The sequence below is a fragment of the Oreochromis niloticus genome, linkage group LG20 (genome assembly GCF_001858045.2).
Source record: "Oreochromis niloticus isolate F11D_XX linkage group LG20, O_niloticus_UMD_NMBU, whole genome shotgun sequence".
In the NCBI taxonomy this organism is placed as follows: Eukaryota; Metazoa; Chordata; class Actinopteri; order Cichliformes; family Cichlidae; genus Oreochromis; species Oreochromis niloticus.
In genome coordinates this window covers 16,010,318-16,061,727 of record NC_031984.2, presented here as the reverse complement: position 1 = coordinate 16,061,727, position 51,410 = coordinate 16,010,318, and the positions used below count along the sequence as shown (strand labels likewise).

At 42.0% G+C, this 51,410-nt stretch overlaps 5 protein-coding genes and 1 long non-coding RNA gene across 7 annotated transcripts; 3 read left to right on the top strand and 3 right to left on the bottom strand.

The window, feature by feature from the left end:
- Nucleotides 1-201: 201 nt before the first annotated feature.
- Nucleotides 202-3,494, top strand: LOC112843259 (vegetative cell wall protein gp1-like; the record flags this gene model as incomplete). The annotated part of the gene is made up of 2 exons (XM_025901518.1): nucleotides 202-594; nucleotides 3,009-3,494. Coding segments are annotated over exons 1-2 (879 nt in total), but the record flags the coding sequence as incomplete, so codon positions are not given.
- A 104-nt stretch (nucleotides 3,495-3,598) lies between these two features.
- On the bottom strand, nucleotides 3,599-4,924 carry LOC112843239 (translation initiation factor IF-2-like). Of its 2 annotated transcripts, none has more exons than XM_025901430.1 (2): nucleotides 3,809-4,924; nucleotides 3,599-3,670 (listed from the first exon to the last, which is right to left on the bottom strand). In XM_025901430.1, the coding sequence occupies exon 1, from the start codon at nucleotides 4,423-4,425 to the stop codon at nucleotides 3,868-3,870; it is 558 nt and encodes a 185-aa protein (XP_025757215.1). In that variant the 5' UTR covers nucleotides 4,426-4,924; the 3' UTR covers nucleotides 3,599-3,670; nucleotides 3,809-3,867. The 2 variants fall into 2 exon arrangements, with proteins under 2 accessions (XP_025757215.1, XP_025757214.1); XM_025901429.1 differs by lacking the exon at nucleotides 3,599-3,670 and adding an exon at nucleotides 3,739-3,778.
- Nucleotides 4,925-15,641: 10,717 nt separating this feature from the next.
- Nucleotides 15,642-17,112, top strand: LOC109196168 (trichohyalin-like). Its single transcript, XM_019349505.2, has one exon. The coding sequence runs from the start codon at nucleotides 15,719-15,721 to the stop codon at nucleotides 17,030-17,032; it is 1,314 nt and encodes a 437-aa protein (XP_019205050.1). The 5' UTR covers nucleotides 15,642-15,718; the 3' UTR covers nucleotides 17,033-17,112.
- A 12,598-nt stretch (nucleotides 17,113-29,710) lies between these two features.
- aar2 (AAR2 splicing factor) lies at nucleotides 29,711-33,112 on the bottom strand. Its single transcript, XM_003438879.5, has 3 exons — nucleotides 32,029-33,112; nucleotides 31,717-31,946; nucleotides 29,711-30,782 (listed from the first exon to the last, which is right to left on the bottom strand). The coding sequence occupies exons 1-3, from the start codon at nucleotides 32,789-32,791 to the stop codon at nucleotides 30,615-30,617; spliced, it is 1,161 nt and encodes a 386-aa protein (XP_003438927.1). The 5' UTR covers nucleotides 32,792-33,112; the 3' UTR covers nucleotides 29,711-30,614.
- A 6,169-nt stretch (nucleotides 33,113-39,281) lies between these two features.
- prpf6 (PRP6 pre-mRNA processing factor 6 homolog (S. cerevisiae)) lies at nucleotides 39,282-50,556 on the bottom strand. The gene is made up of 21 exons (XM_003439025.4): nucleotides 50,321-50,556; nucleotides 49,649-49,811; nucleotides 49,393-49,511; nucleotides 49,194-49,272; nucleotides 48,163-48,339; nucleotides 47,489-47,617; nucleotides 47,267-47,361; nucleotides 47,011-47,167; nucleotides 46,589-46,751; nucleotides 45,729-45,847; nucleotides 45,402-45,620; nucleotides 43,814-43,936; nucleotides 43,589-43,710; nucleotides 43,286-43,424; nucleotides 43,032-43,151; nucleotides 42,020-42,196; nucleotides 41,736-41,869; nucleotides 41,334-41,425; nucleotides 40,849-40,963; nucleotides 40,571-40,697; nucleotides 39,282-40,129 (listed from the first exon to the last, which is right to left on the bottom strand). The coding sequence occupies exons 1-21, from the start codon at nucleotides 50,506-50,508 to the stop codon at nucleotides 39,977-39,979; spliced, it is 2,910 nt and encodes a 969-aa protein (XP_003439073.2). The 5' UTR covers nucleotides 50,509-50,556; the 3' UTR covers nucleotides 39,282-39,976.
- On the top strand, nucleotides 43,946-45,599 carry LOC112843295 (uncharacterized). The gene is made up of 2 exons (XR_003215544.1): nucleotides 43,946-44,034; nucleotides 45,375-45,599. It is a non-coding gene; the product is annotated as an uncharacterized LOC112843295 (long non-coding RNA).
- Nucleotides 50,557-51,410: the final 854 nt, after the last annotated feature.

Below are 51,410 nucleotides of genomic sequence, written 5' to 3'. Positions count from 1 at the left end.
TCAAGGTTTTAGGTTAGTTTTTGTGTAGCTTTTCCCAGTTTAGTTTATTCTTAGGGTTTGGTTTTCCTCCTCCTCGTTCTCGTTGGTTTTCCCTTTTGTTAATAAAGCTCGCTCACAACTGAAGCAGTCTGCATTTTGGGTCCATTAATATTCACACACGGCCTGCCTCGGCACCCCGTGACAGTACGAACCAGCCACGACATGGATCCAGCGGACTTACCCGGGGAGAGCGATCTGATGCGAGTCCAACGCCTGGTCGAGTGGATAACCCACACCTCGAACATGAGAGCTAGGATCGTGGGGATAAATGGCATTGAGGAAATCCTCAGAGGAAATCCCTATCTCCGCCAGGTCAGAGGATGTTTGGACTTATTGGCCAACTTGTATGAAGCCCGGGAGGCGGCGCGAGCTCGGGAAATATCGGACTTTGTCCAGCAGCAACAGCCAGCCACCCCGGAGCAGCCGCGTCAGCCTCACCTGCAGGATGCGAGTTTACCCGGCCTGTCGGAGCCGGCTGCGGGGAAGAAATGTCGATCGCGCCGCCGGCGCGCCACCCCACAGCCGGACGTTCGGACTTCTAAATCGCCGGCTGTGGTGAGTGAGGACTCTTTTTCCATTGTGGATTGTGGAACTGTTTGTTCCGGGGCAGTGTGTTGTGCGACGGATAACAATGTAAACAGCTTATCGCCTGCTCAGCCATTCTTAGCTCAGTTAGCTGCTACGCAGCCACTCTCCACTCAGTCTCCAGTGTCAGTCGCTCACTCACCGTCAGCTCAGTCTCCGGTGCCACACTCTGCTCAGTCTCCAGTGCCCCCAGCGTCACCTGTAGTTCAGTCTCCAGTGCCCCCAGCGTCACCTGTAGTTCAGCCTCCAGTGCTCCCAGTGTCACCCTCAGTGCAGCCTCCAGTGCTCCCAGCGTCACCCTCAGTGCAGCCTCCAGTGCTCCCAGCTTCACCCTCAGTGCAGCCTCCAGTGCTCCCAGCTTCACCCTCAGTGCAGCCTCCAGTGCTCCCAGCTTCACCCTCAGTGCAGCCTCCAGTGCTCCCAGCTTCACCCTCAGTGCAGCCTCCAGTGCTCCCAGCTTCACCCTCAGTGCAGCCTCCAGTGCTCCCAGCTTCACCCTCAGTGCAGCCTCCAGTGCTCCCAGCTTCACCCTCAGTGCAGCCTCCAGTGCCGCCTGTTGTCCAGGCCCCAGTGCCCCCAGCTTCACCCTCAGTGCAGCCTCCAGTGCCGCCTGTAGTCCAGGCCCCAGTGCCCCCAGCTTCACCCTCAGTGCAGCCTCCAGTGCCGCCTGTAGTCCAGGCCCCAGTGCCCCCAGCTTCACCCTCAGTGCAGCCTCCAGTGCCGCCTGTAGTCCAGGCCCCAGTGCCCCCAGCTTCACCCTCAGTGCAGCCTCCAGTGCCGCCTGTAGTCCAGGCCCCAGTGCCCCAGCTTCACCCTCAGTGCAGCCTCCAGTGCCGCCTGTAGTCCAGGCCCCAGTGCCCCCAGCTTCACCCTCAGTGCAGCCTCCAGTGCCGCCTGTAGTCCAGGCCCCAGTGCCCCCAGCTTCACCCTCAGTGCAGCCTCCAGTGCCGCCTGTAGTCCAGGCCCCTGTGCCGCCTGTAGTCCAGGCCCCTGTGCCGCCTGTAGTCCAGGCCCCTGTGCCGCCTGTAGTCCAGGCCCCTGTGCCGCCTGTAGTCCAGGCCCCTGTGCCGCCTGTAGTCCAGGCCCCAGTGCCGCCTGTAGTCCAGGCCCCAGTGCCGCCTGTAGTCCAGGCCCCAGTGCCGCCTGTAGTCCAGGCCCCAGTGCCGCCTGTAGTCCAGGCCCCAGTGCCTCCAGTGTCTCCAGTGTCACTTTCGGTTCGGTCTCCAGTGCCCCCTGTAGGTCAGGCTCCTGTAGTTCAGGCCCCTGTGCTTCCAGTGTCACCGTTACTTGCAGTACAGGTTCCAGTATTACCAGTTTCACTCATTCACTCCATGCAGGGAGAAAGTCTAAGTTCCAGCCAGGGAGTTTCTCGCACTTTAGCTGCTTCAGGCACCGTTATGCACTCCAGGGCCTCCCCAGAAGCTAGGTTTCAGTCCCCAGCTGGTTCTGGACCCCTGAAGATTAAGCAGCCCTCAGAGAATAACTCCGTGTCAGCGCTGTCTGAGCAGAGCCAGTGCTCAGCACAGCACCCTCTACTTTCGTGTTTGCTAGTGGCCTCCATGACCGCTGGCTTGCTGATGGCTTCCGCTGGAGGGTCCGAGGGACCGCTCCGGCCTTCGTCTCAAGTCTCCGCTGGAGGGTCCGAGGGACCGCTCCGGCCTTCGTCTCAAGTCTCCGCTGGAGGGTCCGAGGGACCGCTCCGGCCTTCGTCTCAAGTTTCCGCTGGAGGGTCCGTGGGACCGCTCCGGCCTTCGTCTCTAGTCTCCGCTGGAGGGTCCGTGGGACCGCTCCGGCCTTCGTCTCTAGTCTCCGCTGGAGGGTCCGAGGGACCGCTCCGGCCTTCGTCTCTAGTCTCCGCTGGAGGGTCCGAGGGACCGCTCCGGCCTTCGTCTCTGGTCTCCGCTGGAGGATCCAAGGGACCCGTCCAGCCTGCAGCGCCTCCGGCTTCCACGCCGCCAGCTGCAGCGCCTCCGTCTCAGTCTTCCACGCCGCCAGCTGCAGCGCCTCCGTCTTCCACGCCGCCAGCTGCAGCGCCTCTGTCTCCGGCTTCCACGCCGCCAGCTGCAGCCTCACCATTCATGCCAGGTGCAGCCTCATCTTCCACACCGGCTGCAGCGCCTCCGCCTCCGGCTTCCACGCCGCCGCCAGCTGCAGCGCCTCCGCCTCCGGCTTTCACGCCGCCCCCAGCTGCAGCGCCTCCGCCTCCGGCTTTCACGCCGCCCCCAGCTGCAGCGCCGCCGCCTCCGGCTTTCACGCCGCCCCCAGCTGCAGCGCCGCCGCCTCCGGCTTTCACGCCGCCCCCAGCTGCAGCGCCTCCGCCTCCGGCTTCCACGCCGCCGCCAGCTGCAGCGCCTCCGTCTCCGGCTTCCACGCCGCCGCCAGCTGCAGCGCCTCCGTCTCCGGCTTCCACGCCGCCGCCAGCTGCAGCGCCTCCGTCTCCGGCTTCCACGCCGCCGCCAGCTGCAGCGCCGCCGCCTCCGGCTTCCACGCCGCCGCCTGCAGCGCTTCCGTCTCTGGCTTCCACACCAGCTGCCGCCTCTTCATTCACGCCAGCTGCAGCGCCTCCGTCTCCGGCTTCCACGCCGCCGCCAGCTGCAGCTTCACCATCCACGCCAGCGGCAGCCTCACCATCTACGCCGCCGCCTCCGGCTTCCACGCCGCCGCCTGCAGCGCCGCCGCCTGCAGCGCTTCCGTCTCTGGCTTCCATGCCTGATGCCGCCTCTTCATTCACGCCAGCTGCAGCCTCACCATCTACGCCGCCAGCTGCAGTGCCTTCGTCTCCGGCTTCCACGCCGTCACCTGCGGCCTCTTCGTCTCCGGCTTCCTCGCCGTCACCTGCGGCCTCTTCGTCTCCGGCTTCCTCGCCGTCACCTGCGGCCTCTTCGTCTCCGGCTTCCTCGCCGTCACCTGCGGCCTCTTCGTCTCCGGCTTCCTCGCCGTCACCTGCGGCCTCTTCGTCTCCGGCTTCCTCGCCGTCACCTGCGGCCTCATCGTCTCCGGCTTCCACGCCGTCACCTGCGGCCTCATCAGCCTCGCCTGGTCCAGCCTCCGAGTCTTCCACGCCGTCACCTGCGGCCTCATCAGCCTCGCCTGGTCCAGCCTCCGAGTCTTCCACGCCGTCACCTGCGGCCTCATCAGCCTCGCCTGGTCCAGCCTCCGAGTCTTCAGCCTCGCCTGGTCCAGCCTCCGAGTCTTCAGCGTCGTCTGGTCCAGCCCCGTCGGGGTCTGCAGCGTCGCCTGGTCCTACCCCGTCGGGGTCCGCAGCTGACTGGCCACCTTCCAGGCCACTGGCCAGGCGACATCGCCGTCGTGGGCGGCCCCCGGACCGCCTCCGCCTGGGTCGTCGCCGCTGCCGTCCTCACGGCCGGCCCCCTGAACTGTCCGGGCTCCTGGGTTGTCGGCCCCCGGGCCGGCCCCCTGACCTGGGTCCACATCGCCACCGTGGCCTTCCGCACGGTCGGCCCCCGGAACTGTTTGGACTCCTGTGCGGTCGGCCCCCTGGCCGGCCCCCTGAACTTTTCTGTTTTGGACTCTGTTTTCTTGTGCTCCGGTGTGTTTCTTTTGTTGTTGTTCTTTTGGTGCTGGACTCGCGTTTTGTTGTGGACTTTCTAGTGCTCCTGTTTTGTTTTGCCTCGAGCCCTCCGTCCTGGACCCCCGCCGCCCGCCCTGGTCCGGTTGTTTTCTGTTTTCTGGCTGTTTTTGTTTTCTTCTTGGGCTGTCTGGAGCCAGCCTTTGACGGGGGGTACTGTCATGATCCTGGGTCCTTTTGACCCAGCGTTTTGTGTTTTCTATTAGTGTCATTTTGGTTCTGTTCTTCCTACTGTTTAGTGTTGTTCTGTTCTGCCGTCTACTCCTGTGTTAAGTCCGCGTTTCCTAGTCTGTGTCTTTGTGTGTATGTGTTTCCCGTTTTATTGTGAAGGTCTGCGTCTGATGTGAGTGTTTTCAGTTTGCCTCCCTTGTCTCGTCAGGTTAATCTCTCCCAGCTGTGTCCCCCACCTGTGTGTATCTCCCTGTGTTCTCTGAGTGTATTTTAGTCGTGTCTTTTGTCTTAGTGATTGCTGGTTCGTCTGTGTTGCTCCCCGTCATGTCCTGGTGTATTCTCCCTGCATCTACGTTTCTCACCTCAAGGTTTTAGGTTAGTTTTTGTGTAGCTTTTCCCAGTTTAGTTTATTCTTAGGGTTTGGTTTTCCTCCTCCTCGTTCTCGTTGGTTTTCCCTTTTGTTAATAAAGCTCGCTCACAACTGAAGCAGTCTGCATTTTGGGTCCATTAATATTCACACACGGCCTGCCTCGGCACCCCGTGACATGTATATTAATCACTTCTCACAATGACAAAGCTAAAGCAGCCCCCTGTTTGTTTATGGGTTTTTCTGAAGAGTGCTTTTTTGGGGAAGTGTTGTAAAAAGACCACTTAACACAATTTCAATGCCACTGGGAAAGTCTGAGTGACTTAAGTGACTTAAAGACTTAAAGTCTGAGTGATCTTTAAGTGACTTAAAGATCAAATGCTCAGTTTCAGTGTGAAAAACAGGGAACAAATTTCTGGTCATTTAACACTAAATTCTTCAAAAGGGTTTTTATTCGTTTATTCATTTAATTTTGGCAAAACATAAATATACCCTGCACTTATTTTGATTTTTATGCACATTTAATCCAAAACTAGATGCATGTCATCTGAAATGCATCTCAGCTGTCTAAAATATCAGTCAGTCTTGCCAGTGGGAAACACTTAATCCCTTAAACCACTTGAAGCATCGGCCCTTCTTCCAAGACAATAAATGCACAAATCGCATTCCTCTCATTTACATATTTATACAGATTCACATCCTGTCAGGAAGCCGACTTTTCTCCATCCTGTCACTCGAAGCCAATCTGATTCCTGCAACTTCCGAGCCACTGTGGGGAGCCTGAGAATCCAGGAATTCAAGAATTCCAAAAGGGTTCCCTTTCCTTCCAGGAAATATCTCCACTTTCGTGTTTTTCTACTTATCCTTTCATTTTTGTCTCTTATAGGTCAGAGGATGTTTTTTTAAACAGTCTAGTTCAGCAATGCAGTAATACCAAAGTCACAGGTGGAGAGCTGTCCTGCAGAGCTGCTGTTAGACTCACTGTCACACAGTTCACTGACTCACAAACAACTCGTGACTTGTTCAGCTTTTCTTTTTTTTTTTGACCTCTCAGAGACTCCTTTCATCGATGGAACCATACACATGCAAAGTCATAGTTTCCAGTTATTCACTGAAGCAAACTGACAAGTTGGATTCCCCCACTCCCAGACTGTACCATGGACCACCCTGGTCCTCTTGACCTCTGACCATATAGTTGACTGTTAGCTATATCCTCTGCTCTCTACCTCTCCTTGCATTTTACATCTGTCTGCACTGTGTCCTCCTCACTGTTCGGCACTCTCATTGCCTTTTATCTCTTTTCTCCATATTTTTCTACACAGGCCATCTACTGTAACAGCTTTTTTTTTTAAATCTCAGAGTATGATTAAGTACCACTCCTCTGTTGTGTTCACAGCTCCTGCAGTTGCCATGGTGTAAGAGTTACTGCCTGTGTTTCTTTTCTTCAACTCTGTGCCATCTTCTTTGAGGTCTGAGCTTAATGCGGTGTATCGAGCTGGTTATTTTGTCACTGAGCTAATAAAAAAGTTCACAGATATTTGTTCCACTATGCGGCTTCTTGCCAGAGAAGCCGCATAGTGGAACAAATATCTGTGAACTTTTTTCTTGTCAACTTTTGTATCCATGCTGAGAAAATAAATAAATAAATAGCAGGGTTTAGCCCCATTTCATCGGCTCACCAGTGAGGGAATCTGTGTTTTTGTGTGTGTCTGTGTGGGCACCAAAGAAAAAGCTTAGTTGGAGAGGGATTTTTGGCAAGTTTTTTTTCTTTTCATGGCTCATTTCATTTCTTATCCACCAATGCATGCATTTTAGGCAACTGAAGAACGTTGGCTAGATCAGAGCCAAAAACAAAAAACAAACAAACTAACAAACCCCCCCCCCAAACAGCCAAAGAATGCCAAGGGGAAAAATCTAAATAAATATATATCTGGAATAATATATTTTCACAGTTATGATCAATGTAAAGGTCTTAAGAATAGTCTTTTAGCACCAGCGATTTGTGTTTGTGGTGTCGGTGCATTTTGGACTTATCGAGACTTATTAATTTATGGTATGTTCTCTATGGAACAGACTGTTGGACGACATTCATCTTTTATATACAGTTTATGAATGACACATCTGAATAGTTAAATATATGGAAGCTGAACTGTCAGTGCAGTGACACAAAGTTTAAAGGTGGAGTTCATTTCACTTTGGCCATGAAATTGAGCAGCTTGGCACCAGTCTGAGCGACACATTCCTGGTTACAGTGAAACACAGAAGCTCTGTTGGCACAGCTGGTTGTTTATGAGGACAACAGAGAGTTAAACTGAATAGATACTCTGGGTCTGAGATACAGACTGACTCTGTGGCCTGCTGGTCAAACAAAAGCCAGATGCTTTCCTGGCTTCCTGCATTATTCTCTATATTATTTATTAGCTTCACTCAGGGCCCATGCCAAGGATTTCCAGAATCTGACTTTCCAGCAGTCCGTTGCATCCAACACATTATCAGGCAGAATCCTACCCAAGTGATCATTTAGCATTTTTAACCTCTGGGTCCATCTAATGGAGATTGAAGACCACTGAAACAAATCCCACCAATCAGTGATGGGTCCAAACATTTCTAAAACACAGTCAAGCACCATTTAGACTCTATAATGGCCGAACATGTGCAGCTAAGAGTGACTTCAGCTGCGCTTACTCCAAGGACATCGCTGTCCTGCCTCTGCTGATGTAACAGCAGCTGTTGGCCAGTGTGTTACATAAGCACTGGAGCCACTGAAAGTCTCTCTGGTCACTACTATAGAACCACACAACACTTTCTTACACAGGCAACTGGCCAATCACATCACTACAGTCCAACACTATCCCTCTCTCAGTATCACTGCCATATGGACAAACCACAAATCAACAAGTGAGAGGATGTCAGTGTGTTGAAATTGTTAACATATTAATGTGGGACATGTGCTGATGTGTAGGAGCACCCGGCTACGACAGGGAGTTGTGTATGTTTAGAGCTCTTGAATATGTTCTTAAAGTGGTTGCATTTTGTTTTTCCACACTCTGCTTTGCAAAAAACAAAAAGCTGAAAACACGACGGAGACTGTGGAAGCTGCATTGCTGAAATTCTCCTTAACTGCACTGCAATGAAAACAACAAAGATCTAAGAATTTTAAAGTCAGCTCCCTTGTGGGCCAAGTCGATGACACATGACGATAAGCTGTGTGATTGTGATCATAAAACTGAAAGCCATCTCTTCTGGAGGGCAGCCAAGAATTCCAAACATGTTTAATCCAGTGAGTCAGTGCTCTCAGCATCATGCACTCATTCAACCCTCCCTGTCTCTGGGCTGGGATCTACAGGAGCTTTAAAACTGATTTGATATGGTTTATTTGATATGGCTTATGTGAAAACCTCAATCAAACAGCTATGTGTAACTCCATGGTATGGAATCTTTAGGGTAAGGCACTAAAAGTAGTTTTATCACTTAAATAACAGGCGGTTAACCAGCAATGTGCATAGCCTACTGTGCTGACTTATCAGACAGTTTTTAGGTTTCCTGCATAAAACAGCATATCTGGATAGGTTCAAGATTTTGTGTTGCGTGTGCTGGTCATTGCTTAAGGTGAACAATTTTTACAAAAGCTAATAAAAAGCTAAATACAGGGCACCATGGCTGCACAGCAGCTAGCAATGCTGCTTCACAGCAAGAAGGTCCTGGGTTTAAATCCACCACAGACCAATGACATGCAGTTAGTGGGGTTAGGTCAACTGATGATTCTAAATTATTTAAATTGAGTTTTTCCTTCCCGCTGTTGCCAAGTGATTGGTCATAAGGGGACATCATTAAATTAAATCAATCAGCAGTGTCTTAAAAACTTGAGTCATTAGAGCTCTAATTTGGCAAAAAAAAAAAAAAAAAAAAAAGTAAGTTGGAAAAGAAGCGGTAGCTTTATAACTTTCATTTTAATTTATACTTTTACTTATTTGTTAAAAAAATAGTTGGATAAAGTCTTCTGTTGCACATTTACAGAAGGCTGGCTAACAAGCTTCCGAGTTTTGAATGTTGACACAGCTGCAAAGATGAGAGAGAACTGGCGACGGTAACGTTGCATAAGTTTTTGCTTCCAGTTTTCAGTCGTTGGACAGTTTCAGTTCAACTTTACGATTTGCTCAACAGTTTTCTTTGTGTCCATTTCATCGCCAGTGCAAAGTCAAATTAAAACAGGGATAACCATTTATTTTCTTTCCCATAGTTTTTACCATGACCTCTCTTTACAGTCAGAGATGGCCTCGTTAAAATAATCCTACTTTCATAAAGTTGATTTACAAGACATTTCGAATGTACACGTGACACTGTCCAAACCCACAACTGAATCTCCTCTGTGAAAGTCAAGCTCGGTAAACAACATAACCACTGATGAAATCTCATGTTGTGCTGCTGGATAGATTCCCCTCAAGCTGCAAATGAATGGGAATCAGCTTTCAGTTGTGAGCATACACACATATGCACACACACACAGATGTGCTTACTGTACTGAATGGGCACTTTATAACCCAAAGCAAGGATTTAAAAAGTTCTCTGATCATAACAAAGCCCATTCAGCATTAAAATAAAAGAATAGCAGAGGAGATTTCAGAGCCAGGCACTGTAACCACAAACAGATGGGTCCTCAACCACTGAACTTAATTGATTGAGGAATGGAAATAATTTCAGCCTCACCAATCAGAGGTAATAGATGCTAGTCCTCCCCTGACACCCCTGTTCTAATTAAATAGTACTGCCAGTGTTTACTATAAATCCTTCAGTGGTTATTTCTGCTATGAGCTGAGATTTTTGACTTTGACTCCCCTCTGCAAAGCACCACATGACCGGACCCTATAATTGTGCAGAACAAGCTGTAATTGTACATGAAATTATTGTGCGCCTTTCCCTCTAAGGCAAAGTCATTAAGATAAGCATCTACTTTTTTGCAGGATCATTTTACAATTTGGATGACTTACAGATGAATGGTTCTCCCTTTCATTCAGTTTTTAAACGTTATATTAAATGAGCATTGGGCAATTTTTTGACATTAACATGGTGAAATGTTTGCACAGTGTAGTGGCTATAGAGTCAGAGTTAGATTGGCTCTCTATTATAATACAACTATACAGATCTTGCCCCCAGCGGGTACAAAATTTATCAGGAAAATGAAGCCGCAACCAAGAAAAAGGAAGATGAGAGCCCTTTTGTTGTCATGGCTGCTATTTGAAGCTTTACGAGAGTAAGACAGTGGGACAAACAGACTAACGGAAAGCAAAATAAGACTGTATCTGGGGCAGGTTTCATTCAGTTGCTGTCATTTACACTTATTCTAATAGGTAATGAAAGCTGGCCACGTATTGGTCTAATATGAGTGGGTATTTGTTAGAGTGTCACCGTGTTAGGGGTGCAAGGTGACTTATCTATTACAAGTTTATTATTATGAAAACAGTGAGAGAATCAGGAAAACATATAACATATGTGTATGATTCACTTATGTTGATCAGTTATTTCCTCAGAAACCAGCCAGCATGGACTAAAGTTGCATACTTTGCCCCATAATACTCCCACTGCACTGGATTACTATAAATATTTTCTAATTTAACAGGAATGACTTGTTTCCCTTGGAGTGTCTTATCTCTTTTGCTGAGTATTCTGTTTTTATGCTCAGTTAATTAAATGAAAGCAATTCAGGGCTTTGATGTCCTGTGAAGAGGCATATGTTATGTACTGCTTTTAATGGTAATAAGATGCAAGGAGGAAAATGTTGGAAATACAAAACAGTTGAAATGAATAAACTGCATTCCGTTCAAGCATTGTTTTTGCCTGCGGTGGGTGACTGGAGAAGAGACTGGAAACTGGAGGGAAGGAAGGTTCAGTTTGCTGGATGCTGATCAGGAGCTGAAGACAGCAACATACTGAATGCACACCAGGGGCTGGTTTGCAGAACTCTGGAGTCCACTCGGTTCGGGTAATAATGTTGGAGCTCTACAACCGTAAACGCTGAGAGAGCTGCAATCAATCAGCACCTCAGGCAGTAAACAGAAACTGCCAATGGAGGCTTTGTGGAGCTGATTATTGGTGTGTAGTCAGAGTGATCACCTAATCTTTTAGGTCTATGTGCAAAGAACAAAAACGGCATACAGCACTGTAAGACAATGGTGGCAAAATAAAATATGCTGCAGTTTATTGTGAAAAAAAATATAGATTTGCCTAAGAGGATCCAGAAGTCTTTAAGGTGGTCTCTTGGAGAAGCTGGCAGATTGACAGTATTGTATTCGCTCACACTCTGGCACAGAGTCTTTTTATGTTTAACAGCAGAGATACTGAGGGTTCCTTGGGAACAGGCCCTTGCTAACCACTGCAGTGACTTGAGTTCAGTTGAGGGCACTACTGGTTTTGTTTTGAACCTAACCAAATGCAACTGCTTATTGCACCAGCAGAGCGCCTGTGGGGAAAGGAACCAGGTCTGAGGCACATGGCATCAACATCCTTGCGTGCGGCGCCCTCCTGTTGAAGCTGACTGCTCACAGGTGTAAAGAAGCAGATGGCACTATCACATGCACTGAGACCATCACTTTCTCATCTTAAACAGTCCAACAGTGGGAGTTAGCATTAAGTAGAAACACTTAGTGAATAATAAACTAAACGAAAACAAGCAAATTGGTAATGATTTATCAGATGACAGAATTCATGTTCCAGTTTTCACTTACACTTTTGTTGCTAGTCTAAAAGCCCTTTTGTAATATGAACCTTTGTTTTAGATCCCCTAATTCATATCAGCATTTGACACACATGTGAATGTGTGGTTAATCAGGCAGACATCTGCTGACATGACAGAGTAAAGTAATTAATCTGATGCTTTTAGACGTTTAGACAAGACCAAAAGAGCAAATCTCAACAATAATATATCGCAGCTTAAACTTGCCAAAGAAAGACTTCTCTAGCTCATTCTGCAACACCTGCAATAACATATAGAGAATCACTGCAGTTTGGATCCTACCTCTGTTTTCTCCGTTATCCCTCCTGTCCTAACCTGTGACACCGTGCCATATGCATGGATGATGCTTTTTGTCTTCTGATATATGTCATTTTTTTCACATTCCAAGATGACCTGGTTAGTACTCATCTGAAATTAAGAATGAAAATAAATTTCAGAAAAAAAAGAGTCTGATTTTTTGCTTTTCCTTTTTTCTGACAGGAGATAAACTTTGAGTCAGTCCGGTGACATACAAAAATCCTTTGTGTTTATGAATTCAGGCCACCAGAAGGAACAGTTTCATAAATGTGTGTGGCAGCTCTGGAAAACATGAAACTAGAAGTTTACACTACAGCTCAAAATAAATAACAAACACAGGAGCATAAGAGAATAAATCAGAAAAATCATTTTCCAAATAAGCACTGGTCATTGAGTCATGGAGCGCGGATGAGCTTCTAGTGCATCAGCTGTCCCCTGTCCCAAAATACAGCAATAGTTTCTCAATGTAAGGAACAGGATTTTGTCTAATTTGTCACATTTTTCTTCTTTTTTTTAAGTTCCAGAAGCTCAAATGTAAGGCCTGACTTATTTTTTTAATTTTTTTATCAACTGGCTGAAAATGTAAATGTGCACTGACATGCATTTACAAACCTTCATTATAGAGTTTACATTAATAATTACCACAGATGAGTGGGTTTACTGTAGCTGTGACTTCATATAGGTTTTGCAATACATGTGTTAAACAACCGCTTTTTGAAATTGCATGTGACATGTACAGTCATGATCGAAAAGTTTGAAGTCGAATGAATGTCGTGGTAATAAGGGGCTTGAATGATGTCTCTGAACTGTTCTTTGTCCGGGGTGAAATGATTGTACTGCATACATGTTTAATGATATTAAAAAACAAGAATTGGGTTTGAAGTTTGAATTTATTTGGCATTGTTGCTAATCGACACAAGCTCAAAAGCCCAAAATTACCATGAAGTTCATGCCCAGGATGAGTGTGTGTAAACTTCTAACCATAACTGTACACAAGTAGCATTTTATAATGTGTGAAACTGGTACATCTGCATGTTAAGCCAACAAGCATGTGGTAAAAACACTCAGACTGCAGAATTTATTACCAGGTATATCAAAGTGCATAAAGTCTTCTGGTCATAATGTTGCAATATGGCTTTTATGTGCTGATTTTTATGCTGATTTTGAATTTATTCAAAACTGTGTGTGTTAAACTATAAATCAAACATATTCATAATTAAACATTTACTCTATTCGGGTAATAAATCACTGTGCAGAACCAAACGTTGCCCAAGATTTCATGGAAACAGAGAGAATGGACTGCATTCATAAACCACACTGATGGAAATTTAATGTGTAAACTGAATAAAATGAAATACTAAACAGTTTTGGGGCCTCTGTGCCAGGGATTGCATTTCATCACATGCAAATATGTGTAATAATGTGTTTTCTATTGGGACTCTAACAATGAAATACACTGTAGGCCTGAAATGGGCATCACTGAATTCCTTCAATCAACTACATGAGGGATTGCACTCAAAGAAAAAAACAATTTAAGGGTTTGCAGATGCATACCCTCGTGTAAGTTCAATGTGTGAAAAAAGAAATGTTAAATATATCCAACTAACAACAGAAGAATGACTAAAATTGATAAATTAATACATTTTAAACCTTAATATGGAGCAAATCCAAAATACAGTATTTTGTAGTAGTAAAAAGTCTTTTTGTATTCATTTAGTCATTCATCACTGCTCTGCCTTTCCAGAAACTTCATACCTCTATCATTATCTATACTGTATATCACCATCAAACGGCCAGTGAACTGGGAAGAGAGCAATGCCTTTCATTAAATCATCAAAGAATGTGTATCATCCCCCAAACTGAGTGCTTCACTGACCCACTTGGTGCATTGCATGCCTTATTAGATGAGCTCAAGCTAATCCAACTGTAACCAATTGTGCGTTATTGTTCACGGTAATTACTCCATTAGAGGAGGCTGTTCTCTAGTTCACATCAGGAGGCCAGAGGTCACAGTCGCCCAGGGTTGAAACTTCTCACTCAAATGCCCGCCTTCACCATCACCTAATCCCCCTTTCTCCACTCAGCAGTCTAACGTACATTTATAGTCCCCATACCGTCACAGTCTGGGAAAGATTAATCTGCAATAATGGCAAAACTGGGTTGTCGCTGGAGATTTGAGTTAATACGCATGCATCCGCTCCCCATTGTGGCCCTGTGACCTGTGCATGTGCTCCCGTCAGTTGAGAGCACAGGTATGCAGGGAATGCCATCACAGTAGAGCCAGACAGATGCTGCTCAGGGGTGCGAGTGGGAGGAATTGTAGGTTAAGGGGTGAGGACCGTGCTTCGCACCCAGCTGGATGTTTATTCAACCTGGGATCATTTATGAAAAGAGCGCACGCTGAAGGAGGCGGTTATGCCGCCATCGTCTCTGTCTCGCCTTCTATCTGTATAAACTGTTCTCCCTCAAGCCGCAGGACACGAAAGAAAGTTGCAATGATGTGGAAGAAGTTAGTCCAGCACTGTACTCCCCTGCAGTGCAGCGCTAGCCTGCAGCTATCGCTCAACACTGTCTAGCCTCTGTCTTTAACCCTGATTTGTCCTGTCTGGATTATAGGAAGAAGTGAGAGGGCTTATCATTTCACACATAATAATCTCATTTCACAGCCTCTGGCACAGGGTCAGAACAAAGGGGAAGCACACAGAGTTCTGAAAGCTGGAGGTCCAATCACATGCTGTTGCTGCTGTCTGTGTGTGTGTGTGTGTGTGTGTGTGTGTGTGTGTGTGTGTGTGTGTGTGTGTGTGACAGGTGACAGGGTATCACTAGTTAGGTCATCATGTTTAGACTCATGCACTCCAAAATTATTTAGGCCAAATATTTAAAACGGTGTCATTGCATACACATTTTCAATTGACTTCAATCGCACAAATGCAGAAATAATTATTTGCAGTATCTTCTTTATTATCAGAATGTCACGACTGATCATTTGCACCTACACCACCAAAAATGGGGGCAAAAAGGAGCAGATCATGTTTAATCGGTTAGAAGAAAAGGTTAGAAATATAAGTGCCGACATGAGCAGTGTCCACAGAAACCTCTGAATCGCAGCTCAAAGCTCATATAAACCATTTCTACAACCACCAAACAAAGCAAAGACACCAAACAGTTAAAAGAGCAGTTACGTCACCACGAATCTGTGATCAGGTAGTATCCATATTTTGACTGATGATTTTCTGGAGTTAAATGTGAACCAAAGCATATTTTCAAAGGTGTTATATGCTATAAAATACTTTTAAATAAAATAATCGCTAATAAATTAGGTGTGAGAAATAAAAAAATCGAATTTTCTATGTTTGAGTCACAGTAACTTTTAGTTACAACACAAACTGCAAAAACATACAAAAACTGCAATTTCTTAAAATTAATGAAAAAATAAATAAAAATGCAAAGTGCCTCATGTCACAAACATGTTTTATGAGGAATACCTCAAATATGAAAATATTACAACTCTTCGTTTTAAAGATTGTGAAGAATGACAACCGAGTTTATATCAAAATACATTGTTTCTATTTGGGGTCATTTTTGACCCCACTCGTGGAAGAGTGTAGGTATTGGTGGGTTGTGCATCCAAGGGTTAATCGGCTGGACTAACCAATAGTCCACAACTAGGAAACACTGAAATTTAAAGTTAAGTTTGAAAACAGTTTTAAAAAAAAAATACCCCATTCCAAAATGTCTTGTGACAATCTCGTTGGCTTAGGGAGTGATGATGTCATAGGGAGATCTTAAGAATCTTAAGTCCTGTGATGATTTTCCTTAAATAGGGGTGAGGCACAGCAAGTTTTAGTTCGTTTTAGCAGCATCTGTGTTTGCAGCCTACAAGCGTTCACCACAGAAACATTTGGAAAGCTTTTCAAAGTCATCGTATAGAAACTCCAACATGTTTCCAAGAAAAAACCAACCAATTCAAAAAGATTACGCCGCCTCTCCTTCCTGGCGTGGTCGGCCAATTTCCCCAAATGGCGTCTTATCCTCCCAAAGGGCATTAGAGGAGAGTAGGAAGGAAAACTACCTTCTCCAGAAAAAAATGCAACAGATTGAAGAAGAGAAACTTCAACTGGAGGACAAGTGTAGAAGAATGGAAGCCCAAAATAAAGAGCTGGAAGAAAGACAACAGCGCCAGCCGGACATAAAAATTATTAATGAGGGCTGGGGAATCAAGTTTGCTCAGACCCGAGAGCAGATTGTGCACCTCATTAAAGAAAACAAGCAAAAGAGTGCAGAACTAAAAGAAATGACCAACCAGCTCCAAGACAAGAAAACGATGACTGACAAGATACAATGGGATCTCCAGTACATGGACCAAAGGTATCAGCTGCTCCGAAGACAGCTCCATGAAGCTGTGGAAGAAAAGAAAGAAATCCTCCAACAGAAGGAAGAGCAGGACAAAAAACAAAGAGACATGCAGCACGAACTGAAGAGCATGCAGGAAAAATACCGAATGCTGAAAGAAAGCCTGGATGAAACACTGCGCCAAAATAAAGACCTTCTTCAACAGAAAGAGCAACAGCAGGAAAGACTGAAAGAAGGAAAATGTATTGTCCAGGACTTTGAGTCTAAAAATCTAAAACTGCAAGAGTTTTGTAAGCAGCTGGAGGACAAAGCAACTAAAGTGGAAGAAGAAAAGGACAAACTGGAGAAACGCTGCTCACAGATGCAGAAAAGGATCGATCAGATAGCGAGAAACAACTCCGAGCTCGTTAAGGGGATTTTGGTGGAATTCAATAACTTGAAGCGTGAAAACACTGAAATGCAGGCACAAAAACAACAACAAGACAAAATACATGAAGACCTGCAGCTCACGCTCCAAGAAATCCAGAAAAGAAACGAGCAGTTAGAAGACGAGCACAAAGAAGTACAACAGAGAAATGCAGACATGCACAAGGACAAGCTGATACAGGAGGCAACATCCAAACAACTCAAAGACAAGCTTGAAGAACAACAAGCAACATTAGAAGAGGTGGAACAAAGATGTAAGAAACTTGAAAAGCAAAACGCAGAAACAGTCGATGAGTTGAGAAATCTCATCCTGGAGAAAAAAGCACTTGTGGAAAAGTCCATGAAAAAGAAGACAAAATGGTTCCGCTTGTTCCGGAGGAGAGACGCTACTGCTTTCTCACCTGATGTAGCCTCGTCTTGCTCCACCTCTGTTCACCCCCCCAACCAGTCCCGGCAGTTGACTGTCCCCTCCTGAGCCTGGTTCTGCCGGAGGTTTCTGCCCGTTTAAAGGCAGTTTTTCCTCCCCACTGTCGCCAAGTGCTTGCTCAGAGGGGATTGTTGGGGTTTTCTTTTTTTTCTTTATTTACTTGTTTAACTTTTTTCATTATTACTTCATTTTACCTTGTTTCTTTATTTACTTGTTTAAGGTTTTTTCATTATTACTTCATTTTACCTTGTTTCTTTATTTACTTGCTTGTTTAACTTTTTTTTCAACTTATCTAAATAATAAACCAATTGAATTTATCCTTTGAGTATTTTTCATCTCATCTTTGCAGAATTTTTCCAAAACATTTTCAAACATTCAGATCTGCCTTTTATTTTCTTCTTGAAACCTCTTAAATGGTGAACTAAAAACCCCGGAATATGGTTTGAAACATTGTTTCAGCTGAAACCAGCATAACATGCTTGAGTGTGTGTGTGTGTGTGTGTGTGTGTGTGTGTGTGTGTGTGTGTGTGTGTGTCTGTGTGTGTGTGTGTCTAGGTGTGTGTGTGTCTAGGTGTGTGTGTGTCTGTGTGTGTGTTAGGGGTCCTTCCTCTTTTGAGGCAATGGGATATTTAAGTTTCCTTGTGATAAAATTTAGGATGGCATTCAAAACTTATTAGGGTGCATGTGTATGTGCAGTCATGTATCCCCAAGCTATATATCTGAAACACAAAGTTCTTGAGGGAATAACTTATGTGTTTTTCTTAAATTCACCCTTCCTTCCTAATTATAATCACACCCTTCTCCAGTTTCCTCGGTTTCTGGCCTGCAGAAACGATCCCTCACAGGCTTTCATTCAGATTAAAATGTTTGGTCTTAATTAGAGTCAGGTTAAATGGTAGCTGTTGAACTATCAATATCACAAGTATTTTCACTGGGTTCATTCCATCTTCGATTCCTATTTTGGTGAGCTATTTTTACAAGCACAAAGCCTACAAGTGCCCTTTAACCACCCTTATAAAACAGGCCTGTAGGACACATCAAGAAGGGTAAGTTCCATGCATATTAGCTAGTAAACGACTTTGTTAGCATCATAAAATTGTGATACTATCTAAAGCTGTCTTTGCATATTTGTTCAGTATGACATTATACAAATTGCTCAGACAGTGATAGCTGCTGTCACATCTCCTGACCCCATGTTGTCACTACTGAAGAATGCTTTAATGACATGTCAAAGGCTATACATGCAATTGTAATGGATAGAGCACATACCAAACACACAGCAGCTGCTACCAGTGCCTCTACTCTACATACCATCCTGTATGGCGCTTCATGCCCTTGAAAAATCCTAAGCATGCATGCATACATTACTTTCAGGGGTGCCTGCAAGTCTCACCCTTGGATTTGACGAAGTGCAGAGGGACTGTTGCTACATTACAGTCTGGAATGCAATTATGCTCAACTGGTGGATCATTGTCAATAAATCCCTAATGAAATGCATGGATTTAGCTTGCGAGCTGGGTCATGTTAGTTTAAAGAAGAGCTACATTTTACGGTGAAGTTTAAACAGACCCCTTTGTCTTGAAACTTAATCCTTTGTATGACACAGTACCAGCCAAACAAATCTCATATTTTAATAAAGAATGGAATTCTTCATCTGACTGCAAGAGGGACCAAGTCTGCACTTGGTGTATTGCTGGAGGGAAAATATATTACGTACTTTAAATGTTTTGATTTTTAATATAAGGCCTAATGTGTGCATATGAAATTGATTCTGGTGATACATGATAAGGGGAGTCTGTTCACTATTTATGCAGTCAGCAAGCCATGGTTGATAAGCACCCAGCCAATTATTAAATTATTAATTTCAGCAAAAATCAGTACGTGACACAACCAATTACTTTTAAAACATAGACATGCACTGTAGATTAAAGGGAAAGGTCTAGCCCATAAAGGCTTGATAAGCCAGGTATTACAACATGATAATAATTATTAAGAATCAAAGGTTTTTATTGTGGAAACGGTAATGTGGAAACAAGATGTTTGGTATCTTGATGAAAACTTAATATTTTGTTACAGGAGTTGTTGGAAATAAAAGGCTTTGTAATAGCCAGATTTAAATCAGGTACAGCTTTAACTCTTTTTTTTTTGGCAAGGTCACAAAACATTTTGATTGTAAAATGGTTTGTAAAATAGCTGAATAGTACCTTCCTCTAGAAGGCTATGCGGTCGTTTCTTTTAAATAGCTCTGGGCATTGAAGACATTTTCATTTTGATGTGCTGTGCCATGATTTACACATATTTTTAAAAAGGCACTCCAATCACTGTAGAAGCTGTGAGTTGAGCCACAACTAGGTTCATAAATCCAACTTCATAATCATCAGTACTTGCAGTATCATACGATGGTCATTACAGACTCTAAACTGCTCTTTCTTTCTTTTTTAGTCTCCAAGTTGTCTTAAATTTCTATACCATGTGAACTTTATAGCAACTATGTTTGTAGGTACCAGTTCTATTAGAGCTGGTAATACTAGAGTTCAGGTAGGAAGGCATAAAAAAGCTAAAAGGTGCAGTCAGTAATTTTTTGAGGCTATTTAAAAAAATTTATAAGACTGTTATACGCATAACAGTATATTAGTTAGTGTGTAATTACATCTTCCAATAAATAATGGAGTCTCGTAAATTCAGAATTAATCCAATAAAAATACACAGGAGCAAGTGTCAGTTTGTGGAAGCTGCCATGTCTTGATTATAGTTTCCAAGATGTGAATCACCATTCCAACTAATCTACATACGTACACCAGGGCAGACATGAGAACTCGTAGGTGTTCATGTGACGTGGAGACAAATTTTAATTCACACGTGCACCTTCAGACTGAAGATATGATGGATCATACCTATGTTTTGTCACCTGAGAAGGGCTTCCCCTCACCAAAGAGGTAAAAAGACAAAGTGATGAGTAGTTTTTGGCATAGTATCTTTCCAGAGGCAAGGATTTGCAGAGAGACAAGGATTTAAATAATCTTGACACAAAAAAATGTTTTTCCAACAGCAGGCGCTGCAGCTAGAATAATACACTTGAACTGGGTGGGGTAAGAAAACAGAATTCAATTGACTGCAATCTGCTATCTACAGTGAGATTTTCCACACTATACCATTAAGAATAGCAGGAATGCAACGGCCCATGCTAGTTTAACTGACTCTAACCAGCAGGCCTCTTCATTAATTCAGCTCTCCAATGGTTGTTTGCCAAGAGCATCAGTCATTGTTGCATTCATTATTTCATTTGTTGGTTAGAATAACAAAATGATGAAAGGATTCTCTTCTTCTCTGAACCAGACTGGTCGCTACAGTGACTTACTATGGACTATGGCACTAAGATGAGCCTAGCTGGTTAGCATGGATAACAGTTCAGAGATGTCTTTGTCCTGCACATCTTGGATGTATTTTTAAAGGCTTTACTAGTCAACTTCATGCAGAGTAGAGTAGGTGGTAGTATGTACAGCTTGCAGTTGTAATATAGTGCAATTGTAGTTGCCCTTTGCATCACTAACAGTTTGTCAAAATAGAGAAATCCATCAAAAAAAAACTCTCACTGTGTGAATGTGGTAAATCCACAATCTTCATGACTTTGTCCTTCACCCTAACCCTGATCCCATCGCCCCAGACCCATAAATTATATTAAATGTCTTCATACCTAACAGTTTATCAGAGTTTTCATTCAAGGAATGTAGTACTAATGAACTTTCTTCTAGTTTATTTGAATAGATTGTTCGTGCTTCTTAATAATTTAGAGTTACCAAAGCCTTGAATCTGTAAGAATTTAATAACTCATACTCTGAGAATAAAATACATCTTCCCCTGCTTGTAGCTCTTATCATCTCTTACTCATCATGATGTGATGACCTCAGTATTTAACAGTATTTTACACTTTTCCTGCCCTGAAGATGATTTTGCTTAATGAAAATAAACAAAGGGTCCCAGTGGCTGTGACAGCATGAATTTATTAACACATCCAGGAATCTGAAAAACTAACAAATCTTCATTCTTTAGCAGACAGAGTATGAAGGTTATATGCTGCAGCAATCATAGAGCATGTGCCAGTCAAACACGTGTCGGTACGTGTATGTGCATTTAGTGCAGGTGGGAGAAAGAGACACAAAGTGCATGCATGCACATGTAAGTACATTTTTGTGGTTTGGATTAAGAACCCCCAATGTGCAAACCTCCAACGTTTGACTTTTCTCAGGCTATTGGTTATTAAGGCAAGAAATTGTGCATTGATGACCCCAGACATCTAACTTATGTCTGATTGTTATCATGGCAGCACTTCAGGTGAAACCGGGTATTGGTTTGACTTAAACAATTCCCAAATGGACCAGTCAGGATGTCTGTTAGATTAGCTAAGAAAGCCCCTAAAGTACACAGCCATCACCAGTGCATGCCAAAAAAGAGAAGCATTTTCACTGTTTTATATGATGCATATATGTTGACCAGCTGCAGTTACTCATAAAAAGTTAACATCTTTCCTTCATAATACTAGAACTCAAACAAAACCATTCATAATGTGCTCACATGTCCTTGCCGGAGACAAAGGTCACTCCTGGGCGTGTGAAATCATTCTGTGAAAAGCTGGACTCCAAATTGTTTGGGTGTGACAGCCACTGATTTGCCAATCATTCAATTTCTTTCAGGCGACTGACAGGGCTGCCAAAAGAAGTGTGAAACACTGCCTTTCAGATTAAACCAGAAAGAGAAAGAAACAAATAAAGGCCAACACACAGAAACATTCTTTAAAAAAAAGCCTTTATTTAGACATAAAGAACCAATGCTAAATCATGCCTGTGTGTGTGTGTGTGTGTGTGTGTGTGTGTGTGTGTGTGAACACAGAAGAAGACAACCTGTTATCCTTCTTCTCAAAACAGTTGGCTGAACACCATAGACCGCTTTGAACCACTGTGTAGTATCAAGGTTTTGCAGGCATGTGACCGCTAACCATGTGATGTTAATGTGTTCACCATTTTGGACCTATGACATCATGGTAAGCAAGCAAGCAAGCAAGCAAGCAAGCAATTTATTTATATAGCACTTTCAGATCAGCCCCCAGCTGAACACAAAGTGCTGTACACTTGACATGCCAAAGTGATACATTGAACATGTTAAAAAATATAAAAATAAATAAAATATATATATAAATATGACAAAATGTAGGCTCAAATGAGGCACACAGGCCTAGAAATTGGTCTGCGACTGACTTGAAACCATCTGTTGCTATGGGAAAATGTTGGCAAAAACTGTAATTGTTTTGGTCTCTAATATATTTGTGTTGTTGCCTGTAGTTTGCACAAAGTGACGTACTTGTCTCAGAAACACTGTCCAACTACTCTCCGAGTTGTCCTGAAGCTGTGAAAATGGAGACTGTTTGCCTTCAAAGTAAAAGCTGTGTCTTTTGAGACATCTTGGCTCACTACCACTCAGCTAGTAGTTAGCAAGTATTTGAAGGCAAACATGAACAATTATAAGCAACAGTGGCAATCGGCTAGCAAAAGGTAAATGGACTGGTTCTTATACAGCGCTTTTCTACTCTCACTGAGCACTCAAAGCGCCTCATACAACTCGTGCATTCACCCAATCATACCCATTCACACAAGCACTTTATCTAAGGTTTTTAGTGCTTCTATCTAACATTCACTCGCATTCACACTCCGATGGATGCATTGGAGGGCAACATGGGGTTAGTATCTTGCCCGAGATACCACCTTGTATTGGCTACAGCCACCCCTGAGAGCAAGCAACCTCCAGAAACCATTGCCAACCGGTCAGGGAATACACATTTTTTCCTATCTACTGGTGGTTGCATCATATTCAATATGGCAAACAAGTCTAGAGTAACATATGAATGGCTTCAGCTTTGCCAACTTTAAGTAAAACTCTTGAGTGTGTTGTTAAGCAAGTGTGCTCAACAACACACTCTTTTAAACTTTTGAGCACAATACTAGAATCAGTAAAGCTCAGGCCGGATGCCTTTGTGAACCGCATACACTGGGAACCAATCTTCCGTGTAAAAATATTGCTTCCATTCCCCTCTTTGGCCATTAAATGCGACCAGATCACTGCATGTGTTTCCGTCCGAGTGAGGGTCTTTGTTTATCTACACATGAATCCCAGCAGCCCTGGTGTTGGGGGGGTTTGCAGGGAGGGATGCAGGCTGGAAGCTGTGGGAGTAGAATATCATTAACCATAAAGCATAAATCTTCACTCTGTAGACCTCAGGATAGGGCAAAGCCTGCATAAGGCCAAGGGAGCTTCTTCTTCCTTCAGTAACATACATGAACAGGACCCTGTGAGTCTGAACTGAGAGATGGATACTCCCTTTCAGTTATGAAAATATTTTTCAGTACGTGGATGCATTAGTGTGTCCCAAGGAGGAGGAGGACTGCAGGAGAATGCAATCTCAACTGTGGGTTTTCCTACTTAAAAAGAAATGGAGGTCCCTGTCAGCTCAAGAGCAAAGCTGAGATCGAAGACTTGATTTTACTTATTTATTTGCATGGATATAGCATGTTAACTAATGGACTGACTAATATACAATACAAATATACTGATATTCGAATCGGAATTATGCTCTCATGTTCTTGGCTTTCATTCAGTAATGTTTATATTGCACCAGTGGTCTCTCTCCTGTTACTACACTACAGTAGTCTTTGTGCAGGCATTCTGTGGGCAGCCACTCCTGACTTTCATTAAGCAGCTGTGGTTCCTTGCTAATCTGGACAAGAAGAAGGGCCTGAAGGAGAAACGTGGACCTGGTTCAGGCCACGACAAGAGCCAGTATCTGTTTACTCGCCAGACATCTTGGGTCAGAGAGGTAAACATAACAAGAGTGAAGAGAGTTGATGAAAAAATGTGGCTGATTTGACACAGCGAAGAGGGAGATGTTTGCTAAATGTGTTTATGACAGAAAGCTGTGCTGCAGCTTTAAGTGACATCACAACAAAATAACAGCTTCTGCAAGTTGTTTGTGATTTGGGTTGAGTAACTCAAGTCCCTTAATTATCTTAAGCTGACATACCACAAATATACCACACCTAACATGTTTTTGGATAGCTGGAGAATTCTTTTCTTTTTTTCAAATCTAGATGATTTAACACTGGAGGTTGTGTCTGTTTTGTTTGTTATAAAGTACTGATGCTCTCATTTCAGCTTAAAGAGTCCATCTACTTAGTCAAGACCCAGTGAATTCTCATGTGCAGCTCAGTATTGTTTATTTATTAGCGTCTCGTCCAGAGTCATCTTCTCTTGCTTGCAGTTTCATTAAAGTCTTGGAAAAATCTCAAACCGCTTTCGCCATATCCACCAAATTTCAAAAATAATTGGCCAAATTTGCATTCCTGATTATGTCTTCCTACGCATCAGTTGCCAAGTCCCTGGCATCAAATAAGATCTTGCTCTATGTTCACCACATGGCTGACTTTATAGTCTATGGTTGAACATCGATAGAGAAATGGCCTCCTATGAGCCAAACACGTGGCCACCTGGCTCCAGTGAGCCTGGCCACAACACGGACCCATACTTGCATGCACATACACACACTGACAGAAGCCTCTTCAATTAGACAGACTTAATAGCAGTGGTGACAGCAGTAGGATAGGAAAGGAGACAGCTAGCACTCAGATTAGGGATGATGGGCTTGGATGAGTCTAGGATTCTGGCCAGGGACACAGGGGAGTTAGAGCTGGAAAGCTAGATGGAAAGACTTTAAAGAATATGGTCATTAAGAGTTATTTACTTAATAAACACCCTGATGAGAAGTGATGTTTCCTTAAGGTCTGCTAATGATTATGAGGGAATTTGGGGACTCTGACATTTTACCAAACACAGAACAGAAATGGTACAGCGAGCTACAAAATACTGATAGCCGAGGAGAACTGACCTCTCTCTGCTCAGCTACGGTAGATGATGGTCCAATAACTCAACTCAGGCCTAGACGCAGAGAAGCAGAGGTATGGGGGAAGTGGAATACGGTAGGAAAGAATGGGAAGGGTAAAAAGTACATAAAGGAGACAGGAAGATCATGATTTACTGTTGTATTAAAGAGATGTGGGAATAAAACGGGAGGCTGGGATTTTTCTGTGGCTTTTTAAATGCTGCCTGTGTCACAAAATAAATCCTGCACATTTAAAATGAGCTAAAGCACAATTAATAAGGGAACAAATGTGCAGTTGTAGTCAGAAGTTACACACACTCATCATCATGGCAATTTGGGGCTTTGAACTGTTCTTTTTCCAGGGTGGAATAACTGTTCAGCATACATCTTTAATCACTTTAAAAAAAAAAATTGGGTACAAAGGTTTGAATTTATTCTGGATTTTTTTCTAATCCAGACAAGGTCAAAAGTACAGTCATAGGCTCAAATATATAAATGCACTCCAACTGATATTTAGTTGAATGTCCCTTAGCAAGTTGCATTTTAACCATTAAACAAGCTCCTGGTATAATTCTAGTTGGATATTTGACCAATCGTCTTGGCAGAATTGGTAGAGTTCGTTATATTATTGGTTTCCTGGCACCCACACACCTTTTAATCATCGTCCGCAAATTTTCAAAAGTGTTTTAGTCGGAGTTTCGGGAAGGCAGATACTTGCAAATACGTAATGTTAGCCTGCTTTATCCATTCCAAAACTAGTTTTTAAGTGTCCTTTTTGTAAGACTTCACTAGTTCTACATTTTCAACCATCTATCTGTTGATTTGTGGTGAAGTTAAAAAATGTATAGTTAGTCCTCCTTCTTTATTAGTCCACCTACTTTGTACAATGTACTATTACTACTGGCAGCAAAAGAAACCCAGAGCACAGTGTTCAGTGTACAGCCTTACTTTTACGCTTCCAAATATACCTTTTGTCATTGTGGCCTTTGTCTCGCTTTGTCTCATCTGACCATAAAACTGTGGGCCTTCCTGGGTTGTTCCTGAATGTTCAAACCAATTCCCAATGTGCTGGTCAGTCCAGTGAATGATGTCAGACTCAGACAAAGCACCACTTATTAAAAGTTTTATATGAGTACATATACATATATATATTTGAGAGCCTCTATGTATACTTTTAATCCTGTGTAGATTAAAGAAAATCCCAAATAAATTCAAACTTGTGTATCCAATTTTTAATGTTTAAGTCATTAAAGATGTAAGCTGTACAATCATCAAGAGAACAGTTCAAAGTCACATTCATGCCCATGATGAGTGGTTGTAAACTTCTGACCACAACAGTATCTACAAGAGTTTTGTTTCATAAGAAAACAAACAAACAATCAAAAATAACTAGCAGAGGTTAATCCAAAGCAATGTATATAAGTCCAAATCGAACAGGAAACGAAATGTTGGGAGCAACACAGTGTTTGCTTGTGCGTAAAGAATAAAGAAGGGAATTTTAAAAGTTAAACAAAATGGCAAAGAAGAAAGCAGGACTGACTTTATTACACACAGGAAAACTATGAGTAAAGAAAGTTTTCATCCACTTCAGAGAGCAATCTCAAAGGTCCAGTCTGCTTACGTGTTTGCCTCCGTGCTGCAGCCCTTTGGGGGAGTTCTCTCTTGAGTGTTGGCTACAAGGAGGGGTCTGCTATCACCTCAGAGCCCCCTCATAGAAAGTGAGCAGCTCGAAGAGTGTGTGTATCTGTGTGTATTTGGGGTGCAGGGGTATTCAAATCCTTTTTGCTGTGATGATGTCGGCCAGAGTTCGTGCTCTGAGTGCCACGGCCAAAGACAACACGGGCTCACTAAAAATGGAAGTCAGATTCAGTCATCTGAAGAGCAGGTGGGGTAGAGTGAAAGATAGCTGATGGACTGTGAACGGGGGGATAGGAACCAGAAAGGTCTTTGCTGTGGTTTGTTTAACCCGCGTTTGATTCTCAATGATCAGCTGATGTTTATTTAAGCTCTCAGGGATGACATACAGCACAGGTGTAGACACTTTTATAAGCTCTTTGACAAAACTGAAACATGTCAGTGAAGGTGATCTAGGCCTCTGTTGTCCTGGAGCAGCTCTATGTGCTAATCACGGCCGGTGCTTTGTTCACCTCAACAAATTTACTTGCTTAGTCTGTGAAATTTATTGGCCAGCTGCTGTGTCCTTATGCTGTACTTGATCAGAAAGACCCACAGATGACTGCTGACTAGGCCTCAAAGGTCTGGTGCCTTCTTTTTAGCTCCTGCCTTTAATCGCTTCACCAGATCACTATAGCAGAACATATTGTTCATAGACTCACACTCACTCTCTCTCCCCTGATGTGTATGAAATTTCCAGGAAGGATTTTTTAACCTCGTTCATCCTTTCTTTTAACACCCCTACCACCCCGCCGTCAATAAGTCTGGGTTCGAAATGTGCACGCGCCCAGACCGCACACTCATATATGCACCCTGGGAAAATGTACACGTGCCTGAATCACATTTGGGTCATGCGAGTCAAACATGTGAACTCCCGCTAGCACTGCAGCAGAAAGGGATTATAGAAATGCCTGGTCATCAGCATATACTTCCCAATGAAGTAAATGCCAAACATCAAGACAACAACAAAAAAAAGTGAGAAAAAGTAGCTTCTGAAAACTGATGTGTGTATGAACAGGGATTAAAATCCATTCCACAGATGCACACAACATCAAACTTTTTCTGACACCAGTTTTGGTTTATGAGAGCCGGTCATTTCGCCTTCATCTGGAATATTTGCTTGCATTTTTATATCAGCAAAACCAGGGTTGATGCAGAGCAAACAGCCTTTCCACTTCTGGATCTCTATTTATCCTTACAGATAACTTTGGGATGCAAACAATGACTGAAATCCTACTTTTTAACTAGTTTTTATTCAGTTTATGCCTTCTGCTATAGCTCAAAATAGTCCTGGAAACATGCAGACATCACCGTGTGTACACACAGGGAGTGAGAACAAAGGAAATCACCACCTGAAATTAAAAAAATAATAAATCAACAAAGATAGAAAGGAAATCATTTGCCATTTAGCAGTGATTCTGTGGATCCTTATATTTTTTGCATTTCCTAGTTGATCTCTGACTTTACACCACGGGGACGGCAAAACGTAACTGTTTATCCCAAATTTCCAAAATAAGAGTTAGTAATTTAGCAGTTCAGTACGCGCATGATCAAACTCCTGGTTTGTTTAATCCACAATGAATTCATCACATCCAGTCCACCGACTGTCAAGTCGTTGCACACACTAAGCGCTATCCTCCTTTCTGTCGTGAAGACGGGAGGCGAGTGGGCGAGTGACTGAAAAAGAAACAGAGGGGCCTGTGTTTACACTGGCAGAGTGAGCGGCCTGTGAGCCCCATGGAAATGGCCAGCTCACATCTGATGGCGAGAAAGCTCCACCATGACTGACAGGGCCTGCAAGGCTTTTGAAGCTCTGCACAGTCAGTACAGTCTGTTTCTCTATGTGCCTTGCTCCCCCGGGGTGGCCACACCAAACAAAACAAATAAGAGAGATTAGAAGAAAAATGGTTGCCATACCAGGAAACACAGAAGGAGAGCCTTCACTGAGGGTGAAGGGGTGCATGTGGCACGGAAAAACTGGACCCTTAGTGAGTTGTCTGCTGAATTCCTATACACTGTAATTCCAGCACTAATAGAGGGGCTGGAATGCCAAGGACATCCCAGCAGAGTCGTTTCTGCGACTGTCTTCATCAACAATGTACAGTATTTCATCTCCGGAGAGGAAAATGCATTTACAAATCACTGGCATACATTTTCCTTCCATGTTGTGCTGATAAGTTTCCGCCATGTTTTCCAAGCCATAGTCGCCATTTAATTGCATTTAAAAAGGAAAATAACAACCAGCACAGGGCCCCAGTGGTCTCACAGCGGACCACAAACATGAACTGATCTTCTTTAAAGGGTTGCGTAAATCTTCAAAGGGGAGTTTTCAGTGTAAAGCCCACTATTACCATCACTTTCACAATACCAGCTGTCTTCCTGGAAGAGAATGGATTTCTTGTATTGGCATTTAGATCTCCAGCAACGGGCTCAGACTCTATTGATTCCCATAATAGCATTAAATGACTTTTGTCCTTTTCAAAACAGCTTTATAGCTATAGATTGGTTCATGGAGCCAGGGCACGTCAAATAAGAGAGGTCCAGCTGAAGAGAAAAGGGTTCAAGAAGTGCAAAGAACAAGATTAACGGGTGAACAGATCAATGAACCAACAGGAGAGCACAGTCTGTGATGTCCACCATTGTAACTGAAGGGATGGAGCTGAAAGGTATGGGTAAACTATATAGGAGTTGTAACTGCATATATATATATATATACCTCTCTAGATAATCTTATATAGATATTTGAAGATAAGTGTTAAGAGGGATGGTGGAAGAAGAAAAGGTCGATTAACAAAAAAAGCTCTTATCTTATCCCAGTCATCCATGTCATCATGATTGCAGCACCTTTTTTTTTTTCTTTTTGCTCTCCTTGAAGAGAAAAAAACTTATCAAAGCTGATAAATTGTATGAAATTCTTCTTGCAAGTCCTTCCCACCAAAAACAGCAGCTTTTATCAATTGTGGAACTGACAATCTGCAAATATGGTGTTATAGAGCAGCTTTCAAGCTGTAAATAAGGCCTATGTGCGCCATCTAGTGGAGGAGAAAGAGAAAAGACATGGTAGCAAGTATTGAAAGGTTCATTAATGATAAACAACAGTGACAGAAACCACCAGACACAGGCGGATATTTTGTTTCAGAAGTGCTGTTTTTATTAAATTGATTACAGTAAAAAAAATAACATAAAAACAAAATTTAACGAAGCAGTACTTTAACAAGAAAATCATTACTCTGTGAGTTATAAAACCTATACTTTCCAACCCTTTCAGAAAACCTTGTACATCTTGTGTGTATGCTTTTTTCACAGGTGTAGTGCAGTTCACACGTGATCATTTCAATGCACTCTGCAAAAGAACTAATAGAGCTACACAAACTAACATTATGAGGATTCCTTGTAACTAGGAGAAAGACACTGATGGTAGCAAACAGCTGGAAGTAGTCGCAGTGACCAACAACACGCTCAGCCTCTGAGTGACTAAATAGGTTCTGTCTGCAATCACTCTCACAGACTGGAGAAAGTGTGTTGTCTAATTCATAAACACAAACAGATTCAACGCAACACAATCCTTCTGAGTCAGAACCAGACTTCACTACATCTCTCTGCAACTGTTTCCCAGCTGCTAATTTAAATGTGAGGCTGCCAAAAGCTTATGTGACTCTGCAGCTGGAATCATCATCCTGCAGCAGCTGCGTTACCATTCGTGCAGAAATGTCTGAATTTATGCTTCAAATCTATGAGGCCATAGTTGCACTCCTAATATAAGTACATAATGTGAATTTGTGTGTATTGACATTTTATCACCATCACCAAAGCCACTTTAAAGATAGCGGCTGTCTGCAAGTGATCACAGACTTGGTCGCCATCTTCAAAGCAACTATTTTAAAGCCAATGAGATCAGTCAGTTGCAAAAATGTTTGGCCGTGCTGTCGTCTCCACCCACTGTTTTCCCTAGTGTGACTGTAGCATAAGATACTTTGTGGCTCTCCTTCTGTGTTCCTTTTTCTCGGTGAGCACAGAGTCCATTGAGTAGTTTCAGTCGACTGTAACACCTTCAGGCAGCTCCACCACAACAGGTTCACAGTCGTCCAAGTCTGAATCGAAATCCCATCTGAACTTCTTGGTCAGGTGGGCTTTGAATTTCTCTGCTCTCTTACGCAGGGTGGCATCTACACCAGGCCCAATGGCAAACTGGAAAAAATCCTGTGACAAAAAATTAATTCAACAATTTTATAAAGTGGTAACTGTAAATGTGATTCAATTCAAGTGATGCTTTGATACTGTGGCCCATTTTCTGTTTGCAAACATTTCTGTGTGTCGTGGAGATCATTCAGGATTATGAACGTATGTTATACGGATTGATTTATAACCTGTCCTCAGATACCAGCCAAATAAAAATAGTGTTGTGAAAGGTATTCAAGGCATTGGCAATTAAAACATCCCTTTCTCATTGCATGGGAATTATTATCTTTATAATTTTATAAAGATATCTTATCTTTATAATTTTTTTAACCTGGGCTTGCTGTGCACTTTAATCCCCACTGGGGTTTAAGTAGAACAAATGCAGGGTTCAACATAACCAACAGGCCAATGGCCCAAGGCCAGCAGAAAACTCTGCTGGGCAAGTTGATAGCCCAGCTGCTGACCCATTTGGACCAGTGACGGTGTTTCCAATGACCGATTTACCCATGAAGAGAGCTGATTGAAATGATCGACTGAATGCGAAGAAAAACAATGTTTTTAGCTGCTTTGACTTCCATTTGTTTATTTATTCTAATTCTGTCCACAGATCACAATGTAGTCAGAATACAAAGCTTGAATCTACTAATAAATGATGATATGTTCCTATAGCATAATCTTGAAATTAAACTGTCATTTTTGTGGGCCAATAAAGTCACACAAGGAGCAAGTAAAAGCCTGATCTTCTGGCTTGGTGGTTGAAAAGTGTGATACTGGTTAATGGAACCTAAATTACTTAAGATTAGTTTGCACAACACATTTTTTCAACTTTTTAATATCACAACATCTTGGTGGACATCTAAAATAAATTTTGCACCAGTGAGATGAATATATATTATTTAGTTGTATATAAAGAAGCCTCAAGTGACAAACACTATAGTCTGATTTGTGCATGTACCTGCAGCGTGGAGGTAAGGAAGTTGTTCTGAGATACAATGTCAACAAAAAAATCAGGAGGTATTTCTCCAAGCTGGTGGTAGAGCACGGCGATGAGCCCCAGGTAGAGGTCCTTGCGCTTCAGAATGGACTCCTCTGAGCGGCACAGCAGAGCGAGGAGGCACTTCCAGTGCTCGAAGCCCTCGTACACATTTCCAAAGAGAAAACACACAAAGGCAAACTGCAGCTCACCTGAGAGAGGGGATAAATGTCAGTACTTTTTCTTGCATAATGAATCCAAGAGTAACCCATTTTTAACAAATGTGATACATACCTAGCACGTTAAGAGCCTCCTGCATGTGGTTCTTCTCCAGCACCGTCTCCAGGGCGTAGCTCAGGTCCATGCTGCACTTGGTGATCTCAGCCGGCGTAGCCCCGGGAGGGTAGGTCTTCTTAGGGATGACAGAGAAGCGCAACTCCGTACCCTCCCTCTGTTTCATCTTGGGGAGCCTGTCAAGCCCCTCTTTCATGCTCTGACAGGCCGTGTCATTCCTCGGCTGCTCCGCCCTGTCTTTAGTGTGTGTGAACTGAAGCTCGGGAATCACGTCACTGAATGCACATACCCGACCTGAGAGAGGCTGCAAGTTTTTGGCCATTTCCTCACTGATACGGTCAGTGAGGGACACCCACTTCCTCATCACCTCATAGGGATAGGGGCCCAGGTAAGGATCCAGCTCTCGCAAGCTGGCACGAACCCGACTCAACTCCTCTTCATTCTTGGAGGCTGAGAAGTCCAGATCTTCTTCCTTGGCGTCCCAGTTGGCCAGTATGATCTCTCTGGGTTTGAGAGAGAGGAAGAGGCCTGTCTTCGGGCCAATTTGTCCTCCATAGCCTGACGAGCAGTAGTGGAGGAAGTGCAGACCAGGGGGGATCATTTTAACACCCCGGAAACGAGGACCCACTTGCCAACTCTTGCAGTCGATTCCGAGCTCTGTACCCTGAGGAACACCCAGCAGCACGAGGGTAGCTCCCTCCTCGAAAAGCCTCAGGGCAACATCTGGATCCATGTCCACACTACCACTGCTGCTGCTGGCCATGTCTTTTAAGGGGTACTTAACGTGAATCTACTAACAAATTAAATAACTAAACTCAGCTCTCACCTGTTAAATGCAGATCACTCAAACGGATTTCCCCAAAAGGTCTAACACAGAGAGCCGCTGCTGCTTTGACGCTAATGCTTTCAATAGATGCGATTCTCTATGACTGAAAAATATGGCAAAAACATTTAAAGCTACACTGTGTTAGTATCTTCGGTGTAATAGCCTTTCTCACAGCCACACTTCATACATCCAGCTGTTGACGTTTCGAGTCGTTCGTATGGTGGATGTTGTGCCACAAATTTCTTGCTCCGGACGGAAACAGTACCATGAAACACATTTGTGTCCGTCTACTTTTAATTTCCCCTCTATAAATAACTACATTAATTAATATATTTAAAATGTTATCAAGCGTTTATGTATAATAGAATAACTATATAGATATATTATATGATTTGTGTATGTGTATAGTTATTGTATATTATCTATATTTGCACTTCGTCTTTTGCATGCTGCCTGTAGGTGTCGCCATAGCGAACATCTGCCTCCATCTCACCCTTTCCCCCAGCATCGTCCTCTGTCTCACCAAACCTAGGCATGCTCTCCTTCGCTACATCCACGAATCTCTGTGGTCTTCCTCTTTCCTTCCTCTTCCTTCTTGTATCTGCGCATGTCCATCTCAGCCTTGTCTTTCTAACTTTGTCTCCAAACCACTCAACGTAAGGTGGCCCTCCAGTAGACTCATTTCTAATCTTGTCCATCCTAGTCACCACAAATGAAAATCTTAACATTTTCTCTGCCACCTCCTATATTTGTCGCCTTCATTACCTCTTCTCCTTGCATCCTCACCTTTACCCCCTCTCAGTCACACACATGTATTCTGTCTTGCTTCTTCTGACTTTCATTCCTCTTCAGTGCAAACCTCCACCTCTCCAGGGTCTCACCCCCCTGCTCACTACTCTCACTACAGATCACAATGTCGTTTACAAACATCACAGTACACAGAGACTCCTGCCTCACCTCATCTATCAGCCTGTCCATAACAACAAAGTGGCTAAGAGCAGATCACTGATAAATAAATAGCGCATTGGTTGGTTGTTTTTTTTTTTTTGTTGCTAGACTTTATTTAAAATATAATGATTTCGCCAGCATGTATTAATATCTGCTTTATTCACATTTTGCTTTTTCTTGTGTCCTCTTTATGGAAGCTTGTTTCCATCACTCAGAAAAAAAAAAGTTAGAGGCTAAGTTAGAACTTTTTTCTCAAAACGTCAAGTTACTGACTAAATGTTTTAGAATTGAGTGATTTCTCATAAGTAGAAAATTTCAAGACACCTGAAAATTTTGACTAACAAAAAAAATAAAATTAAAATAAAAAAAATCTTGACTGACAGAAACAAGCTTCCATATGTTTCCATTCTTTATAATAAAGACATTGTGCAATATTTATTGAATGACATTTTGTAACACTAACATTCATTCCCTAATCAAAATAATGAAAAAAGGATGGTTATATAATATCTTGCAACAAAAGTCTATTGTAGCTGATACACCTATAGCACCCCTAATAATAATAATTATCATTATTACAATAACCGCATAGGGTCACTTCAGAATAGTATAAATCAAACATGTACAAATTTTATTATGTGGCATATACTCAACTACATAACCGACATAAGAACATTTTTGGGTATGATGACATGTGGCTTGCAAACACAAAACATAAGAGTTTGTACAACAGGAGAAACTTTTAAAATGTTCTAAAAGTATCTGAACGCATCGATCTTTAGCTTATCTTTGCTTACTATAAAGCTATTCCATAAAACAAGTAGCAATGCTGACATGCAGATGCTGGTGTAGCTTTTAATACACAAGACACTGAGAACTTGACAACAGTAAACATTCATGACTTTGCTTTTGAAAAATAGCTGTCTAAATACAGTCAGTGATTGGTCACATGTAATATTCTGTAGCAAGGAACACTGTGTAAATTCACCTTATGTCTTCATGAGAAAGTAGCACAGGCTTATAGGAACCAGGGAGATACATTTCCTACTTTGAAAGCACAGAGACACTTTGAAGTTTTTGCCAGCAAGTGATCAGCGCCTTGATAACTCGGATTAACCTCATCCTTTTTCTCTTCTTTCCTCGTATTTTCTGGACAGCTGAACAAGAGGCATTCTTTCCCTGAAAAACATGGAAAAAGAAAATAGCACAAGAGCTATTTGGCTTGTTTTCTCACTGTGTGGTGCTGGTGGTGGTGGTACTGGGGGCTCAGTAGAGCACATTAAAGTAATCTTACCAAATACTGGGGACTGCAGTTTTGCACAATTAGCTGCTCCATGCTTTCAACTGGCTTCACCAGGTCAGACTGCTTTTTGCCACTTCCCTGACACCGCATCTGCTGTGTCATACCATAGATGGAAACCAGGATGCGACGTGCCTGCCATGAGATAACAGCCCAAACGTGTAGAAAATTAAAAAGGTGAAATAGCCCATCTAGCATGTCAGTCAAAGGTTGAAAACTTCTTCTGTATTTACCCAAACTTAAATGTACAACATGTGCCACGCAGGTTCTTATTTTTACCCTGTCCATGGTGCTGAAAGTGCATATAATGTAGTGCCACTTACCTTTCCTGAGGGACAAGGGTCTCTCTCTTTAAATTTATTTGCTGAAACAGCCAGATTCTGCAAAAGAAACAGCCCAGTGTTAAGTTATTTAAGACATTTATTTGGCTTGTGATCCAAAAGAGAGAGGGGGAAAAGAACTTTACTTGAAGAGCAAACACTGGAGGGCAGCCTAGCACATGTTATTAACTCACAGTTTCCACAAGCTTTATGACAGCTGCAACTGATTCCAGTGAACTAGCATTTAATAGTAGTTTAGTTAGTGGGGATGTCTTAAAACACAATCATCTTTAAAAATCTACCACAGTTAATTAATCCCGCAGTTATGATAAACTTTGTTATCATACCAGATTCTGTAGTTCAACGGAGATGACTTCTCTGTAGGAGCCCAGTATTTCTTTATAGTTACATCCACTTTTCCCACAGGAGTAGGCCAACAAGACAGCCACCAGGACACTACGGAGCAGAGTTCCAGTCAGACACTATGAAAAGAGAGCAGTGTTACAACTCTTCACACGCAACCACGGAAAACAGGCCATGAATCATCGCTCAATTTGGCTCCCACTGAGGCGCACAGTGCGTTAAAAGCATCTGTCTGTTTGCAGCTGTTTGCGCCACCTGACATCTCGACCAAAGTCGAAATAGCCACAATAATATACCTCGGTGTGCACGCTTCATCAGCAGCAGCTCATTTGCTGCGTAAGTACGCACCAGATGTTCAAACTGCGCTTACCATTTATCATGTTTTTCTGCAGGATCTTCAGACGAGCAAACCCATCTCTAGTCGTGACCGTCTTCGCTCATGGTGAGCTCCAAACTTTCACTTTTTTTTTCTTTGGCTCCCCTTCAGTACTTTTGCACTACCTGTGGCGGAGACGTTAATACGGCGACGGGTAGACTTCCGATGTGGCTTTCCGTGGCTTCCAACATTACCAAACTGACTGCTGCTCCTATTTCCTTCCCCGTCATGGATTGCTGACGCCGGGCTTAGGATTTCACCAAACTCCAGTCCGATCAAGTCAAGGACAACTTCTGCAATCAATCATTTGCCTCCATCCTTTCGGTTTCGTTGGAAAGACACGACGCAGCATTTATCCAAAGCGCCGATTTAAACTTTCTAAAAGCTTGTTGTGATAGCAAAAAAAAAAAAAAAAAAGTCAGCCTACAACGTAAAAAACTGGAATTAAATACCAGAGAGAGCAGTCAAAACTATGACCCTGCATGGGAACTGCTCGGGAGGATGAATGTCACTCTTGAAGTGAAAGTGTGGGAAATCACATCTCACAAACAAAGTGTGCAGTCAGAGTTTGAGTTGACATTTAACTTACAGCACAAGAAAAAAAAGTCTTAGAAACCAACTTGTTTGGGAGAAACAGTGAATTTTGCAATAAACTTTATTTATAAACTGTTTATTGGATGCCTGCAAAGTATTTTTAAACACATTTCAAAAAAGATATGTAGAAACAACAAAAATCATGGCTACATAACATATCATGATATAATCCTTGAGAAAGAGTTTATATACACTGTCATGTGTTTATAAACAGATATAGCCAAATCTGGAGAAGACATAAAACATATAATTCCACAAAAATGTAAAGTTTTTAACAAACACAGCTACAGATAAAAACACCTTAATGTGTTGAGTTCAAACATTCTGTAAATGTGAAAACGCCCTTTTTAGATAGTTCTTGTATAAAATGCCTGAAATATGCATTTATTTCACAATTGAAACAACCACATAGACTGAACTCTAGACTGATTCTAGACAAATCAAAACAATAAAGCATAATTTTTGATTTAATAGTACATTTTTACCACCTTCAATGCGACATATGAATATAATTAGTTAACAGAATTCTCATGTGTGCCAAATCCAGCTGACAGAGTGCTGGTTTGCTGTGAGATGACTTAATTTCTCTTGAAATGGCTGGTCACAGGCAGCTAAAGAATGATGAACAGATCAAGCAGCATGAAAGCAAAATAAGTGCTTGTCAACACACCAGAGAATATGTTTTCTCATTTATAGATTTCACAAAAACAAATTCAATTGTGACAGAGTGAATATGGACGTTAAGTACATACTCTCAGCTTGAGTTAAACAAAAATATTGCATAAACTGTTGAAAAATCACAACCATCTTTCACAGTCACTTATTTTCAGCAGCTAGAATGTCACTTAATAAATTAACGTGGAATGAGTTTCCTACTTTGTGGTGTTTAGCCCAACATTTAAGTTTTTCATGACTCTTTCTGCCTTGTGTCATCACAACACTAGTGACTAGTGAAACTGGAAAGCATGCGTGTCTGTGCATCATACTGTCTACAGTCCATTTTTTTTTTATTAGATGCTGTATGCTTGAGTTATGAGCCAATGGATGGCTGTGCCAATCTTTTTTTGTCCTGTCATTCCAGTAAAGGTTGATGTCAGTTTTATTTGTTTAAAGAATGGTGTTTCCAAACTGCTCTGGCAAAGTCTAATCTTTCCTTTTACTTTCAGGTATGGTTTGAACCTTGTAGTTAACCCTCTGTATCCTTATAATTAGAGCCCGACTGACTTAGCTGTATGCCAGTCTACTGGTATCTGCATTTGTAACAGCTCATAAATGACAGAGAAGAGAGAAACGCCCTTCAACCATGTTGTGGGTGTTGGTATTGCATAGGTCGTCCACCAGAGGGCACTCTGCAACTTCCCTATTCGCAACTGACCAAACGCAACAACCAGCTGATCCGTGCAGCTTCGGGCAGGGGATAAAAAAAAAGTACACGTAACAAATGTTTGTTTTATTTTATTTCTTCTTAAAAAAAAAAAAAGATATCGACAAATATATCGCAATATCATATTTTTTAAAATAACCAAATATCAGTATCGTCCTAAATATCAGTCGGGCTCCATTTACAATGGAAAGGATCCCAGGATCATCCACCGGTGTTGTCATCCATGGAAATGTGGACTTTGTTATGATGCAAAGTGCCTTGGTTTTGTTTTTTTCCTGTCTAAATGATTTGGTCTCTCTAATGCACTCGCTATCACGCTGAAGGAGCTGTTTTTTCTTGTTTTGCAGCTGATATTTGGTCTGTTACACTTGTACTTAAGAGCTCTTTTGATGGCACGTTGTGGTTCACAGCTGCTTTCCAAACACGCCACTTGGAAACATCTCACGAACTTTTACCGCATTAACTTGTGAAGAAAAAAAAAATAGAAGCAGCTCACAAAACAAAGTAATAAATAAAACCGTAACACTGTAAAAACACTGGACCAGCTCTAACTCATCAGTGGTATTGGAGACCCCTTGAATTAAAGCTTATAAGTCTGTCCTTTAAGTCTATATTGATTATATAACTGTAGCTTTTGTTACATTTTTAGTAACAAAAAACTGCCATCTTCCTACTTGTACACACAGCTGAATGTTACCGGTAATGTTTTAATTATTCCAACTCCACAAAGCTATTATTTTATTATTATATTATTATTCATCTTTTGTTGCCCTTCTTCTGCCTAACAAGCAGAATACCAACACTGACCAATGGGAGTGCAGACAGTAATATGTGATCGACATCGGTAAGGTTAGTCAGGTTGTTAGCTGAACTAGGCGGACAAATAAACCTTTGGAAGAATTCTGTGGTAATGCATATTAAAATTTAGATTATCCTGAATGATCCAACACAGCAGAACTATAAAATAACAGCAGGGATTAACAGTAAAGAAGATGGGAGACACTCTGCATAACTCTAAACCAAAGAGAAGAGAACAGCAGACTTACTATGACATAATCATTTATTTCATAAACCTGAAAGTAACCTTTTATACTCAGTAATGTGCTAAAAAGGTGGATTTAGGAATGAATGAATCACTAGAATGGGTGTTTTTCTCTTTAATTATTCAATGCACATGCGACAGCTGCTTACTAGATGATTCATCGGCTGCATCTTCACAGCAGAGTTGCAAAGGGAAAACAATGTATTATTTGCCAGAAGGCGTGTGGGACCTGAAGCTAAAAAAATTCAATGTTTTAACAAAACAAAACAAAACACACCACCTCTGATCATCAACATCAAGCAGAGCATGACTCTGGAGGTTTAAATAATAACAGAAAAATGCTGTGAAATCCGAGAGGACACCTAAGAGTACTCTTCTAGCACTTTTAGGAGAGGATAAGACAAGGATTTTAACAAAGAAGCCAAATCACAACAATAGCTGAGGCCACACCTTGAAACCCCATACACACAGACAGATCAAAAACGTATCCACAAAAATCTCACATCGCAGCCAAAGATCTCCTTACTGCATATCAGGATGAAGAGGGTAACCATCAGTCACTTTGATATTTTTTTTTTTTTTAAAAACATCCACAGATTTCGTCATTTTGACGTCAAAGCATTACTTTCTCCTGACACATACAACAACAAAAAAATGTAAGGGCGTGTGTAAATACTTTAAATCTGCCAGAGATGGGCAAGTCCTGGTACAGAATAAGCATGTCAATATTTGTTCACTTCTATACTGGTGACTGCCAGAGTCCTCCAGGTGTTTTCAGTCCAAATTTCCCCACTCTCAGAATGTGTTCTTGATCTTGCTGGCTACCTGTGCTAAGATCTCTCCTGTCTTCTTCTGCCAGTTTAGTACATGTTTGGACTCGGCACACCACAGCTCTCCATGACGGGGCTCTGCATTCTCACAGCGTTTTCGCACCTCTTCCTGCTGCTCCTGAAGCATACAGAGCAGAAATGTTATACAATCACAGCACAACACATGGACCGGCCACACAAACAAGTAAGTGACTACCAACTTTGTGAAGAAAGAAAAAAAAAAGCAAGAATGTATACCATAAATCATGGAGCTGGGAAAACTAATTACATGTTTATCATGTATGATTTAACATGTTTTACAGCACATTTTAACGACTGAACATAAATCTCTACAATAACACTAAGTAATAACAAACAATTGATTCACAACCAACGTCTGGAGTAAAACTGCACTAATGCAATCAGTACCAAGGAAAACTCACACAGGTACATTAAGAACTAGAAAACTCCACACAGAAAGCCCCCAGCCAGGCAGCAGGTTTGAATCAAACTTCAAATGATTTAATCAACTTATTAATGGATGAACAAAATAGCACAAGTCTAGACACCAGATTCTTACCTCTGTGCCATGTTGCAGCTCAAACTTGTAGAAGAAAGCCCAAGCATCCCCCAGATCTGGCTCAATCTTTACAGTCCTGAGGAACCACTCTCTAGCTTTGGTGATCTTACGCTCACTCCAGAACAACCTGACATATGCAGAACATCTCAAAATGTTAAGAGTTTCATACAGAAAGGTCTGCTGAATATAAAACACCAACAAAATACACCTTTTTATATTGTAGGTTATCACAAAAAGTAATAGCTATTACTAAAGGGAGTGAAAAGTTCAAGTCATACTTGGCTACAGCGAGCAAGACGTGTGCATCATGTTCGCACTTCTTCAAAGCATCCACACTCTTCGTCTTCCTCTGGGGCCTGGCCTCCAAAAACACTGCCTCAGCCCACAGGATACCTTTGAAGGAAGAAAATAAAAGGGGATTGAAATTTGTACATTAAAGTCCAATAGTGCCAGTGCAATGAACGAACGTGAAGTCTGCATAAATGTGAAGGGCACAGAGGAAACCAAACCATCTAAAGCAGGGATCATAAACTTAAGGCCCAGGGGCCAGATTTGGCCCGCCAAGACTCCAATCTGGCACAGCCTAATTCAAATCAAACTGGGTTGTGCGTGGCCAAAGTGTTAAAATTATCCATAGACATCTTAGCATATAACCAATATACTGTTTATAGTCTTGGTCCCTTATAAAAAATAAAACTCATTCAACTAATACAGGTTAAGAAAAACAAAAGCTTTTCCATCTATAGCAGCATTTTATACACACCTGAATTTGGGCATTCCTGCAGGGCTTTGGCCATCAGCGTGTTGGCAATGTTCTTCAGTCCAGCCCTGTACTCCAATCTGACTGACTCCAGCCTGATTAATAAGATCACATGTACTTTTAGATGCCTTTATTTCAGATTTTATGACAACAAATGGTGTTAGTGTTATATATATTCTTGATTCGCCAGTAATGCCAGTTTCAGTTGATGTGCTTTTGCAAAAGCAAATTAAGCCTGCTTCTCGTTTGGAGGCACAAATATAATGTTTTCCAGCTGTAACTTTTTACAAGTTTCCATGGATAGGAGAGAAAAAAAACATGCATATGCTAAAATACACTGCTGTGCAGGTGACCTTTTCCAAACTAAAACTCTTCCTAGTTCCTTGTTGTCGTGTATTTTCTTACCACAGCTCAGCGGTCTGGGGATTCTTGAGCCGTGCCTTCTCGAGGATTGCTCTGGCTCTGGTCAGCTGTCCCACTCTCTCTTCCAAATGTGACAGCAACAACCACAGTGGCACAGAGTGGGGACACTTCTTTAACTGTACCAATGAGAAAAAAAATCCTTAACCCTTACTCTGGTAGTTAATGATACACTCATTTTCATCAAAAAATAAAACACTTCCTTCCTTTGCATTTGTGGTCAATCCAATACTAAAACAAACCCATGCCCCAAATAACCCCATCCTCACCCCTTGGTTATAGGCCTCTCTAGCTTTATCCATATTTTCACACTGCTCCTCGATTTGGCCTCGCATCATCCAAAGCTTAGGGAAGTCCTCGTAGTGCTTCAGGGCCTCGGTGCACAACTCCTGGGCAGCTTCTATGTTTCCCAACACCCACTCCAATTTCACTGACTTCATAAACACCTGTAGAGATTACAAATATAAATGAAACGTATGAAGTTTTAAATTTGCAAATGCATTGTAATACACCTGAAACAGAATAATGTAAAACAAGGAAAATGCTCATACTGCACCCCAGTACTTGCAAGTCTATACATCAGTTTTATCAAATGCCAACTTGCTTGGTTTTTGCCTAAATGCTTAAGTGGTTAACACTAAAACTTTGTGTTATCTGATAGGACAATCAGCACAGCAAACATTAAGGCAGATTCTCTTACTCACATCTGTCAGCATACAACAAAGATAAAGGGGAGTGTTGCCAGGTCACTTGACAGACAGAGTGGTGGTTTAAAAGCTTGGCTAACAACATCTGTCAGCCTATGTGGTACTGAACGTCATAATCTGTGGAAAACCTGCAAGCCTGAACCTGACAGTGTTCCCAGAAACAACCTCGAGGAAATTGCACCATTATGTAGAGAGCAGTGGTTTCAAAACAGAAAAATAAACTAACACTTAAATCACTCATCCAAAACGTGTCAGAGTTCAAATATTAATAACACTACTTGAAAAACACAATGTAGTACAGTTCAAAAAAGGCCAGACAAAGTGAAAGGACAGGACTGATTCAATGCAAAAGCAGTCAGACTCTGTGCAAGTGACGGGAGATAACCTGAAGAACTTGATTTCATCAATCTTCTTATAAAAATATTCAGTTTCCTTTAATAGCCTTTTAAGCAATTGTATAATTCAACGAAGTATTAAAAGCTCAAACAGAAGACCAAGTTTTAACTTTTATCCTTTTCTACGGAGTAACCTTCACAATAGTTCCCTACTCTCAAATTCACACAGATACACTTACCCTGGCTGTTGGTGCACTGCTGCGGGCCTTGGCTAGCAGTCGACGGGCTCTTTCATACTCATTATTCTCTGACTCCAGTTTGACAGCAGCAAGCCAGATCTCTTCACTGTTTGGGTTAGCCTAGGAAAACAGACAGAGGAGGACAGAGGGTGAGGAGAAGCAGAAGACACAGGATAACAGAGTTAGACATAGGTATACATAGATTACTCTAATATTTGACATGCTGTATCGACAAGTGAATGCTTTTTAATTACCTGGAAGGCCAGAGCAAGGATACTTCTGGCTGCTGGCACATCCTCAGCAAGCCACTTGGACTTGGCACCCATTAGCCACAATACCTCTGCTTTGGGGCAGTGAGCCACAGCCCTCTGAAGTAAAGCCTCCAAGGACTCTCTGAGAAATGAAATGTGCCATGGAAGAGTAATGGATGCGGCGGCGACGAAGCAGCAGGTCATAAAGCCCAGGAGCAAAAAAGAATAAATAAGTATAGTGATGCAAAACAGCAACTGTCACCTTCTGACTGCTAATGTTTTCATTTGGAAATTAAAGCTTGTCACCTGGTGCCATGGTTCTTCTCAAAGTATGCAGCTCTAAGCCAGACACTTTTTTTACTTGGGAATACTTGGAGAGCATGGGCATAGATGGCTCTGGCACACTCCAGTGCCCCATGGGCCACACACTGAGGCACAAACACACAACCACCTCATTGTTAAATTTAACTACAACAACAAGTATGTAAAAAACTTATTTTAAAAAACCCAAACTAATCTCTCTATACTTACACTCTCGGCATCCTCCATCCAGGTGTGTTTGCGGTCCTCCTCCTCAATTCCAATCCCTATGACAGCCCTTATCACGGCCTGGCAGGTAGCCACACTACCTGCTTTGTCACACTCCTCTGCGTCCTGCAGGGTATGAACAAGCATTTAGAAGGATAGACACTTTGGGAGAAGAAGAAGAAGGGTGCAAAAATTACTGGATGAACTGCTGGTATCAATTCTAGGTAAGTCATTCCAATGAAATGATAAAGTGATTAACACGAAAATAATTCTAATATTAATTAGAAAGAAATTTTAAAACTGACATCAGAACACCTGCAGATTTATAGATGATCAGTTTTGTGATCTCTGCACAGATAAATGAGGCATCAGAGAATTAAAGCTGACGGACATTTATAGCAAATATTTGCAGTGACAAGAAAAAAATGCCACTGGCAAAAAACAAACAAACAAAACAACTATGCAAAAGAGGAATTTCAGTTAAAGCCAATGATTGCAAAGCAGCTGTGAACTGCACTAAGCAAAACATTAGACACAGTGCTGTGTTGTTTTGCATCCAGATGAAACATTACTGGCATCTCTTTGAAGATCTTGTGTGAGTTGTTTGCTGTTCTCACAAGCCATTCATTTAACATGTTCCACACTTGGCAAGTGGATTGCTGGGGACCCAAGGAAGTGCAGGGTTGACTTCAAAGTCGTTTGGATAAGTGTTCTGCATATTTTGGCTAAAAGCGGTTTTCTCTTCACAACAGTGAGACAGGTAATGTGTAAACAGGCAATTCTCTGGAGTCTTTAGGGGACTCTAGTCGTGTAAATGTAAAATAAATCAGTAGTTTGTCTTTGTAAGGTTTTAATTTGCTTTTGCAGACTTGCAAACTTAACTCCACAGCAAAGTCTCTAAAAGAGTACGTCCAACAACAACCAATGAACAATTCGCAAAAGAAAGTTCGTATGAAATCTCCCGAAAGAGATCCTCGCTTCAAGCTTAAGTGCAGCAGGCAGTTCAGCATGAATCTTTGGGCCTTTTCAGAAACAAGATACATCATACTGTTGGCTTCCTCACTTAGATAAAGTGATTCCCTCATTCAGACATGACTCACTTTTGTGTTAGTGTTTTTTGTGTGTTGTAGTGATCTTACTGTTGCCATCTTGGTTAAAAAATGGGATGTGACAAAGACGAATGGGCTTGCCTGTGAAACGGCTTGCTTATTGGCTGTTGCCTGGTCAGTCACAAGTTGTTAGCCAATGAGCATATCCTGCTTTTCTTTTTGCTTTTTTTTTTTTTACATGAGCAAGACTTAGGAAACATACTCAATTTTTTTTCCTTCAGTATGTCCTGAAATGAGTGACTGATCCCATTAAATCACATTGAAAATTTAAATTCTAAGAAAGCCATTTTTTCCATTTTTAAAATGTGACTTTTTGAGTCCTCAGCTATCCCCGTCTGTTGGCCTTCAAATCGAATGCAGGTTTAAAGCACATCACAGTTCAAAGTGGAAGCCACTCATTTATGAATAAAAATAACAAGCAATTTGGTCTCTCTTTATCTTCTCAATCATTTCAGAGAAAACAGAAAGCCCCAGAAACAAACCTGTATCCACTGTTCTCTGTTGATCTCCACACCATTGGCACGCAGAGAAGTGATGGCTCGGTCAATGATCTTGTCGACCATCTGAGTGTTCCCATTGGCCTCCTCCAGCTTCGCAGCAGTGATCCAGATGTGGCGATCGGTGGGGATATTCTCTCGAGCTTTGTTCAGGACACGACGAGCGTTCTCATATGTCTCTAACCGGGCCAGTGCCAGCCAGAGCTGGAGAGGACAGAGAGTTAGTTATAAAGTTCATTGCATATGTTCATATATTGTGCTGCACTCTGAGACATTCAGTCCAATTTCCAAATGTTCATGTTGGTGAAGTACCTCCACACTTGTAGGGCAACACTCCACAGCTCTGCTGAGCATGATCCTGGCATCCTCTGGTTCCTCCAGTTCAACAGCTGTCTTCCACAGTCGAACTGACTTGGATACATTTTCGAGCGCTATGACAGGGAACAGTTAAATAAGTACTAAGTCATTTTGCTGATGCTTCTTATTTTGAATAACTTCAATGCAAGAACTCATAAAAACAAGAAAATAAAAACTATTTAACAAAGATCCTATAGAGCTCAGAGAACACACAAGCACAGACAACAAAAATTAACACTAAATAACATATTATCTGTAATAGCAACAGTGTCAGCTGGGATGGGAGTGTGCTTTGTATGTAACTGAGAAAAGTAGAGCAGAGGCAACTGAACATGTAGAGGCGGAGTAAGCTCTTCCTCAGAGGAAACGCTGATCCATCTCTGTCAGTGGGGTATGCTGCTGGGAAGTGTTAATAAGCGTTTGTGTGTGTGCATGCATGCGTAAGTTAGAGCATTGACACCATGGTTAAATAGGGTGTCTTGCCTTGACAAGAAGCCAGAAACACAGCTGCCAAATGTAACTGTGATAAAATCTTTTGTTGCAACCTTATGAGTAAAGAAAGTGAGCAGATCTGTGTGGGTGATTTTATAAGAAGATAAACAGATTGAGACTGGTCTTGAGTTTTGGCCCTGCAGAAATTAAGTTTCTTTCTTTTGGCAGAAATGGTTCATTCTGATATGCATTGCTGGGAAGGAGCATGAACCTCGGCTCATATCATAACAGGAAGATGAATTTCTGGTAATCTGTGAATAAATAAACACAAGCACACAAAAAGCTTTTTGTTAAATATTGGAGGGGATAAACGACAACCTTACCCTTTCTGAGGACTCGTTTCTTAGCCCTGACGTCTGTCTCCAGCTCTGCAGCTCTGATATAGATGCGCACAGACTGTGGAAGGTGACGGACAGCCTGGGCTACCACGGCTTTAGCTGTGTCACCAGGCTGGAGCCTGGCAGCCTCCAGCCACACATCCTCACTCTAATCCAAAGGGAAAATACTTATTTAAACAGCAAAGCACAAACCATTGTCCCCATTTGCAACTTATTCAAGAAGTAATGTTACGTCTTAAATTTAAGCAGCTGTTACATTATAATACTAGCGATATATTAATGCCATATTCTAAGAAATGCAAACTTAGAGATTATAGGGTTAATTTGAGCAAAATATCCAGAAAACATCAGCATCCTTATGTTCTTTGTCATTTAATAGTTTTATTTTACTGTTTAACCTCCTTTACCTTCGGACACATCTCTGTGCCTTTCATGATCAGGTTTCTGGCCACCTGCAACTTCCCAGTCACCTCCTCCAGCCTGGCAGAAGCAATCCAGGCAGGTGGGTGATGGGGATTTGTTTCCCTCACTGATTTCAGCAGCAGACGAGCCTTCTTGATGTCACTGAACAAGCAGAGCCACAAACAAGCGATTTAACACATATACACAGAGCAACTTCTTTTACACAAATATAGCAATCTGATGCCGTCAGTGTCTCTCTACCTGATGTCTCCTCCATAAGTGGGGATCATAGAGTTAAGATCTGTCAAGTAACCCTTGGGATCCACTACTGTTTGTCCACTCACTGAGTCAGACACCTGAATACAGAAAACATGCAGACACAGGATAGAGAATAGTTAAGTTGTTTCTATCAGCATAATGGCAGCAGCATGAATCCTAGAAGAAAGTAAAAGTGAAAGTTGCGCAAGGTAATGCATCATTTACCTGACTGAGCCTCATATCCATGAGTGTGTTTCTGGCCTGACCAATTTTCCTCATATCCAGTTCTCCGGTCCCTGGTGTCATCAGACCAGGTGTCATGCTTCCTGGATAAGGTGTGTTCAGACCTCCCAGCTAGTAGAGATAGGAAACAATGTCAACAGAGAGGAGCAACACAGTCTGTGAGAAGTCTGTCATGGCACGTTTAAACAGCTCTTGAAACAAAAACCCGAATCATGTAACACTTTTCTAACCAATGCAAAATGACACAAATTACTTCAATCTTTTAATTTAAAGTCAAGCAATGGCTTTTTCTCTGTTGAGAGGCTATACCTCTTAAACAACTGTCGACTTTTTAAATCAGCTGGCCGTGTCTCTATTTTCAATTCATGGACGTCTACCTGCATGCACAGGTCAATCAAGTGTCCCTTTCAAATGTATTTTAAATGCCAACAAAGTTCATGTGACCAATTACTGTAGCAACAGGTGTCCAGTCTGTAAAACAGACAAAAACTGAGCAAACTGCTGTAACTGGAGAGTAACTTGTTTTTTTTTTCCAAGGAGATATCCTGACTCCTGCTGGGCCATAGTGAAACTACACCCTGAAGTTTAGTGAAGTGCACTTGGAAGTAAATATGAGTTACAAAAATTATTTCCATTTGTATACACATTATACTGACCCCTTGCAACGGGTCAACAGAGGTGTGGTTCTCTCCACTCTGCAAATGTTTGGAGAAGAAGCTGTCGGGGACAGGGGTGAGCTTCTCATAGCGGGGATTCCTCTGGCGCTTGTTTCTGGCATCTCCCACTTCAGGAATGCTCAGCCATTCCTCCTCTGACACCTCTGCAAGCTTCCTCTGTAGAGAAATGGTAAAAAAAAAAGAGATGTTGGAGAAAAGAATGGGATGTGAGCATTGCTTTCATTTACGATTGTTTGATTATACCTGAGTAACTAACCTAAATGTGATTTACTGCACAGAATCTGCAAATATCTGTACTGATTAAAATAGCACCTCTAGTTTAATCAGTATTTTATTTCCTCAGTAAAACAAGAAGAAAAGGTAACACTGTTTCAGAGACAAACTTGCAAGGCACTTTTCACTACTAGGCTATGACTAAGCTTATCTCACAGAAAGATCTTAGCCCAGGAATTCATTGCTTAAAAATTATGAATTTAGAGACTATAATCGATCCTGTATGTGGCTATCTCATTGTACAATTCTTCCATTTAAAGCACAGTGTATGCTGTAATACCTGCACACGCTTACTATTTGCACATCCTCTACAGAGAAAACAAAAAAGCACAGTATGACAAGAGGGGCACCACAATATCAACCGTATATATTTCTTTTGTGTAATATACTGGGATATTTATAATTAAAGCTATTTTTGTATATTAAAGCTATTTTATTATATTGCATAACTTTGCAGTATGTTGACATATTTAATTTATTTTAGTTAGCTGCTGTTCTTACAGTCTTGGAGAAACTGATCACATAATTTCCTCAGGGATTAAAAAAAGCCTTCTGATTCTGATTTAACCAAAGAATTGCATTGAATAATATTAATCCTTTTCTTCTGTAGATATGATAATAAAGCTAATAAAACCAAAATGCATTTAACATGCTTTTAGTGCACAAAGAAGACAACATTAGTTTTCTCCATAAATGATGCAGAAGAGAGGTTTGGAATATTAGGGTCAATCTCTTACCTTTAAATCTGAGAACTGCTGCTGAATTTTTGGTCGCTCCATACGGTATTTCTCAATTTCCTCCTTTTCTCTCAGCTCCCTAAAATACAACGACAACCATGAACAAAAGACTCCTGCAATATCAAATCCATATTATATTTGAAAACAAATACACTGTGCATTGATAAAAATTAAACAAAAGACTCTTCTTTTTTGTAACCTTCTTTCTTTGCGTCTTTCATCCATCCTCTTGTCCAGCGCTGCATATATAGCATCGGCTTCCTCATCATCTTTCTCATAGGGCCCACTTGAGAACAAGCTACCTGCATAACCATTAAACTACAAGAGAAACAACAAAGTATGACAAGATTATCAAATTAACTGCTCATAATAAAAGAAATCGGCTTTAAAATTGTGACTTGATCATTTAAACTCTCAGAAAAAAAACACCTTTATCTACAACAAATCACAGATACCTCATCATAGTTGGTGTCATTCAGATCTTCATCATCATCATCCTGGTTCTTTTTCATTTGGTCCCCGACCGTCCTCTTTCCAGGGGGTGCATGCCGGTCATCCACTGGATCATTAGCATCACGAGCAGGACCGATATCAGATCGGGTGGTGAAACCAGTGGCACTGGAGGGAAAAGCATTAATTTAAATGTGACATAAATAAACACAGCCTGGCCAAAATTATACCGCGAGATCTTTACTCTTCTCTATAACACAGTGACATACGTTTCCATGCTTATAACACTATTTTGATCACTATGACTTTTTAACTTAAATTTTGCTCGCTTGTCTAAAACAGATTACATATTAGATGACTATGGATTTAGAAAGAGCATATATTGACATTTAACTCTATTTGAATTAAATTTCAATTTAATAGTTCACGTTTAATAAAGCAATTACATCATAAAACCACTAAACTATTTAAAAACTTCATAGTCTGGCGTACTTGCCATGGTAAGGGAAACGATATGCACTTTATTCACGTATAAATTATATATATATATTAACCAATTAATGTATGTATTGTAAACTACCTTGTACTTAAATTTTACTAATTATTAACGTGGGTTAGTACGACTGAAAAAAAACGGGTCAATCTGGCTAGCAGCATGTAGCTTTAAGTTAGCTCACCCTCTGCCGAGACCGGGAACGTAACCCAGCGGAGCAGGCATCCCTAGAAACGGCTTTTTCTTTTTCCCCATGAGCGGAGAGGCGAGGGGCATTATCGGGGGCCCACCACTAGCCCCCGCCGCCCCGGTGCCTCCCGCAGAAGTTTTGGAGACAATTTTAGGCGCTTGTTTTGCACCAGTGCTAGCCATCGTTGCTCACACGACGAGACGATGCAGAGCCGGATAAACAACAGTCGAACTTCCGTTCCGAGGAAAAAAAAGGCCTAAGGTCTAGAAATGCCTGGCAGCGCCCCCACAGGACTGGCGGGTTATTAATTATTACTATTACTATTTTTATTTTACAATGTATTCAATACTATTTTAGTTTAGTTATAGCAAAACTGTTATACATTAACTATTCGGTTAATATTTATTGGTTTAGATTTGGTTTGAATGCAACTTGCTGTGAGACTATGTGGATGAATTTATTTCTTTACTCATGTTTTCAGCAGATTGAAATTTGCACAGAAGTCACAAGAGGGCACCACATCCTGAAAAATAATGCCGCTATGGAAACTCATTGAACTCAAGGGCCCGACTGTTGATACACAGCAAGAAGGTCGTGGGTTCAAATTCAGTCTGGAGCTTTTCTCTGAGGAGTTTGCATGCTCTCCCTGCGTCTCTGTGCCTTCCTCCAACAGTGCAAAGACAAGCCTGTTTGAATAAGTGGATGGATGGATGGTGTTGCATAAACTATCATCTGACATGTGAAAACCCCAAAAAGCTACATATTTTTTTATTCTGAGATATTTGTACTTCATTCTACTTAACCCTAATGGTACAAACATCCTGGCAGTTCCTTATAATCAATTACCGAAATAAACTTCTCACATTATTTCATTCATTTATTTTATGGTTTTGTTTTCCCATGACAATGTGTCATAAATGGACCACCTGAACCTGACCACCTGATGGGACACATGGCACAGAAACACCCTAACTGAAACACACAGTGGCAAAATAGCAGTAATGGCATTTTCAAAATGGAACACTTACATGCATACACTAACTTAGACATGTGTTAGCATATTAAAGTCCCAACCTATTTACCA

What these genes read in the sequence shown, in the direction of transcription:
- LOC112843239 (XM_025901430.1), bottom strand. Translation starts at nt 4,425, where the DNA reads ATGACACTAATAGAAAACACAAAACGCTGGGTCAAAAGGACCCAGGAT.
- LOC109196168 (XM_019349505.2), top strand. Translation starts at nt 15,719, where the DNA reads ATGTTTCCAAGAAAAAACCAACCAATTCAAAAAGATTACGCCGCCTCT.
- aar2 (XM_003438879.5), bottom strand. Translation starts at nt 32,791, where the DNA reads ATGGCCAGCAGCAGCAGTGGTAGTGTGGACATGGATCCAGATGTTGCC. An exon ending in GGAGGCTCTTAACGTGCTAG is followed by an intron (nt 31,947 to 32,028) that starts GTATGTATCACA and finishes CCCCTCTCTCAG; the next exon opens with GTGAGCTGCAGTTTGCCTTT. An exon ending in TCCTTACCTCCACGCTGCAG is followed by an intron (nt 30,783 to 31,716) that starts GTACATGCACAA and finishes TTTTTGTCACAG; the next exon opens with GATTTTTTCCAGTTTGCCAT.
- prpf6 (XM_003439025.4), bottom strand. Translation starts at nt 50,508, where the DNA reads ATGGCTAGCACTGGTGCAAAACAAGCGCCTAAAATTGTCTCCAAAACT. An exon ending in ACAGAGAACAGTGGATACAG is followed by an intron (nt 43,937 to 45,401) that starts GTTTGTTTCTGG and finishes CATACCCTGCAG; the next exon opens with GACGCAGAGGAGTGTGACAA. An exon ending in TCCTTGCTCTGGCCTTCCAG is followed by an intron (nt 43,152 to 43,285) that starts GTAATTAAAAAG and finishes CTGTTTTCCTAG; the next exon opens with GCTAACCCAAACAGTGAAGA.